The sequence below is a fragment of the Pygocentrus nattereri genome, chromosome 27 (genome assembly GCF_015220715.1).
Source record: "Pygocentrus nattereri isolate fPygNat1 chromosome 27, fPygNat1.pri, whole genome shotgun sequence".
Taxonomy (NCBI): domain Eukaryota; kingdom Metazoa; phylum Chordata; class Actinopteri; order Characiformes; family Serrasalmidae; genus Pygocentrus; species Pygocentrus nattereri.
The window spans coordinates 1,861,809-1,933,897 of NC_051237.1; the positions used below are offsets into that span (position 1 = coordinate 1,861,809).

At 38.0% G+C, this 72,089-nt stretch overlaps 2 protein-coding genes across 3 annotated transcripts in view; one reads left to right on the forward strand and one right to left on the reverse strand.

The window, feature by feature from the left end:
* The first annotated feature begins 868 nt into the window (after positions 1 to 868).
* Positions 869 to 50,855, forward strand: necab1 (N-terminal EF-hand calcium binding protein 1). The gene is made up of 13 exons (XM_017708642.2): positions 869 to 1,099; positions 4,010 to 4,034; positions 7,789 to 7,897; positions 15,156 to 15,181; positions 15,464 to 15,561; positions 24,090 to 24,226; positions 36,245 to 36,366; positions 38,324 to 38,400; positions 39,926 to 39,979; positions 45,290 to 45,402; positions 48,086 to 48,163; positions 50,040 to 50,131; positions 50,313 to 50,855. Exons 1-13 carry the CDS (start codon positions 1,007 to 1,009, stop codon positions 50,339 to 50,341), a joined length of 1,053 nt encoding a protein of 350 aa, XP_017564131.2. The 5' UTR covers positions 869 to 1,006; the 3' UTR covers positions 50,342 to 50,855.
* A 3,962-nt stretch (positions 50,856 to 54,817) lies between these two features.
* Positions 54,818 to 72,089, reverse strand: part of pip4p2 (phosphatidylinositol-4,5-bisphosphate 4-phosphatase 2) — an 18,769-nt gene continuing 1,497 nt past the window's right edge. Inside the window, exons 2-8 of one of the 2 annotated variants that reach the window (XM_017708640.2) lie at positions 65,494 to 65,642; positions 61,811 to 61,917; positions 61,377 to 61,500; positions 60,860 to 60,925; positions 60,153 to 60,205; positions 57,051 to 57,141; positions 54,818 to 56,103 (exon numbers count right to left, since the gene is read on the reverse strand). In XM_017708640.2, the coding sequence (XP_017564129.1) occupies positions 55,960 to 56,103; positions 57,051 to 57,141; positions 60,153 to 60,205; positions 60,860 to 60,925; positions 61,377 to 61,500; positions 61,811 to 61,917; positions 65,494 to 65,642 (734 nt within the window). In that variant the 3' untranslated portion in view covers positions 54,818 to 55,959. The remainder of the gene's footprint in view (positions 56,104 to 57,050; positions 57,142 to 60,152; positions 60,206 to 60,859; positions 60,926 to 61,376; positions 61,501 to 61,810; positions 61,918 to 65,493; positions 65,643 to 72,089) is intronic. The other variant, XM_017708641.2, reaches the window with a different exon arrangement.

Genomic DNA, 72,089 nt, shown 5'->3' on the forward strand with positions numbered 1-72,089 from the left:
AGTGAGTGAGTAAGCGAATGAGTTAGTGGGTGAGTGAGTGAGCGAGCGAGTTAGTGAGTGAGCGAGTGATTGAGTGAGCGAGCGAGTGAATGAGTGAATAAGTGAGTAAGTGAATGAGTGAGTGAGCGAATGAGTGAATAAGTGAGTGAGTGAGTGACTAAGTGAGTAAGTGAATAAGTGAGTGAGCGAGCGAGTGAATAAGTGAGTAAGTGAATAAGTGAGTGAGCGAGCGAGTGAATAAGTGAGTAAGTGAATAAGTGAGTGAGTGAGTGAGTGAGTGATTAAGTGAGTAAGTGAATAAGTGAGTGAGCGAGCGAGTGAATAAGTGAGTAAGTGAATAAGTGAGTGAGTGAGTGAGTGACTAAGTGAGTAAGTGAATAAGTGAGTGAGTGAGCGAATAAGTGAATAAGTGAGTGAGTGAGTGAGTGAGCGAGTGAATAAGTGAGTAAGTGAATAAGTGAGTGAGTGAGCGAATGAGTGAGTGAATAAGTGAGTAAGTGAATAAGTGAGTGAGTGAGCGAATGAGTGAATAAGTGAGTGAGTGAGTGAGTGAGCGAGTGAATAAGTGAGTAAGTGAATAAGTGAGTGAGTGAGCGAATAAGTGAATAAGTGAGTGAGTGAGTGAGTGAGCGAGTGAATAAGTGAGTAAGTGAATAAGTGAGTGAGTGAGCGAATAAGTGAGTAAGTGAATAAGTGAGTGAGTGAGCGAATGAGTGAGTGAATAAGTGAGTAAGTGAATAAGTGAGTGAGTGAGCGAATGAGTGAGTGAATAAGTGAGTAAGTGAATAAGTGAGTGAGTGAGCGAATGAGTGAGTGAATGAGTGTGGCGTTCATTTGTGCGTTTTGAGGCGGGAGCGCGCACAGTACGGTGGAACCTGTGGATTGTGTCGCGCGCACAGGGGCGGGGACGCGCGTGAGTTCTGCCTCCCACAGCTGTGGGTGAACCGGGGTTTTTCACCGAGGACACCGGGACCGCTAGCCTGCGCTGCTCTCCTCCTCGCAGTGAATGAGAATGGATTGCTCTGAAGAGGCGCAGTCCCTGTCCGACGAAGCCAGCACTCCAGTGGAGTTAAAGAAGGGAATGTCAATCTTTCTGGACGTGAGTAGAACCGCTAAACGCGGGGCAGCGCGCACTGAACGGCTGGCTGTGGAAGCAGCGCTGAGCTGTGCTGATGAACACTGTCAGTTCTGAGCTGATGATAAATATGATGGTGGAGTTAGAGATCGTGTTGCTGTTCCAGACTGTTCATTTTTAACGTTGTGTTAAAGAGTTACATTAATTCTCTTTAGGCTACACGATGGCATATTTATTGTAAGGGTAATACGGTTATTATTATTATTATTATTATTATTGTTATTGTTGTTGTTATTATCATCATTAATATTTAATGGCAAAAGAAGGTGTAGTTTGACAGCCAGTGCTTAAACAACAGGAAAAAAACTCATCCAGATGTTTTCATCCTCTGTGTAAGACTTAAAGAGGATTCATACTGATTTTTAAAAATCCTGTATGACTCAGTGGTTGAGATATAAACAGTCATTCAGAGCAGTTTGATGTGAAATGGTTTATTTATAGAGAAACTTACCAACTCTGATTTATAGTGGAGCTGATAGGAACCAGGAGTCACATTGTCTCCAATAGCCAGTTTATTCACTATCCAACATATATATGTATGTATGTGTACACACACACACACACACACACACACACATATACATATATATATATATATATATATATATATAGCCACACAAAGCCCTCCATGTGCCATTACTGGGTTTCCAAAAATGTGTTAAAATCATCTCAATACTGTAAAGCAGTGTCTCAGGCATCACCCAACATTTTACAATTTAATGTAATGACTCTCTTTGATGTAGTTTTTAGATACATTTATTGCTTCAGACGTCTGGTTGCTATCACCACCACTGTAAAGAGTATGTCCACAATGGAGCACTTCACAACAACATGCTCTGAATGACATTGTACACACTCTAATGGTTGAATTATGCTGAATTTTTTAAGAATAAATGGAATTTACACTTTGATCAGAGGTTTCTAGAACCCTCTGGAGGACCGGAGGAAGGTGTGCCTCAGGCTTAAGTTTCCTATTCTTTTGGCTTCTCTTTGTCTTGCTCATAGAAGTGCATGTCTCCAATTCTGTAAAGTAAAAATGTGATTTAATTTCTAAAGTTGGTTTGTTCAGCATGATTTTGGTGAGCAGGTAGAATGTACCCGTGCTTTTTGCGTGGTGTACAGAAGTCGTTCCACTGGGCTTTATATGCGCTTGGTGATAAGCCAAAGAATGATTAATGTCACTTAATGAAACCTTGTTTTTTACTATGGCTCTCATATTTTGTGTCACCGTGAATGTGGTGAGTGTGTCGCCGCCATAATCCTGACACTGATGGCTAAGATGACACACATCTCCACGATGCTAAAAAAAGAATGATCTTAGTGCTGAGCCTGTTTATGAGATGAATCACTGTTTTGATTAATTGGACTGCATTTAAGAAAAGAATTAAGGCTATAGCTTTTAAGCCTGATATGCTTCCAGTGGCAAATGTTGATCTTCAGGGGGAAAAACCACAAACATTAAGGCATTTTGGTTAAAATAAAAGGGTTGGGTTAATAAAAGCATTGGTCTCTAAAAGAGTGGTGGCATAGATTTGCAGTATTTCCTCTCTCTGGAGGAAGCTAAATGCAGCATGCTCTTGGCATGCACACCACGGTATAATTTTTAGAGTGTGAATATTCTTGCTGTGAAATAACATCCTACTTAATAGAGTGTTACTGAGCTCGGGGTCTGTAGTTTCTCTTAAATCCTGACTGTTCTTAGAAGCTCTCTTTCACTGTTTTACCATAAGCTTAGACCACTGTTTCTTAGGGGTCTATAAAATTTAGTATCACAGTATTTTCCAATTATATCAGAGTATCATGGTATTAGACGATAATTGAGTTCGCATTACTAAAGTCAATGAACGCTTGGCAAAAGAATGTCGCACAAACCTGACCCATAGTACTGTACAAAAGTCAGAGACCACCATTCCTTTCATATCCACTCAAAATTACATTCATTTTCGGCATCAAAGGATCAGCAAACAAATATTTAACAGAAAATGACATAAAAATCTCCAACAACTAACTATAATATCAAAATTTTCAGTGTTTATTTGTCCAGCCTTTGACTTTCTTGATCCAAGTATCCAAGGGTCTGGTCTGGGCTCTGTGGTGGATGCCCATTGTTCAGTCTCTTTCCTTCTCTCACTAATGGCTTCTTAACAGCTACACATCAGACTTTCAGACTCATAGTATTGAGTATCTTCTCACAGTTGAAGGATGGACAGAAACACCTGTGGACTTTTTCAAATCTGAATCAAGAGTGGAGCCTAATTTTCTTCTCTCTCTCTCGCAAAGATGAACGCTTTAAGTTCTGCTTATTTGGGGATAGTTTTGAGTTTTGGTGCTCTACCATGTCTTACGCGGTAGCTAGTGAGTCCCATTTTCTCTATAGTTTTAATCATTTTTTCAACTTCCGTTTTGGAAGCTTCCGTTTTTTTCTCTTATTTTCCTTTGACTTTCCTCTTCGTTATGCAAGGGGATTTATTATATCTAATCTCAGAACTATCTCCTGAAAATGTGTAACTTGTATTTGCCGTCTGTTTTGAGTGGAAATTAAATAAATGAAGGGTGGTCTTCTGATATGTTCTCTTTTCTTGTCTTAAAATTACACCAAAAGCAACCTTATAATGTACTGTAATTGTTTACCAGACAGAAAGTGGTAAACTGTTCTTTCAAAACAATCTGGAGCTCCCACATTTACTGCAGTTAAGCTTTTGTTATCAATATACCTGTATAGATGATGGAACACCCAGCACTAAATACCACTTTAAGAGCTCTCTCCAATGATGATCATCTGAACCCTATGGTACAGAAGTATCTCCTCATGATTAACTGAACGGAGAACTGCTACGTCCAGTTATATTATCACAATGTTCTCTTCTTTTTCAGATATTGAGAAGAGCTGATAAAAATGGTAAGATGTTTTGTTTTCAGTCCTTATTGAGTCCATGCTTGCATAATATATATGTTGCAGGCAATAAGCCCATGCCAAGGCAGACTTAGTTTCTCTGTGTGCCTGTCCCTCTCACGCCAGTGCTGTTGCTCTGTTGTCATGGAAACACTGGACTGTCCATACCTCTATTAATGGCAGTCAATATTTTAGTGCTTTTACACAAGAAACTGTCATTGTGAGCTCATGTTTGGGCCGCCTTTGACTGTCATCATTCTCACAGAAGAGTAGAGAAATTTAGATTTTGTCTTGTTGATCAAGTTGTAGAATTATATTCAAGGCACATACTACAGCTGATAGTTTTGTCGAGCATGTAAGCACTGATAATTGTATTTGTGAGGCAGTTCAGAGACCAGATCTAAGATAAGTAATTAGATTGTAATATTGTTAGACAATCCCAAATTCCCAGAAAATCACATTTACCTAGGTTGGTGTAACACTCCATGCAGGCTAGTGGAGTTTGGTTCACACCACCCTACACAAAGTCCTTGGACAAGACTCCTCACACTACATATAGCCACATCTCTATCATGAATAAATTGTAAGTCACTTTGGATAAGACTAGAACATCTTTTATATGCATGAATGTAAATAAAATAGAATGTAATATGAACTTCATGCAAATCTTGTGCACATCTTTGACTTATGAGGCACTTAGAATTCATAACATTTATAGTGTTTTGTGAGAGATATTCACTATTGAACCTTTCTAACAGTAACCTGGCTATTCATTTGGTGTTCATCCCAGTACAGAACTTTGTTAATCCTTGTTTGTTAATCTGTGTAATCTATATTTCTCAAATATATGTTATTGTACATATTTGGTCCACTTAAATGTACACTATGTAAGATTTGGGAATTTGGCGACCTCTCTGGTTGAAATGTGTAATTGCAGCAAAGCTAAGATACTTTGTCATTGCAATGAACAATGAAATGTACAACATACAATGAAATAGAGCAGCAAACCTAATGGTACATTAACAACGAAAAAAACAACAATGAAGTAGGAATAATAGAAGAATATAAGCTAATATGGAATGTAACATATTAAAGAGAAAAGACAAAATAATTTAAACCTATTATTTAAAATTATAAAAAGAATAAAAATGATACAAATTAAAATAATAGAAAGTAAAATAAAAAAGTATAAAGAATGTAGCAGGTGTGATATTTCTCATGAGAATATTGAACATTTATGGATGATAGTGACTCTATTTACAAACAGTGTAATTTAATAAATACATGTAAAAATGCCAATGAATGTAGACATCTCTTACGATTTAAAACCAGTTTGAAATGTCAGTTGTGCTTTAGATCCCTTGTCCAAGCAAATGATTGTGTGTGTTGAAAGAGAATTCAAAAAGAAAGTTCTACTGCTGTTATTATATCTTCAGCTGTATAAATGTTGATTTTGCATTTGAGACCTAAACATCAACTCCAGACCTTCTTTTTGATAAATACATAAAGGCATATAGCCGACCTGACACCTCCTGACTTTTAAATGATTATTTCAGGCTTTACAGGGCAACTCGCAGCAGTGCATGCTCACCATATTTAGCAAGTTTTTGATGCAGTGATGGTACACCTTTCAATTTTAACAAAATATCTTACGTAGTGCAGCTTTAAATGATAGACTTCACAATGACTTGCCATAACATAGTCATTTACATTTGGCAGACTCTCTTATCCAGAGCGACTTACAATTTGATCATTTTTACACCAGTAGGCAAAGGTGGTGTTAGGAATCTTGCCCAAGGACTCTTATTGGTATAGTGTAGGGTGCTTATCCAGGTGGGGGATTGAAACCTAGTCTACAGCGTAGAAGGCAGAGGTGCTAACCACTACACTATACCAACCACAGGCCTTTGTAAGAGAACTAAATTTCACAGTGGTCTGTCCTCCTCCCCATCACTCCCCTTTCCATTCTTTCTCTTTCCCCCAGTGCTCCTCCTATGTGTCTCATTTTTTGAAATTCAGAATAAGTGGCTGTGTTGCGTGTAGCCTGTGCCGTCATGCTTATGTTCATGCTATTTTGAGTGCATGCCAGTATGACTCACCTCAGGACTTGTGTATGTCACCATTTGCAGACCAACCTGAGGGCACAGGCACACAAGCTCACTGCCCCCTCACATACATTATGGTGGGGCATGTCTGTTTCTACACCTACACAGTGCTCACTCCCAACGGCTCAGAACTTATTATATGAAATACAAATCAGTATTTTCTACACTTCACCCTGTGCCAGGCTATTCACATCCTAGAGAGCTGAAGTTTAGCGTAATTTGATTTGACTCATCAGTTAATTAGCAGGTTTAGTTGGTGTGTTGGAGCAAATCACAAAGCTGGACTCCAGCCTCCCAGAATTGGAACTGAAAACACTGCTCTGTGCCATGTATATGACTGCCTAACAGTGCTGGGGGTAACACGGTACAAAGTAACGTATTGCAGTATTGTAAATACTTCTCCCTGTAACAGTGTTGTAACACATTAACATGATAGCATTACAGTTACTGACTTAAGAATTTCCTTACTCATAATAATCATACCTCTTTAGCAGAGAAATATTATTGATATGTGGTGCATTTAAAATCGCATGCAAAAGTTTGGGCACCCCTGGCCGAATGATGGTATTTATGGAGCCCTGCTGGTGAGATCCCACATAAATAAAAATAATGCCATAATGGCCATGACTTAGTAAGGAGTGGCAATGAGATAATTAAGTCGTGGCCATGACTTGGTAAGATGTAGGAATGAGATAATTAAGCCTTGACCCAGCTTAATAAGGCATTATCTTGTTCCCACGCCTTACTAAGTCGTGTCCACGCATTAGGATCTCGTTCCCAGTGGCTTGGCCACGCATTATTTTTATTTATCTGGGATGTCACCAGCAAGGCTCTGTAGGTTTTGATTTTCAAGGTGGAAATATTTTAGCACTTCCTCTACACGGAACACACTTCTGCACATTTTAATATATAATTGCTGGTTCTTTACTGAATTGACCATATTGGAAAAAATAATTAAACATAAAATGTAGCCTGTGCAATAGTTATGGCACATTTTATATTTTGTGTCTTATTTTTTTCCACTATATTAAACTCAGCGAAGAAACAGAAATTGTGCATGGAAATTTGCAGTAAATACCATATTTGAGTGTAGAGGACAAAACATTTTCACCAACAATTTGACCAGGGGTGTGCAAACCTTTGTGCACGACTGCAGTTTGTCCTATGAGCAGAAACTGATGGAGAGAACAAACAGATCAAATTTCCACAGTAACTCTGCAAGCTTTACAAGATTTAATTTCAAGTGTTTCTGTTTCTGGACTGTTTCTACTGACCACTTTCTAGGTTTTTGAACAACAACAGCTGTTAATAATTTTAATCAAGCACTACCATCTGACTTGGTAAAGGTCAGGTATAGTGAGAGGCCGTTCCAATGAAGTTTACTGTGATTAGCTAATTGTTTCCAAATAAACTACTGAAAAGTTCTAGTTTGTTTCTCTTGTACTTTCTAATTAGTACGGATGTGTTTGGGTTTTAGTGAGCAACATGAGTAATTTAATGGGTATGTAAACTAATGATTAATGAGATTAATTCCAGGAAGTAATGAGTAAAGTAATCCCATTACTTTTTTAAATAAGTAAGTACTGTTTTATGGATGCATTCTTTTGAGTAATTACTCAATGCTGATGCTTTAACACTTTGTTTTACTTTAACAGATGATGGGAAGTTGTCCTTTGAGGAGTTTAAGGCTTATTTCTCAGATGGAGTTCTGTCAGGAGATGAACTTAAAGAGCTCTTCCACACGATTGATACTCATAATACAGAGTAAGTAATAAAGTAATGTATTCCCTGTTTACACGTACTGTATCTATGTAATTTCAACACCAAAGCAATTATTTATAATAATAAATAGTCTTGTGGGGGTAAAAGGAGGCAAAGTATGCTGAGAAACAGATGTCTGTAATTGTAGAACTACAAAGTTCACCTGTATAAAAAGTGGAGCTGATAAAATGGACAATGAGTGTAGATTAGGCCTGTGTTGTAGTGCTTGAGTTCAGCCTCAAAAGCATGAACTAGTGTTCTGGTCTTGGACTGGTCTGAACATCATTTGGACTTGGTCTAATCTCAGCATTGGGAAAAGGTGAATTCTTGTCGAGACCAGTCAAGAGCTGGGCCTCCATCTGGAAACTGGACCTTTTTTCCATCATGATTAAATATCAACAAAACCTTCAAATAGAATAAAACAGTCCTTTCTCTACATGTTTAAATCAAATCTGTTCTGCTGGTTGAGAATCTAATTAAGCTTTCCATGGTGGCTTAATTGGGTGCTGTTTTTCTAGATGTTCATTGGTTCTAAAATTCGAACAATCCCCTGAGAGCAGATCAGAATGTTACCAATTACTAAGTTTTCATTTAATAGGTAAAATAGATGAATGTTGTTTGGTTTATGTTTACTTTGACTTATGCAATGATTCTGGTTTTATAGAAGATTTTATAGAAGAAACTGAGAATAATCACCATCATTTACTTCCAAAAGTTACAATGCTTAATAATAAATGCTTGATATGTTAGTAACTTAGACCATAATATAGTAATAATAATAATAATAATACATTTTAGGCTATGTTTTATTTGATGTTATGTTTTACTAAATATATTATAAAATACATTGTTATTTCTTATAGGATGTATTATAATGAATGTACAATGTACTTTAAATTATATTTATTTTCCCCCCTTTCTTCTTTTTATTTTTTTATATTTAAAAAAAATCTTAATCTGGTCTTTGTCTTGTTTCGGTCTCAGCTACTCCTGGTCTCGGACTTGACTCGGACTCACCACTGGTGGTCTTGATTACCGCGGTAGATTAAGGTCGCACAATGAATTTGGAATCATATTGTTATCAGCAGAAATTTGCTTTTAAAAATAACATCTCAGATAGATGTTTAGATTTGGCCAATGTTTTAAACCAATATTTAATGATGTATTTACCGAGCTCCAGAAGAGCAGAACGTTTAGGTGAACCTAAGCCCCGGGACTACTGAGCCCTGTCACTCAGAACGATAAGCGGCTTAGAATATATATATATTTTAAATGTTTATGTATCAGCATCTACAGATATGTATGTAAAAAATACTTGATATCACCCACAAGGTAGGTGTTAGTGTATGTTGATGCCCTGCCATCTATTTTGACTACAGAGACTTTTTTCTTATCACAGATTTCAATACCAGCACAATATAGATTGAGCAGGGATTCCTCTCTTAGCCCTGGTGCTTTGATGTTTGTTGACAGAGCACTAGGTGCCAAATGAATCTCTCTCTAGCATGGCCACTGTTTGTGTTGGCTGATGGAAGTTACTGAAGCTTACTTGTTTTTAGCTCTTGCCCCCTCAACAGTCCTGTGCCTGATAGCAAAAGTCATAAACACAGGCTTTGTTGTGTGGAACATCTAAGAACTGTGAGGAGGCTTTTACACTGCAGGCCCAGCCTGGAACCTCTTAGCCATGGTTGGCATAGCCTTATCTTTATTCAGCATTAATGTCGGCTATATTCCCTTTCTTAATAACATTTGTTAACCCCTTAAACTTTGATTAGACACTTCTCTAGCTTAAGATCACTTAAGATAAGGGCCTTTTTTGTAGCAGCGTTCGGTGGCAGCGAGTCTTCTGTTTACTTCTGTAATGATAATAAGCACAGTTTAATGGATTTGATTGCTCTGTCATAGATTCACTTAAAGTAAAAACTAGTGCTGTCTGCTAAATTGTTTTTTATTGTCGTAGCTATCTGTGTTTCTGAGAGAAACACGTCATTAAGAGCTTCATTGACAGATTGTATTACTTCATACTCCTCAGTTAGATTATTGGAATAAAGTGGATGAAGAGTTTGAACCTTGCTATCACGTCCTATCATCTGGCTTCTTATGCTGAGTGGTACTTTTGTAATTTTGGCACACTATTGTAATAATTTATCACCTCTCAAATTGTGATATTCAGCAGCTTTATTGAGCATCACATTTTATGTTCATATCATGCAGCCTCATGTGAAGCACATGTCAGCCTAAGAAAGAGAAGTAATGATGTACAAAATATTTGTAATGGTGGGCAAAAAAATATATAATGCATAAATGATCAGAAACAACAGTAATAATAATACAATAACACAATATTGATTTCATACAATAACAATACACAACCAAACAAACAAACAAACAAACACAAACAAACAAAGAACGATTTACATTAACATTTAAAACACCGTTTGCATGTTCTCCCCGTGTCTGCGTGGGTTTCCTCCGTGTTCTCCGGTTTCCTCCCACAGTCCAAAGACATGCAGTCAGGCCAATTGGACGTGCTAAATTGCCCCTAGGTGTGAGTGTGTGAGTGTCTGTCTGTGTCTGTGTGTCTGCCCTGCGATGGACTGGCGACCCGTCCAGGGTGTATCCTGCCTTCCGCCCGAAGACTGCTGGGATAGGCTCCAGCACCCCCCGCGACCCTGACGGAGAAGCGGCTTAGAAAATGGATGGATGGATGGATGGATTTAAAACACCAAAATACTTTTAACTCTGACAAGAAGATTTTTTTTTTTCTGCAGAAAATGTGAGGCTGTTCCGTTACATTCCTGGATATTAACTGTCAAAGATGTCAGTGTGCTTGGAGGAAAATGTTATAACCCCATATCTGCCATGTCACACCTGGCAGGTATATTGCTCAAAAGGAGGGACCCTGCTACTTTCCCTTCCTAACAAGAGCGACGCCTATTACACTCTGTCAGTTTTGGCGCTCGGAAAAGCTGTTAATTCAACATCAATCACGCTGAAACAGCTTATTTGAACTGGACTTTTAAATATGCCAAAGTGTAGTATTGTGCAAAAGCCACAGACCCCTGTATTTATTTAATTTACCTTCAAAATGGACATAAAGTACAAGTTATTCATTTTTCATGGGATTTCTGAGTAGATTAGATATAAAATAATCCAAGGAAAATAAGTGAATAAACACCTTAAACGATTAAAAGACTCACAATTGTGCAAGACCTGGTAGACCACCAAAACTGTCCCCTTTAGATAAACAGCATACACTTAAAGGGTCAAGGGTTCAAGGGTTCTTTAGTAAAGAAAATGGTTCTATATAGAACCATGGGCGCGCAAAGAACCTGATTGCATGATTAAATTGATGGAGAAGTGGAACCCATTTTTGAAATGGGTTGTGAATAGCTCCAAAAAGTGTTCTTCTATTGTTACGTCAGACATTTTACAATAGAAGAACCCTTTCTGATGCTCTATAGAACCCTTTTCAAAAAGCTTCTATATAGAACGATTTACAGCACATTCTCCATCAATCTGAAAAAACCTTTCACAGTGAACCCTTTAATCATGCAAAGGGTGTTTTGAGTGCTCATTTTCTCTACTAAAGAACCCTTGAAGAACCATAGTTTTAAGCGTGCGCTTAAACTCTCATCTTTGAGAGAGACGATTAAATCAAGCTGCTTCAGATCCCAAAACATCCACAGGTGTTTCTGTCCATCCTTCCACTGTGAGAAGAAGACTCAGCGCTATGAGTCTGAAAGGATGTGCAGCTGTCTGAGAAAAGAGACCAAGAAGAGCATTTGCAAATCAAAGAAGCTGATTGTGTTCTCAGAACAATGGACTGACCACCCCAGAGTCCAGACCTCAACATCATTGAATGTGTTTGACATTATTTAGATAAAAAAAGCATAACATGCAAAAACAGCTGAAGTTTGGAGGTGTGGAATATTATTCCTGCAGATTTATTTGAAAAAGTGAAAGCGAGTCTCCAGAAAAGGATGAAAGCGTTAATAAAGGTAAAGGGTGGACACACTAAACATTTTAGTATTATGTTTAGTTGTCAAGGCTTCTGTGCAATTGTCTACATACCTATACAGTGTAAAGGTCGTAGGTACATTATTGAAAACCATTTATGTTGGCAGTAAGTGTTTGTGTTTGTAAAAACACCACAAATAAACAAAAGTACATTAAAAAGCAAGAAGATTTTCTTTGCTTGAAGATCAAAGTTTGGCTACAGATTTCTCCTGGATTTAATTTAATGAAAGATTGACTAGCCAAACCAGGTTTTAGGTATTAGTTGCAAAACACTGGGCTTCCTCGAGGATAGATTTTGACTGGATATTTAATAAAGGAGAGGTGGTTTCTGACTTTTGCACAGTATTGTATGTAATCCAAATCCAACTTTCTGCATGAACTCTAGGACCTTATGAGACAACAGAGCAGTAAATTGGAGGGTGGATGTTTCATGCATTTAAATGACCTCTAACACTTAGACGTTGTGTTTGTTTTTATGTGGTCCGATAACATTCAGCCCCATTAATAATGTTAAAGGAAGTCTCTGTAAATGAGCCCTTGCTGCATGTTCTCCTATCAAATTGCAGATTCTTTCTGATCGTAGATCATCATGACTTAAGCATCATGTTTGGTTCTGAACAGCAAGTGCTTAGAGTTCTCTTATATAAGTATTTTAGTGTATCAAATGGGAACTGAAGTAATTTAGTTGCAAGTCTCCAGGTCTGAAGAGATGCGTGTTCTGTGTATGTCTATGGGGAGTCAGTGTGTTGCGTAAGAAAAAGTCGTGCTCCCTCCAGAGTCTATTCCACGCTCAGCGTGACAGTGGCACCGACTTAATAATGATGTTATGCTTGACTTGTTTTAAATTGTTTAAAACCATTGCTTTTATACCCTACAACCTTTCAATTCTGTTACAAGATATCCTGCTGTTATTTTTTTTAGTGCTTCATGACAGAATCGTGTTGTTTGCTGTCTGTGTTGCGGGGAGACTTTTTTCCTTTGATTTAACAGACAAATTGAGTGATATTAGGCTTATTGGCGATTTACCCCAGGTGGCTTCTGTGGTTTTGTGGTTCTATCAATGTGTTAATTGAAGACTGTGCCTCCTGCTAACAGGTCTAGCCAGACGATCAGCTAGCCGTCTGGCCCATCAGATCACTGGGTTTGCCTGACCGCAGAGCTTGTGCTGCCTCTAGGATGGCAGCAAACACAGACAGTGATCACTACTAGATCACTGTCACACATCACAAATCTGACAGTCCGCAATTCTGAAAGCAGAATTATGGTGGCTCTGCCCATCCATATCTAGCACAAAACAACAGATGACCGCACACATGCAGTGATTGAACACTGTCTGGACAGTAGACAGGTTAAGTGTACTCATTTACAGCATTTGGCAGACGCTCTTATCCAGAGCGACTTACAGTTTGATCATTTTACACAGGTAGGTGAAGATGGTGTTAGGAGTCTTGCCCAAGGACTCTTATTGGTATAGTGTAGGGTGCTTACCCAGGTGGGGATTGAACCCCAGTCTACAGCGTAGAAGGCAGAGGTGTTAACCACTACACTACACTAACCAACCACACATGTACTCATGACTAGGTTTAATTAAAGATGCTGTTCTGAAATCACAATTAAACTTGCTAATACAAGAAGTACTTAGAATCTTTATAAGTACATAAAAAAGCATATTAAAAGCGATTATAAGTAATCAGACCTTAGATATTTACAAGGATTATGTTATGATCTAGGGCGGCACGGTGGCGTGGTGGGTAGCGCTGTCGCCTCACAGCAAGGAGGGCCTGGGTTCGATTCCCCGGCTGGGTGACCGGGGTCCTCTCTGTGTGGAGTTTGCATGTTGTCTGTGTGGGTTTCCTCCGGGTTCTCCGGTTTCCTCCCACAGTCCAAAGACATGCAGTCAGGTCGATTGGACATGCTAAATTGCCCCTAGGTGTGAGTGTCTGTCTCTGTCTGCCCTGCGATGGACTGGCGGCCCATCCAGGGTGTATCCTGCCTTCCGCCCGAAGACTGCTGGGATAGGCTCCAGCACCCCCCGCGACCCTGACGGAGAAGCGGCTTAGAAAATGGATGGATGGATGGATGGATGTTATGATCTATTTAAATCCAGTGCATTGACTAAGATAGTAATAAGTTAAATGTCCTCAAAAGCAAAATTTAATAGGGCCCTTTTTTTTTGGAAGCTGGCTGTCCCAAACCCTGATCCCTAAATAGACACTTGTGAAAATAATGCTTACATTTCTTTTGTATTTATTTATTTTTTTGAAGATGCTTTGATTTAGATGAAACTGAAAGATTTAGATTCATCATGAGTTTAAATAAAAAAAAATCCAAAAACCTGCTGTTTCGTGTTTTTATGTCACCACTGAGTTGTAGTCCATCACTGCATCCCTGTCCCTTGTGGCCACATGGTGAGCAATTAGATTGTTTTGAAATAAACCTGTCCCAAAGTCTGAAAATCAATGTGTAACATTTAGAACTGTCAGTGCAGAAACACATATTTTCTGCAATTCCGTAAACTTTTTGTGTTTTAATAAAATATTATGATTTTATGTGTGCACAACTGTGCAACGCTGTGCTTGTTATTCATGTAATGGCCAGTGTTTTTGAGTAAGGTTGGTAAGGTTTCAGAGGCATTATAATTTTGTGTGTGTAATGGGGGTGGCACAGGAGGCAGCGCTATTGCCTCACAGCAAAAAGGTCCTGGATTCCGTTTCCCATTCAGATGACCAGGATCTCTTCTGTATGGAGTTTGCATATTCTCCCTGTATCTGTGTGGGTTTCCTCCAGGCCCAAAGACATGCAGTAAGGCTGACTGGACAGACAAAAGTCCCCCTAGGTGTGAATACATATGTCTGAGTGTCTGCCCTGCGAGGGACTGGCGAGCTGTCCAGTCCAGGGGGCATCATGCCTTCCACCCAATGACTGCTGGTTTTCTACATGATTTTGAAAATGAATGTGTGACAAAATGGACTGTTCACGCATTTATTTTAATTAAATAAACATAATTAAAACATTGGGTCATTCAAAGTGAAAGGATTTTAGTCTAACCTCTGACTGCGAACCAGTTCTATAAATGATTCATATACACATCGGTGCTGGGCCTTTGAACTGTATCCAACATAAAAGTACAGTTCTTTGAATTACCTATTGAGCTTATTAATTATTGAAACTCATTTGTTGACTCTTTGGGGTTTATGAATCTATGGACAGCAGAAATAACTGTATGATCTCTTTCTTCCAGCAATGTGGACACAGATGAGCTGTGTGGTAAGAAGAGATTTTTTTTAAATTTATGATTGAGACAGTGATAAGACATTGTGTCCTTCTTTGTATGGGCAGTGTGCGTCTGTGGTGACTATCAGTCTAGTGAAACGTCCTTACTGTGCTTTAGCTTGGCTTGTCACACCTGCTCTCAATGGGATACAGCTTTAAAACAGCCTTGTATAAATAATTAATCTAATTCAGAAGTTTAAAATATTAAGTCAAGGGATTTTGTAAAAGAGTGAGATGGCTATCTTGTTTATTATGACTGTTATGTGTCATTCTCAGAATACTTCTCTCAACATCTTGGGGAATATGAAAATGTTCTTGCCGCTTTAGAAGACCTGAACGTCTCTATATTAAAAGCTATGGACAAAACCAAAAAGGTGAGTGATTTTCATGATTGTTTTGCATTGTAGTGCACCTACTGTACAACTTCATGTAGCCACATACATTGATTTCCAGTAAGTTGTGCAGGCAAGTAGTTCTTTGATTGTTCATGCATCTGTATAGAGCCATCGTCTTTACAAAAGAACCCTTGAAGAACCATCTTTTGTAAGAGTATAGATGCAGCGTATGTTCACATAGAGGCCCCTTCTGAAAATAGTGCTTATATTTGCTTTGGACGGATGTTAAGACCCATATTTCTCAAACACGTCAGTGTGTGTCATGGATTGTGTGAAGTTTGTTTTGTTTCTCCACACATTAATGTTCCCTTCACGCTGATGGAGGCGTGTCTTCATCATGCCTGTCTATAAAACTTGTCTACAAAAAAAGTCTATTAAAAAATGCTTTGTTCTGTGTTCATGTTTGTGCTTTTTTGGCGTTTGATGTTGATGCGAGGTTTGTGTTTCGTGACAGAGCCTTTATAATTTTACTGTCACAGTCTCTTGTGAACCGATTGTTCCTGTGCTCTAGAACGTGTCTGTGGTTTCATAACCGTGGAGGTTGTTTGCGAGTTGCTCAGGGTTTTTTTGAACCCCTTTTTTAAAAAGCGCAACAAATTCTTGGTTTTTCTATGCTCAGCTTCTTGAACTCTTGAATGACTTTTGTCTGATAGTTAGTTCTCAGGTTGAAACCTGTAAAGGAGAACACCAAAGCAGACAATGGGGCTGTTCAACACCAACAGTTTGGATGGAGTAATGGGAATCATTGGAGTTGATTTTCACATAATAATCTTTCCAGAAAATTCCAGTATCCGACACCGGAAGAAATAAAGGTCCTGTGCAGGTACATTTTTTGTCCATCGGGGTACAAACAATATAAATGTTCCCTCAAAGATACAACAGTGGTTTTAAGGTCCAGTTGTCTACCTCAAGTACGTTTTTCCCCAGGAAAAAAAGAACATATTGGTTGTGTGGAGTCAATACAACTTCTTTTTATTTCAGCAGATTTTGGTACAATTATGTTCCTTGACTAAAGCTACTGAGATGTACCCTAGAGGATACCACCCCAGTGACAAGAGGGGCACTGCCCCAGTGACAGTTTCATACTTTTATTTCTGAGAGTGAAGAATTGGGCAAATATAAATAATATTTTACATTAGCAAGGCCATTTGAAGGAGTAAAACTAGACAAATTGATTAACTAACAGGGCTGGCCACACTCTCAGAATAAGAGTCAGGGAACATAATTGCATCATAATCTGTTGATTGTATTGTGTATTGGTTGATGTTGTACTGACTCCACACACCCTGTCTCGTCTCCAGGCTTTTTATTTTATTGTTCTGTTTTAAACATTAGGTTATGAATAGGTATTACTCGTTTAAGGTACACAAGCGGATATGTTGTAACTAGCAATTTTGTTTTTTTGTAAGCCAATGATTGAATTTTACTGTGTTTTCTGCTTGGCTAAAGTAAATACAGTGTTTGGAAGGATGTATTTTTTTCATACAGGCTGGCTAGACAGTGACAGCATATTTGTGTGCGTACAGTTGCGGGCAAACTTCAGTGTCACCATGTGGAATTGATTCCAAAGCTTAGAAGAGGAGACATTTATTTTCATTGCGAACAATTCTGAGGCTTAGCAGATACCAAGGTCTGAGGCTTGGTGATGTTTCACTCTTGTAGTTGTCATGGCCAGTGATAACCTCTGACATATGACTATTTATTATCTGGTTCATTTGCCTCAGCACTTCTGTAAAATGGGTGGCTGAACAGTGATGTCTTGTTATTCCAAAATGATGAACAATGCCAGTAACGTTAACTGGGTTATGTTCTATACCCTCATATTGAGTTAAACACTACTGTCTCAGTATGAACTGGACTGTAAAAGATGAAGTGAGCATAAGGTGTGATGTACATAGATGTTTATTTGCTAGTCTTTTTTCACCTTGTTGCATCTTCCACAAAATAGAACCATCAGTGACAGCTATAAGCAGTAATTGGTATTGGATGCCTATTTTGTGTTGCGATCAGCAGCAGTTTTTCATATTCTGTCACTATGTCCTCTGACTCTTTTACCTAGCATATTACAGCCGTTCTCCCAGAATTGCTCCAGCTCCAGTCTATAAAAACCTCACACCTGCTTTTTTTTTTTTACTTCTACACACAGCCATGCTTCATTCATACTGACACTCTGTTAGTGTAAAAGGCCAATATCACATTTTTCTTAAATTCCATGTATGGCATCAGTGTGTTTATGTATCAAAATAGCTGTAATTCATGTTTACATGACCCTTTTCCTTTCTCCCTTCATCTGAAAGAGGTTGTTTTTGTGACTGTGCATTTAAGACTATATACACAGTGCTATGCAAAAGTCTTAGACACTCAAGACACATTTTCAAAATCTATTTATTGTGTAGTATGTGTTGATTTGCTGAGAAAAGTGTTAATATTTAATAAACAACATTAATAGAATATTAATTCATAATGTATTTATATTCATAATTATTATTATCATTATATACATAATAAATAGTGATGTTCTGGATGTTAGTGTGTTTGTTTAACCATTTTCAAGCCGCTCCTCGAGGAAGCCCAGTATTATATGTAGTTATAAAGCAGCTCCTGGTTTGACCAATCAGTGCTTCAGTAAATTGAGCTCATGATGTAATTGATGATATTAACGAGTCTCTGTGGCGGCTGTGAAAGTGTCAAGAAAAAATATGGACCCAAGAAATTCTTGTTACTTTTTATTGTTTTTATGTTTATTTGAATTATGAATAAGACTTTATTCTGATGTATATTGTGATAAACTCACTGCTGAGGTCAATTTTCTTAGATGCCTAAAACTTTCGCACAGTACTGTATGTATATATATATTGGCTGCTCTGTACCGTACCTCTTTTGAAAAGCAGTCTGGACTGAAACTCTCCTTATAACTTCAGTGTGAATGGGTGGAGCTAAACTGCTGTAGGCTAATTTGATGTAAATATGCTGGGTTTTTGTGACATCACAAGAACAAAGGAACTGAAAACAGGCTGTTTTCGCAGTCCAGTGTCCATATGGACTGGGCAGTAAATGGTTTTGATATTTTAACGGTGTTGAAAAATAGAAAATGCATGGCTTTTCATGATGTGAGTCCTGTAAGTATGTATGCATTTATACAAGTATTTTGATTATAATTAATAAGCAGGTAATGTTGGAAATGTGGCTGCAGTTTTCTCAATACTTACTGATACAGAATTAATTAGTCTGTGAACCAATTTTGATAAGGGCCTATAGTACTGTTATTATACAGTGCAGACTACCTGGGAAGTATGCCTGTAATTGGGCATAGTCTGGAATGTAGTAAAAATCCATTCAAAATCTGCTAAATATAGATCTGTGATAGTTTGAAGTAGTTCAGTGTTGTGAATGTTAACCATAATGCATTTTATTGCAACTTCAAAGACAGTATAGACATAATAGACATAATAGCATGTCTGGGAGACCAGTTTAGTGCCAACAGTCCTGCTAAAAATACAATCTGTAAAGTGATCTTTTGGCTTTGATCTAGCCTTGCTGTTATGTTTATTATTCTCAGTAATGCTGATATATGCATGCTCATTACTCAGATCTGAGAAATAGCTCTTATCTTCCAGAGCTGAGACTGCATGTCCTTGTTATCATGAAAGGCCAGCCTGAGCATCATAGAAGAACACAACTACCAAATGTATTCTTCAGACGTTGCAGAGACACTTAACCGAGGCCAGTTACTGCTTTGCTCAGATAACAAATTGCTGAGACCCTGTGTCCAGACCCTGCAGAGACACCACAATGCATGGCAGAGGGTTAGTTTCAGGCGTTAAAGGGCAATAGTGTTTGTGATTTGGCTCTGAAGAAAACACAATGATGTCTCACCCATATAAATCAGCATATGGTAGAGAAATTCTTTATATATGGATTAAAACAGAAATATCTTTTTTTAAAATACAATTCACTTTCCATCAGAACATTCTCCATAAAATAAATAATAATAAAAAAAAATATTCAAGAGATGACAGAAATAACATTCTGAACACAGACATATGTCAGGGATTCTGACAGCCAGGACGCAATGTGAGTTCATATCTTAAAGGCTCCATATCCTGCAATTTTCTTGTATTTTATTTTTCCCTGAGGTCCACTTATGACATTAATGTGTTTTTATGTACCAAACATTATCATAAAAATGTAATTTGACATACTCAACCAAGATCCCTTTAAATTAAACAGGCTATTTTAGTTAAGACTAAAATATGTTCATAAGCTATGTTATACATTGCACCTAATTGGCTGTCCTGTATTGCACTGTACTAGCACACCTAGCATTAGCATAAAGACATGGGGCCAAACTGTCATATCCTGAGTTTTTTTGTGACATCATAAAAACAGTGAACTTTAAACGAGTACTGGGTAACTGTGTTAACATACTGCATTAAGGCTGCACTGTGTATGTTATGGGGATTTGGAGTCCTCACTGGCACGCAATGTGTGGTGGAACATTTTGCAACCAAAGCATTTTGCGCCTTGGAGCCCTTCGTCAAGTGGATGAATCTGGATTGTGAGTGTGTTGAATCAGAATTCAACGAGAACTCAAGTTAATTCAAAACTTGGTAAAGGACTAGTTTTCCAAGAATGTAAGTGAATAATCTACTGTTCCTCATCAGTATAATGTTCGTTATACATTTGAGAACTAAACAGCAAGGAGTATATAACCTGACATGGGAAATATAGCCTGACTTTGACTTTTGACTTATTATTTAAGGCTTGGGGGTCTCACATTAGCACATAGACAGAGCATTTTACGTGGGCTTTTTTCCTGCTGGTCAAGTAGCAAAACTTAAATTTTAAAAAGACAAAAGTCCTACATAGTCCAGCTTTAATCTCCTTTATTTTGAAAACAGTGAGGTTTGGTTTTCCATGATATGAGCCTTTTAGCCCTATCTTACTTAATGTGCAGGCTGCGATGCACTCAGAATGTTTGTCTCCTTTAACTCATTAAGATCTGACCACAGAGTAGTTGGTGAGTGTCCATGTCCACACTGGTGATAGAAAAACAGATCAGCATGTGGAATTGCAGGTTTTATGTGCTACCATGTTGTTGATCACTGTATAAAAGAAGCTCTGTGCTATTTTTATTGTTGGTTGCACTGTGTGTGCACACCTTCAGAATGCAGTTCAGATTGCCATTGAAAAATACCTATTATTGATTTGTTGTTGTTATTGATTAGACCATTTTAATCAACAATAAAAGAAGACTGAAGTATGAAGTATGTGCATATTTATATACTGTATGACTGCATGCTCAAAATGGCAGTTTCTGGTACAAGCAGTATAAACATCCATACATTTTCAGCTTTGTTAGTTCACATTCTTTTCATATCAAAATAAATGCGACAACAGCATTGATAAATCACATTATTAAAGGAGAAGAGTAGATTACAAGTCATAAACTGCTGCTTTGGCCTGGTATTAAAGGGTTAAATGTTGGAAACGGGAGATTAGCATAGATGCTGGCTGTTTTAATACTGCATTCACACTTTGTCGTACATATTTTAAGCTGAAGTGTGACATTTTTGGGGCATGTTGTGAAAATCCAGTTCAGATGCTGAAGCGGAGAAACAGTTGCTGCACACTAAAAGGGCAGTGAGGAGAGTGACAACAGACGATTGCAATATCTACAATTCAATTACAGGTGAGATGTGGAGATTACAAACTGGCGAGGATGCTTGGGGACCAGCAGAATTGACCATCATTTCTTCAAAGATAAACCTCTAAGCAGCAAAGCCAATTTTCTCCTGTCATATGGGGTTTATGATGAGTGATTACATCTTTAGCAACCAACAGATTTATCATAGCTAACCTTAGAGACGACTGTGAAAAATAAAGGGGTTTGACAGAAATAGTGTGTGGTATTGATTTTCCTCTGTCTCGTACGCCAGATTGGGATATATTTTCCTGCCAATCATATGTTACACTGGAAACATTACAATGTGGTGCTGATTGAACTGTGGCTGCGTAGGAGAGCCAGCTGCTGTTGCATGTGCATGCTGCCCCTGTAGACAAACAACACCAGCAATATACCAGCAGATGTTTCAGCCTTTTATATTATTATTAAGAAAATGTCACCTATGAGAGCTGGGTGAGAAGGCAAAACACTTTGGGGGTATCTAAAGGCATTTTAGCATAAAATCTCTCCAAAGTTTAGTTTAAGAAAGGTGGGAAACAGACTCTTTCATCAGTTAACCATTCAATCATGTGTTAAAGCCTGTGTTCATTACCTTGAGGCAGCTGATGGATCTAAACAGTCAATACTGTGTTTGTGATGTCTTACCTGGCAAACTACTCAGGCAATGAAATGGTAGTGACAGTTTACATTCCTTGAATGCAGTAAGGATGTACAGATATGGCATTTCTGGGCTGATAACAATAACCTGTAATTACCACCACCTTGTTGTGGCTGATGCTTATAACAAATTGCATTTTAAAAGAAAATCACATTATAAGGTTTATATGAAGTGTAAGAAAGTTTAAAACTTGAAAGATGGATCAATAATTTTGATTAGACTAGTCTATTGGGCTTGTGAGTGGCACTGCGGACTAATCGTCGGCCCTATTATTGAGTTCAATCCCCAACAATGCATCGGCCATATGGCTGAGACTCCAACGTAACTGGGTGGGTAGAAAAGTCCTCTATTTTTAATTATTGGTTGTAATTATGGTTGAATGCAAAAGATTGAACACCCCTGGTTACATTACATTTTGTTGTTTTTCTAAGTGAAAATAAGTTTAAACATTATCTACAGGGAACTGTTTTACTGCACAATTTCTATGTATTTGCTGAGCTTAACATATTGGAATAAAATTAATTTAAAAAATAAAATATGGTTTAAATTTTGCACAGGCCACATTTTACGTTTTAATTCTTTTCACCAATATGTAAAATTCTGCAAACAGTAATTGTGTAATAAAATGGTGGATGTGTTCAATTATTTTCACTAAGAAAATAAAACATTTAATGCAGCTGTAATTTCAATAATGAAGAGATACATCAGCATCATGCATTCACCTGCTTTGACTTTTCTGTGGAGCTGCTTTGTTAAAAATGCTGGCCTTACACAGGACCATGGGAGAGATGTGATGTTTTGTGTTGGTTAAAATGGCTGCAGGTGATGGAGGTCTGTGCTACTGTGACTCATGGCTGGGCTCTTAAAGGTCATCTCTCTGTCTCTGTCTGCCCACCCTACTCAATCTGCTTTGATAACAGCTCTGTGAGAGAAAGTGTGAGAGAGCCATAGTGCTAGATACAGAAATGTGAGAGTGGAGATTCCAGTTGTTGTCCCTGGGTCCCTGGTTTCAGCACCTTCTGGGTCTTGAGACCTTTGAAAAGTCTAATTTACCTGATTGCCCCCATAACCCAAATTTGGTCCAGTAGCTGAAACATGTTTGGTGTCTCAGGTTTGCTTCTTTTTGTGCTAGATCTATGAGACTAAAGTAGCTGACAGTTAATGGCAGAGTACTATACTGTACCAATCAGCCTGGTTCAAACTACATACCTAGCACTTGCCTTAAACTGTTGAGAAACAAGTCTCAAACAGACTTGCTTATGTGGTTTCTGGCACTGTATGATATACTGTATAAAGTACAGACCAAATCCAGGCTTTAGTATATCTGCTGTTACTGTTTTTAGCTGTGCAGGTTGCTTTTGTTTGTAGCTCTTGTCTGTGGCCTGTCTGGTTTGTTGAGCTGCCATTTAAACACAGTTAAGAGGCAGCTCACCATTGTTCAAGTGCTCACTTTCAATTTACATGATCTTGATCCGGCGCATCCATTTATTTGAAAGACCTGTAGCATGACCTCCTTCAGCATGCACCATCCTCCTCCACAATGGCACACCTGATTGAAAAATATCCACAAGGGGCTTGGGTACTTGGCACCAGGTGTTTTTGCTAATTTCAGTCTAATGCATTCTGGTTGACTTTATTCCTCTGTTTTATTTAGCAGGATGGTGGCACTTTAGTCTGGAATCTCTTAAAACATGATGAAAACATTTTTCCTGGTCAGACCTTCACCAGAAATGAAAAAAATGACATGTAATTGTAGAATTGTAAAAGTTATTGAAGCACATTCTCCTCAGTGAGATATGAATTGTGCCATAGGTTTTTAATTAGTGCTTTAATTACAGAAAGTGGTTCTGTGAGTATTAAACATTCTACAACTTTATTTTATTTTATTTGAAAAAAATTGTGGTTTGTGCAATGGATAAGGTTTTCTTTGAATGTCATCCAGTGCATAACTTTTTTCTTTTCATCATCACCTGGTTCACAGGGAATAATGATAAACCCCTGGCCTGCTGAAATGATTCTGACATGAGCCATAACTGGTCTAATAAGATTTGTGATCAAAGCCATTCTCAAGCCACTTGGGGCTTGTTATCCACAGTAACTGAAAGAGAGTCTGCAGAGAGCGAGGACTCGATGCTCTATAAACTCTCTTTCTCTGATGCGCAGGAGTACCAGGAGGCCACGCACCTGGAGCAGTTCGTGACTCGTTTTCTGCTGAAGGAGACGACCAGCCAGCTGCAGTCCCTCCAGAGCTCGCTGGAATGTGCCATGGAGACCACGGCCGAGCAAACCCGCCAGGAGAGGCAAGACGCTGCGTCTGTACACACACAGCAGTCTAGGGTTACAAACACCACTTATGGCAAACATGACAGCACATACAGAGTAGCTTCAGGAAGAATTCATTTTTTATACAGTACTGTGGGGGACCACCCTTCACTAGTCAAACCAGCCATGAAGTACAAGCTGTTATTAGTCTTCAGTGTCAGGAAAACAAAGCAGAAAGTTACACAGACAATTAATATAATTTCATGTTTTATAGTGTGTACACCCTTTGCCTTTGTTACAGCTTCCGTTTCCAGTTTTCAGCTTTAGCTTTTCCAAAGAAATCTGCAGGGATATTTTTCCACAACTTGAAATTTGGTCATATTTTCTGCTTCTTTTAAAGTGGAAATATGACACACAAAAGTAAAAAAAGAATTTTGAGTTAAACACAGCACCTCCACACTTTTACTCCCCACGGTTTCAGCCCAACACCACATGTGTAATATAAATGTGTGAGGGGTGAACAGTGTGGAGTCACTGAAAATGTGTTATTTTATATGCTCTTTACAGGGCAAGGAATCTGGGGTTGAAATAATAATAAATTGCAGTTTTTCTTATGGTAAACATTGAAAATAGGTCCACAGACACCAACTCCACACAAGGGTTAATGGGTATTTTGGAAATTAAGCAGATGAAATGGGTGGTCTCTGACTTTAGCACAGTACTGTATATAGACAGCAGGTGTAATTTATATTTATGTTTACTTCTGTTTACTTTCTGCTGCAGTCTGCTCATTAATCCCCATAATATCAAGGCAGAAGCACAATTTTGGGAATCTTTGGAAATGTCTTTAAAATAAAACACTGAAATATCTATTTCAGTCCTTTTGATTTGATCCCTTAAATTGAGCTCATTTACATACTTTTGACTTTAATTATCCTAGAGATGTTTCTAGAGCTTGATTAGTCCACCTGTGGCAGATCCGACTAACTGAATTTCAGGATTGGCCCCTCCCAGTCCTCCATGTGCTTTTGTTTTCATTGATTTCTTCCCGGTCCTGCCCCCTTGTTCTCAAACTCTGCCCTTGATTATTTTCACCTGTGTCTTGTTAACCTGTATTTAAGCCCTGTGTTTTCCCCTGTGATTTTGCTGATCTTTGTATTCTCTTGTAGTGCATTTTCGTGTGGTGTATCTTTCCTGTGGTGTTTTGCTTGTTCCGGCCTCCGTGCTGTTTCCAGTCTGTGTTTAGTTATGTTCTGTCCGTGTTGGCTCGTTGACCCTGGACTGTCTTGACCCTGAGTGGGGATTTGCCCGTAATAAATCTCGCTTCTCTCAGCATATGCGTCCGCCTCATCGACGCTCGCACACGTTACACTAAAAACTGAGAAAGGTGAATATACACGAAAAAAGGAAATAAAATAACCACCGAAAAAAGACGGCTGCATGCAGATCACGAAAGGAAAAATTGGACAAATTGAAATCTAAATGTATTAGTAATAAAAAGGTTTCCAAGCCATGGAACTCTCTATAGACCTCAGTGACAAAATTCATGTGAACAGTCCAGCATTCAACTGCTAAAGCATTTGACGTTCCCAGTTCATTATTATGAAATAGGAGAAGTTTTGAACGAACAGGAATGTTTGTAGAGACTGTTCAGCCAAGCTCTCGGCCAACCAAAAACTCAATAGACACTAATAGAGTTTCAAAGATCGGAGACCTTGCCAGAAGGACAGGCATCTCTGTAGCGCTCCATCAGTCATATCTGTAAGGTAGAGTGTGCAGACAGAAGTCACTTCAGAGTAAAAGACATATGACAGCCCACCTGGGGTTTGTCAAACTGCACTTAAAGCAGTTTGAAAGCAAGAGGAAAAACATTCTCTGGTCTGATGTGATAAAACAGCTCTTTGGGCTGGATGCTAATTCCTAGGATGTGCACACTTCTCACTGGCAAGGACAAACACTTCATAATATGTCTTAATGAATTAGTGAATGTCTTTGAATCCCCCAGAAAGCCCAGACTTTTACCCCATTGGAAACCCACTGAAGAGATGTGTAGAGAAAACTGTGATTATACAGTAATACACAGATTGCATCCAATCAATTTGACAGAGTTGGGAAGAACCTGCAGGAATAATGGGAAAACTAACCTAAATGTTATGTTATCCAGATGTGCAAAGCTGGTAAATGCTTACCTAAAAGACTCTCTAGTAGATGCTCTAGTGGGGCAGGACCATAAATGGTATTCAAATCAGGGACTTGATTTGTTACTCAATGCGATTCTATTCAAGACAAGCATTGATTGAAGATGTAGTGGCGCTGAAACGCTCAATGCAGCACTGACCACTGGCCACTTCCAACCATTATGCAGCATTTTTGTTCTGTGAGGGTTTGCTGTCCCTCCTGTTCCATTTTGCTGCTCTGCCACGTTTTTTTCTTTTGTTGTTTTGTTTTTGTTGTTACTTGTGCTATTTAACTGTATGCAACAATCCTTTTGAGTACTTTAACACACACAGTCAATATTTACTTGACTATGTAAGACACTCTGTAGGATAGTTTATTTGGAGGAGAAGCAGATGGTTTCTATGTGTAAGAGGATTTTTGCTTTGATTGAGTTCTCAATATTGAAAGTACAACTGATACAGTCATATGCAATAGTTTGGGTGTATGAATACATGTTTTGTTGAGTTTTTTCAAAGTAAAAATAAGTTAGCATGTCCACAGAGAGCACAATTACAGTTTATTTGCTGAATGTAAAATATTTGGAAAAAAAATCTAAAATGTATCCTGTGCAAAAGTTAGGGCACATTTTTTATTTTCTATTTTAATTTTTGAATATTTGAAACCCAAATTAAGCAAATAAATTAGAGTTGTGCACTAAAATTATCAGAAAAATCTATTTAAGTTTGTTTATTGTATAGGATGTGTTAGGATGTCTTATTTTTTACTTAAAAAAAATTATTTATATATGTACATACATATACACACACACACACACACACATTTATATATATATATATATAGTTCACTTATATATTAAGTTCACCTTCTTGTATCTCTTTGTCCATTTTGTCTGGTTTACATTTGTAGTTCTACAATTATCCAGCTATTTTTTTTCATACTTTGTTTGCCTCCTTTTACCGTGTTCTTCAGTGGTCAAGACCCCCACAGGACCACCACAGAGCAGGTGTTATATGGATAGTGAATCATCCTCAGCACTGCAGTGACTTTAACGTGATGGTGCAGTGTGAATGAACCTCCAACAGTGCAGCTAGAGGTTCATTCACACTGCATATTTATTGTAATAATACGGGAAGTTGTATATTTTTAGACGTGCCCGTAAGAACTGTGGCCTCCACTGATATCACCTGTATGAGTGTTGGCTGATTAGGGGTTTATGATCTTCCTCCAGAGCTCAGGTAGTGCTCATGTCTCTGACTCAATGCCGTGTGGAGAGGGAGGGCTGCAGGCTCTGTGGGGAACTGCTGCTTTTAGAGAGCAGTTTAGAATGCAAAATGAACTGTTTCATTCCAGCACCTGGGTGATTGCGTGGCTCAGAATGATGTGTTTGTGTGTGCATGTGTAAGAAAGGCTGCTCCTACTTCCTTTTTTACCCTCCCACCTGCACCAGCTGTGGTGCTTTGGTCTACCTAAGCTCCAGTGCGAAGCAGCTGGCCTGCAGAAGTGATGAATGTTGCTGATGAAAGATGCTGATTGATTGCGAGAATGCATCCCTTTCAGTTCCTCAAAGGGGAATGTTTAGGTTTCATAGCGTGTGGCGTTTAATAGTAATTACTAAATTCACCTCTTGTTAGATTTGATGCAATGTTTTTCCTCGTATCCATTCACATACGTTTAACCAAACTCCCTCCAGGCGTTGTCCCAAGCCGTCTGCATGCCAAATATCCTCTGCACTTTTCGTTTCCATCTGCAGTGCATGGGGAAATAAGTGTAGCTGCAGATTGAGACTGAATGTCCTTTTCATATGCAGCCGTGCCTCTCATGTTAACAGCCATTTAGAGCATGTAGAGGGCAATGACAGGGTTGAGCTGCTGTGGAGCTGCTCTCATCTATTCCTGGGGCTGAGAGAGAAAGAGAGAAAGAGAGCAATTGCCACACAGCTTCACAAAAGCCACTGCAAGAAGCTGCTCTCCTGTGGGTGCATTCAGATACTCTTAAATCCACTCTACTCCTGTCTGCCGTCCAGCTTTGTGGGTTTTTTCAGTGCATGAACCCGGACAGTTAATGGTTATTTTCTGTAGAACCAAGAAGGCAACTTTGAACCTTGATTGTAAACTGTATACCCTCTTCTTTAGCTTATTAAGTCCATGACACATAAAATGTTTGCTTTTAGTTTTTTACAGCTGTAATAACAAAATGTTGCAATGCTGTAACCATTGAAAAATGAACAAATGCTTTTAATGAATGAATGAAAGTAATTTTGGACTAAGAGTGTGAACCTTTGAGTTGATACCAAATCAATTCAATACATCATTCATTAGTTGTTCATTTATCCAAAAAGCAATTGTAAATAAGGACATTTCGATTCAGTTCGATTCGATTCAAGAAGGGGTAGATCATGGCCTTGTGAGAACCCTTGGCACAAGAGTCTTTGACCCTTTTTACACCTGGTTACTTTATGCCTCTTGACTATCAGGATTATATCTGTAAAGGTCAAGACACAGAAAATGTCCCACATGTTCTAGCAGTGCAAACACATCCATCTCTCCGAGACGCACTCAATAACCAAAACTCCTCCTCATGCAGTACATCACTGGGCATGTGATCCATGTCTGTGAGGAAGATAATAGATGATGCACATGGTTGGACATAATGAAATACTTAATAGCAGTGTTGGACAGTAACTAAGTAAATGTAATTAGTTACTATACTTAAGTATTTTTTTCGTGTATCTGTACTGAAGTATTTCCATTTTGGGCGACTTTTTACTTTCACTCCAAAAAAAGTCAAATATCTCACTTTTTACTCCACTACATTTAGCAAAATCCATCATTCCTCTTGGTTTATGTGTGCATAAAAATGTAATGTCAAAACGAAAGAAACACAAAGCAAGAACACCAATTAGGGCACAGCGGTCACTTTGTTTTGAGCTTGTTTTGACCTGCTGGACACACTGACCCAGTGGGACTCTAACCTATCTTTGTGTAAGTAGACCACAATATAGAAATATGTACACGTATGCAGTTGTGACTGGTGCATTTTCTGAATTTATATGAACACTTTCATTTTATAGTAAATGCATTTTTGCTAGTTTTGTTTATGAACAGAGACAATACACATCAGCGTCAGACTAATTAATGACATTCTATTAATCGATTGGTTTACCAAGAGTGACACGATAGTATTTTCTCCTAAAATGAGTTAATGAAGCAAGAGTCTTCTTACAAAAATGGTAATAGGGCATTAGTGATCTTTTAGTACTTTTACTTTCGATACTTAAGTTCATTTGAAGGCAAATACTTTTGTACTTTTACACAAATGGAGGTCTAAAGGGAGGAACTTCTACTTTTACTGGAGTAATATTTTATTTCACTTTAACTCAAGTGCATGATTTGTGTACTTTGTCCACCACCGCTTAATAGCAACATGGACAGATGCTTCTGTGCAAAACAAACTGCAGATGAGAAGGCTAAACATATCAATAATTGGTACTTAGTTGCCGCATAATACATTTATATATATATTTATTTATATATATATATATATATATATATATATATATATATTATATATATTTATTTATATTTTATATATTTATTTATTTATATATTTATTTATATGTTTATTTATTTATAGCAACAACAATCCATAACAAATGGATTTGCATATTCCGTCCCACACAGAGATCAGATTTCAGTCCGACTAACCAGAGACGTATTTGACCATCAAGAATAAATGCATGTGGCTAAAATTTTATCAGGATACAATCCAAATACTAGTCACATGAAGTGACCAGGTGTAAACTGGGTCTTGGACGACCAACATCCAACCCCCCCCCCCCACCCCCCTGCACTAAGGTACTAAAATGAGATCAGACATTAATTCAAATTTATGTTTATGTGCACTTTCAGCAACAATGAAAACAATATTTTTGTTATGCAAATACAATGAGCCTCATTAATGTGCAAAATCCTACTGTGTCCACCTTGCTACAGGTTTTGTAGTTCTAGTTTTGTAGGTTTGGAGATCTTTATGTAATTTCTGAAGGTCTTTTATGAGTTTTGAAGATTTTTATACAAGAGTTGATTTTTTTCTTCTCTTGTTCTTTCAAACCAAATTGAGTCATAATGCAAAAACAGGACTCATACAATTTCCATATATACAGTATATGGAAATGCTAATATCTCATATGAATGACAACAGCAAAATCCCATGAGTTAGTAATAACTGAAAACAGAAAACAGACTAGAAATTATATGTATTTCTTTTAATCAATTTAATTTATTTTGCCATTTGTACATATTAAAGGGCTATTTATTAATCTAATATCTATATCTACAGTGGATTATATTTGAGCTACCTCTGGCCTTGGTCTGGTTTTGGTCTGAGGCCCCCCACAGCCCCTGGCAGTTAGCCCCTGGGCACTGGCCCCAGTCCTCTGGTCAGAAATCCATCCTTGGATTCAATACACTCAATAGTAATTATAATGCAGGTTTTTAAAGAAATATTATAATGCATTAAACGTATTAAAACATTCCCATTCTATAAAATGAATTCAATCAATTTACTTCAGTAATATTTGGTACATCGAAGGTCATTTTAAGAATATGTGCTCTAAACAGGTTAAATGTGTGTGCACCTGAGAAATCAGAAAGATGACTAATGATGATACATGTCAGAGGTGGCATGAAAAAAAGGAAGGCCAATGGTTGTTTAAAGATTTTTTGTTAATACATTGCAGCTAGTTTGTACATCAGATTAATGCAGTTGCCTTGGATTGAATTCTATTCAATGCATCGAGAAAACCTGATTCAGTGCACCTCTTTTTCGGACCATTTCTACTAGTTCATTCACAATGAAATATTCACATAATTACGAACTGACAATTGATAATTGCTATCAAGTCAATATTAGACACTATTGTATACACATATAGTATCTTATATGTATTCGTATTGTAAGCATAAATGAAACAAACATCAAAAACCAAATGGACATATTTGGACATATTTGTTGTGTCCTGGACATTGGCAGTCGGGTTTTGATTCCTCTTGTCTGTGTGCTGTGTATAAAGTGGCCGGTGGCCAGAGCAAACTGAAATGGTGCAGCCACTTCTCTATTCTGTCTGAAGTGTTTAGGCAGGCTCTCTGAGGAGAGGCCTGGCACAGCAGGATGAAACGCAGGAGGTGAGCAGCAGCCAGAGGCCTGGCTTTACTGGAGCACCTCTTCTGAGCCCATTCACTCCATAGCTTTCATCTGAGCCACACACAGGCTCTATTAGGGGTCATAAGGAATCAGCAGAGCTGTTGATAGTGTGCTACTGTCAATGGGCAGAAGAGGAAAGGCTGTTGGGCCTGTTGGGCTAGCATACTGAAAATGTTTGGCTGCACATTGCATTGTTACAAAATTGACTAGTATATATTGCAGTTTGGTGACATAGACATATTAAGATGTACTTTTCTTTATATGGGGGTCATGAGATGATCTGCACTGTGGATCAAATATAGTTAGATTTTATGCTATTAAAAAAAATTGTGATAGGACTTCAAAATAGTGCCGTCATCCAAGCGGTGTCACTGTCATTGGGAGATTTAATCTGTTTAATCTGTGGCTGTGAATCCAAGAGAGCGTAAAATCCTAGCCCCACCAGTCTGTGTTGTTTAGAGCAAAAATCAGTCAAGTATGTTTGGTCCTCTCTTGTGAAAATGTATCATTGCAATGTGTGGGAGAACATTTTGTAAAATGAGTTGTGTTTCAGACCCTTCACTAAGTAAATAAATCTGATGATTGTGAGTGTGTTAAAAGAGAATACAAAGGCAATTCAGTCAAAACTGGTTGGTTAGTGTAGTGGTTAACACCTTTGCCTTCTATGCTATAGACTGGGGTTCAATCCCCCACCAGGGCAAGCACCCTACACTATACCAATAAGGGTCCTTGGGCAAGACTCCTAACACCACCTTGGCCTGCCTGTGTAAAATGATCAAATTGTAAGTTGCTCTGGATAAGAGCGTCAGCCAAATGCCGTAAATGTATAACCTGGTGAAGGGTGTGTCTTCCAGGGATGTGAGTGAATGATCTACCATTGTCATCATACACATATCAGTATAATGTTGATTTTGCATTGGAAACCTAAACATTGAGCCAGGACTTCTTTTTGAGCCTGTGTGTGTGATAGTAATGTGTAAAGCCAGATGATGTGATCATAAAAACTCCCACAAAGTCTGACTTGATGCATCTGACTTCTATATTAAGACTCATAGCAGTACACAAACACCATATTCTTTTTTTTTTAACTGGGTACTGCTAACAATAAAAATGATTTGTGGTATCAAACTTAGTGATTTATATTTTCCCATAATACAGAAAAACCCCTGTGCTCTGAAACCATTTGTATTTTGTGTATATTTCCATTTTCAGTCTAAAGAAAATGGTCTGTAAATCTTATGGGCCTGTTTGGACCTCCCTCTACATAACGTGCATATTGTCTGATTAACAAGTCTTAATCCTCTGAAATCCACCATGTCACCATGATATGTAAAATCATGTCTCACATATTTTACTAACTCTGAAACAATTTACATTGCATTTTGCTGAGGAGATCTGCAAATTGAAAGTCACATTTTGAAATCTACTCATAGCTTTTGCAGTGTAGGGATGAAATACCGTAATAATAAAAAGCACTTTATGTATGTTTTGCCCTGGTTCAGTTTTCATGACAGTCATGGTTCAGTTTTCATGACAGTGGCAACTGTGAACAGCAGCTAGAAAACTAGCCCTAGAGGCCCATTAGAAGGCTTGCTATTCGCTCCCTACACCCATCAGCAGTTTAGTTATTCACAGTGCAGCTTCACATCACCAATGATTGAAAAACATGGTTGGATCGAGTAAAACATGCTATCAGGGAGGGTCTCTGAGCTAGGTGATTATTTTTATTTGATGATAGATTGGCTGGTGGGAGGGGGACACAGTCAATACTATTTGAATTGTGATTAATGGAAACAGGCACCTGAACATGGTAAAGAATTGATTTCAGGTTGACTTTAAGATTAGTAACTGAATAAAAATGCAGTTTAAGGGATTAATTATGCTTTCACCAGATCAGAAAGGCCTTGTTAAGCCATTAGACTTAGCATATGTTGTAGTGCAAGAACCACAATCCATATCATATTGAGAAATTTGCGTTTCACTGTGCCTGTAATGTTATGTAATGTAAGCACAATGTCAAACAGGAGTTTTCTTGCCTGTATGAGCTGTGAACTCATGTTACCCTTCATGCGGTAGTCCCTCATAGCTTTGTGTGTGTAGCATTGCTTGTGTCAGTGTGCCATTTGTCAGAGGTGCCTGTTTCCATAGCGAGCACATTAAAAACACCATAGCATTTACCGTCACAGTAATGCCTGATATTACATGCTGCTGTGATGTTTGAATGATAACATCTCAGGGAGCGGAGCCAGAACAAAATCTAAATGCGGCTCAGCTCTCCGCAGGTTCTTGGGTTTGTGCAGGTGCATATATCTGGGTCTCATTGAGTCTTAATCACCTGTGTAGACCAGCATGAGGGCTGACTCATCTGCTGCTGATTATGCTGTTGCTGCTGCGGAACTCAGGCGTTCTTAACGGTGTAGGAGCGGCTCCTCTCAGGACCAGCATTGTGTAACAGTGTCTTAGAGGATAATGAGGACCCAGCTGAGCCGTAATCCTGACACCTGCGCTTCTCCAATTGGTTCAGTAAAGCAGCGTGGGCCAAAATAGACCCTGCATTCTGATGCTTCACACTAATGTGAAAACCCAAAATAGACCATAGTTAGCACTGTGGAATCACTTTTATTTAAACCAATGCCTAAAATTGCCATTGTGGTGGTTTCTTGAAAGGAATAAAATCACTTTAATACACTATATGTCAAAAAAAGTATCCTAATAGCTAAAAAGGGCCCTTTATATCTGAATAGATTAAGTATAGGATTATCCACCTGCATAAGGACGGAGAAAGTTAAAGGAAAATAAGCCAAAAACAGAACTTCCCAAAACTAGAGATAAAATGACTAAAAGATACAGAGAAAATGAGACTCCTAATAACCACATAAGACCTGGTAGACCAACAAGACTGTACCTATCAGATGACCAGTACTTAAAGCTTTCATTTTTGAGAGAGAGGAGAAAATAAAGCTGCTTCAGATCTGAAAAGATCCACAGAGGTTTCTTTCCGTCCTTCCACTGTGAGGAGACAACTCAACGCTATGGGTCTGAAGGGATGTGTAACTGTCAAGAGGCCTTATTGAGAAAAGAAACAGACAAAAAAAAGACAATTTGTGAATTTTCTAAACTGCTTATCCTCTGGGTCACAGGGGAAGCTGGAGCCTATCCCAGTGTTCACTGGGCGGAAGGCAGGATACACCCTGGACGAGTCGCCAGACCATTGCAGGGCAGACAGACATATGCATCATAGCGCCATGTAGTGCACATGAAATTAAATTTTTAACTAATTTGATTTGACTATTTCAATATTTACTCCACTATTTATAAGTGGAATTTTTGTTCTATTGTCAGTGGACTGACCTTCCTCAGTATCATGACCAAAGAGATTTCATTTAAAACACTCTTATTGCTCCTTTCATATTTAATAGCAAGCTCTTTCTCAGTATAAGTACTTTTATGAAAACTACTCCATCCCCCAACTCTGCTATCATGTCATTTCAGTTTAACAGAGCCATTAGGAGTCAGTGGTGCTGATGGTAATCTTCTACTGTGAGTGGACTGTGTTCCGTAAAAGGGAAGCCTGTCAGGCTGTTGTTTTACGCTAAGACTGGCCACATTATAGTGACATTTTAAGGTTAAACAAAGCATGTATACTGAAATTACTTTAGCTTCTAACTGTCTTATAACAGAAAAGGCTATTTTGAAGTTTATGACAGTAATTAGATGCATGTGGGTTATGTGTTAGCACCACCTTCAGCTGTAAGTTGTCAAATATGATCTTAGGCAAGTGTTTCATGTCAGTTTGATCTATGTATCATTTGGAATCTCTCCCCTTCATGTGTGTTTCTCTTGGCTGTGTTGTGCTGCTCACAATGATGTGTCATTCCTCGTAACGAGAGCAATAAAATAGCACATCCAATTTGTGCTCTTTCAGTATGAGTACTTTTGTGAGAAAGACTCTGACCACCAACTCTGATATCATGCCGTTTCAGTCATGTAGTGGCTGCAAGTTCTTTAATCAAATAGGCAGAAGAACAATTTGGCTCTTTGATGAAATGTGAAGATGATGTAACATTTCTCCATGGCCTAAAGATCTGAGTTCATGATTCCATCAGACTCACTGACACCACTGTAAAAAAGCAGCCTGCACTCTTAAAAATATGGTGCTTCAAGAGTTCTTTAGTAAAGAAAATGATTCTATATAAATTGGGAAGCACCATATTTTTTTGATGTGCAGACTTTGATGGTTCCACCTTGTGCTTTGCAATGCTTTTAGTGCAGTCTGTTTTTTCTCAGTGTTTTTCTTTGAAACAAATTTTATTTTGCTAAATTTTATGAAGGAACTTAAATAACTTTACTGTAGTTTACCAATAGTTAAAGTGTCCAGATACTTTTTTGCGTAAACGTACAATCAATTGTTGCATAAACATCTTCACGTCAGTCTGTAATATTTATCTTCAGCCAGTCATGTCTGATAAATGATGCTAGTCCATTTAAAAGCTGTATTATTAGATACAGGAAGGGTGTAATGGTTTATTGATTTGCAGCTATTATCCTGAGGAAAACGGTCCAGAACAGGCTGTATCTCAAATAGCTGGTTGTTGATGGTTATGCTCCTTCTGCTTAAAGCAGTGCACCACCTGAGCTGTCTTTGTGTGTTGATGTCTTTGTGGTCTCTTTCACAGGCAGGGTCCCGTGAAGCCCGAGGTGCTGTCGATTCAGTGGTCAGGAAGGCGATCCAATCGAAGACCTCAAAGGAATAACAGCTTGTCTCCAAACAACCCACTTCTCAGCCTTGTCAATTCAGGTGTTTATTCTTAGCTCGGGAGCTCCAGAGGAAATGGTGCTCGCCTACGCTGCTTTGGCCCATGCATGGGGAGGGAGAGTGGGTGGGTGGGGGTTGTAAGGAGACAGGGGTCATTTGTCTCTGTCACCTTGTAATTATGGAGTTTCGAAGTTGTAGCATTTCTCTGCAACATTTCAATAGTTCACTTAAAGGGGAATTCCACAGATTAAAAAATGCATGATTGAATGGTGTAAACAGAATCATTCAGAGTGGTTTGATGTAAAAGACTTAATTCTCTTAATTAAGAATAAGACCTTTTCACAGTGGTGGTATTAGGAGCCAGACGTCTGGTGTGTTTAATGCCTCTAATAGCTACAGCACAGAAAGCTATTAAAACCCTGAAATGATTATAACCCTCTGCCTGATGCCTGGGACATTGTTTTATAATAGTTTTGAGTAGGCTTTGTTTTAAAACATATTTTTATAGTCCATTCATGATGGAGAGGTACATGCAAGGCATTTTTATTTGTTTAGAATGTTTTCTATTTATATATATTTATATATATAAATATATATAAATATATATATATATATATATATATATATATATATATATATATATATATATATATATATATATACCCCCATATATATATATTTTTTTATTTTTTATTTTTTATTTTTTTATTTTAACTAAAGATTTTACCACTATTTTTTACCGTCATCAACATTACATATAATTACTAGAAAGGCACTTGTAAAGTCACAGGCCTGGTTCCTATCACCACAACTGTAAAGAGATCTGAGTAGGTAAGTTTCTCTACAACAAACCATTTCACAAAAAACACTCTGAATGACTTTGTTTACATTTCAGTTATTGACTTACGAAAAGAATCAGTGGAATTTTCCTTTAATATTACATATCACTCCTTTACATATTAATGGATAAAGGTGCCAATCTCACATGATCTTAGATCTGCAGATACTGACCTTCTGCAAATACCTTCCATAAAATACAGAAAACATTGAGATGCTTTTAAACTGTGAATCGCCAAGCTTAGTGCACGCTTCTTAGAAACCTTTTCAACTTAGTATTTATTCAAAACTCTACATTTCTTAACACTCTACATTTGTCTCTTTAATTTTATTTGATATAATTCTGATTATATCAGAAATCCTCTGATATAATGTTTGAACAAATAGCAATGATTTTTTCTATTACTGTTAAGCTTTAGCACCAGTCTGTAAAGCACTTTGAGCTGCCACTGGCAAGAAAAGTGCTATATACTACTTCTACCACTACAACTACTATTACTACTACTACTACTGATAATAATAATAATAATAATCTTTATTTTCATGCCAGTTTATTAATAAAGATAATTATTATTATTTTCTCTGAACTCAGCATCATCAAATCTCACATTACACTAGAATTGATTTAGATTATTTTGGTATGTATAATTTATTCCAATCTGTTCTAACATTTCAAAATCAATGCAGTTTAATGGCCACGATCAGGTCAATACGTTACACCAGCAATAACAGACGTTATTTAGCAAGAGACTACGTGTTATCTCAGTACAGTAGCCCGAGGTACAGCATGAGTCAGTACTTCACAAGCACTCAGTAGAGCATGCGTTGTGATTCATGTCTTTGATTCTGTTCAGCGAGTCATTTTTCTTTTCTTTAATGCACTGTTGTGATTTGCTATTCGCTAGAGTTTCCATCAAGGGCTGTGCTTTGCCTCGAGCTACCGCTTAGTCGTCCTAAGAGAGAAAGGAAAGCTTTAGATGGCTCTGAATTCTACTCACTTTGTGCCGTGACCCTGAAAATCTGTTTTGCACTAGCAGACCCCAACACCATTCCGTTTCATTTAAGCTCATTCATTTACGCTGGAGCAGTGTGCAAGAATTCTGTACAGAACCAAGGTCAGGCTCTGTGTGCCGAAAACGTCTGAAAACATCTGCTTCTGTAGGTTTGTATGAGGAGGACAACCAGTGGATGACCCAGATCAACAGACTGCAGAAGCTGATCGACCGCCTTGAAAAGAAGGTAACGGCTCACACAGAAACTGGTTTGGCCATATTTAGCAGAAGTACTTGAGTAGCCCATGTCCATACTCAAGCTCTGATACTTTGGCTCCCGAGTAGGGATGTGCATACAGACTTTGATTAGATGTTCAGATCTCTGTAAGAGGTAATGAAACGATATCCGGTTAACTACAAGGAAGTTAAAACCAACAAAAGGGGAAAAGGGGATTTAGCGTAAAGCTGTAGGCTTATGTTTCAGGTGAAAGCACAGGAGGGTAACATTTCACATGTTACACCATTCAAGAACAGCCATGGGTAACTGGTAGGTTTTGATGTTAGAAGAGGATCTAAGCACTGGTTTGATCTCCGGTGATATCACAGCCGTCCGTGGCTGGAGAGCAGGATTGGCTTTCCTTTCCTTGGGCATGCAGGAGGGTCTTCCCTCTCCCCCATAATTCAGGTCAGTGGTAGCTGCTTCATGTGTCTCAGAAGAGGTGCAAAGCAGTACAGATGAAATTAATTAAATTAATCTACTGAAATGAATAAAATTCATGACTGAAATGTAATTGAATAAAATGTACACTGATTTTCTCACTTAAGAAAGGATTATCATTTGGGAATACTCAGGGAAGTACAATCAATATTAATATTAATATCCATCAATATTATATTTGTATATACATAGTTCTTCACTGGGGTATTTTGGGATGTTCTATTTCACTCATTTGAATATATATATATTCAAGCATCTGTTAACAATCTAATTAACAAATGGATATTCAGTTATCCCTGGGTAAGGCAAGTTCTGCTACAGGGCTCCTTTTTTAATCCAGTTGGTGGTGCAAATATTAGTCACAAATAATATAGAATGTATGAATGTACATAAGAATCTACAGCCAAAGTTAAATGAAATCAACCCTTACAGTTGTATGTAAAAGTTAGAGCGCCCGAAGGCAAACGTTGATTAAGTGAAAATAAGTTAACATGATGGTATGAGATTTACCTGATAATTTTAGTGCACAATTGATGTTTATTTGCTGAATTTAGCATATTGGCATAAATAAAACATAAAATAGTGCATGTTAAATTCAGCATATTAGAAAATCGACAAAGCGTGTAATTTGTCCCAGGTTACCAGTTTTTTTGCAGTGACTGTAGCCATATAACACAAGATATAACATTGTTTTCTAAGCTGTACTTTTGTAATGCAACACAACAAACACCCAGATAGTGATTTTTATCTTCAAATTCTGGCACCTGGAACAGTTACTGAGTGTTTGTTATGGAATATTAGCTGACTCGTATTGCCATCTGCATAATTATGAAATGGCTTATGATTCATGCTGGCAGTGTCATGTTATTTCTCTCTTAGTCTCTCTCTCTCTCTCTCTCTCTCTCTCTCTCTCTCTCTCTCCATCCTTCCTCACACACCCTTTTTCACTTTACATTTACTCTGTGCTTTCGTGTCTTTGAGTCATGGTGCAGGGTTAATTATAACAGAGGCATTTGGCTTGTTGTGACTGTGCTGTTTATTTTCTTTTCGTTAGGAGCTGCGTCTGGAGCCAGTAGAAGAGGAGGTCTCGGAAGGCACCACCAAATCAGTAACTCATTTACGGCTCCCTCTCTCCATCTCTCTGTGTGCTCCCTCAGTGTTCCGACTCATTACTACTCACTCTAGATGCTGTTGTCTAGGAAACAGTGTGGCTCTCGAGTTGTTCTTTTTTTCATCGATGTCTGTTCCTCTTCCTCTCTTATTTGGCTGTTCTGTCTTGTCGCAAAGCACTTTTTTTGATTCTTGCTGGGCTCATATGGTGAAACTGAGAGACTGAACACAGTGTGTTGTCTCTGTACGAGATGGAGGGAATAATAAATAGCCGTGAGCAGTTCCGTGGCACCCTGTGGTGAGTGGCAGTGAGCTCAGGAATGCATGAGAAACAGCAGGAGATCTTGTTGTTCGCCTAAAAACATGGAATGTATGAACATGCCCACATACACGCAACCATCCAGACACCAACAATTGGAGTAAACCTCAGACGCCGTTCTTCAGGCACTAAAGGTCAGCTTTCCAGACACGATCATTAAGCCTGGAAAAACACTTTTTTAGTGTAGGATCCTGCTGTCGGCGAGCTGTAAGGGGAATTCTATCGGTTTGTCAATATTTCTGTTCAGTTAAATAGGCAAGATGTAAAAGTCATTCAGAGTGGTTTGATGTGAAAAGATATGTTCTAGAGAAAATTACTGAGCCATAATTGCTCATAACAGCAGTGATAGAAACCTGATGTCAGAGGTGTTTTATGCTTCCACCCAAATTTGTAACTTTTTAAGAGAAAGGAAAAACAATGTAAACTTTCAATGAAAGATAATGTAGAAATATTTATTTCAAGCAATATTGGTTCATTTCTGTTGATCTGTATAGATAGATAGATAGATAGATAGATAGATAGATAGATAGATAATCACTTTATTAATCCCAGAGGGAAAACCATCTATTACAGCAGCACAAAGTACATTAAAGAGCAGAACAAGAGCAAAAAATATTGACATACGTTATTATACAGGTGCATAAATGCGAGAAGTAGTAAAGATCCATCCATCCATCCATCCATCCATTTTCTAAGCCGCTTCTCCGTCAGGGTCGCGGGGAAGTAGTAAAGATATATAATAAAATATACTAAAAAAAACATAAAATATAATGTGCAGTATGAAAATAAGTAAATAAAATTGCATTAATTATGCAGATCACAATGCAGTGGTGCATGTCACATCCAGAGAATGAACTATGTGACTGTACTCTGAAAATGATACAATATGTTAATAGTTGTATATGTATGGGTGCATGCAAAGATAAAAGGTAGATTATGTCAAAAAACTAAAACAACAACAAAATGTTATGAATATGCTACATGGTGCCTGAGACATTGTTTTATAATAAGTTTGGATGGGGTTTTGTCTTAAAAGGCACACAGAGGGTGTTGTGAGGCAAAATAGATTTACCTTTACGTTCACCATTATTAGCATTACATATAAAACATACACAGATTTGGAAAGTAAATAAAGTGGCTTTATTTAAATAAAGAGACGCCTAGTTCAGAGGTAAGTTTGTACAATGCACCATTTCACATTAAACCAATCTGAACTACTTTTTTTGCATGGTGGACTTTCCCTTTAATATATGAACAGATAACAAATATTGCAGAAATGACTGAGCTGAAATAGCAGTGCAATGGATAGAGCCGGTGGAAATAGCGTCCTGGCATGACCTGCGTTTCATTTTCTTATTTTCCATTCTGAACTGATATTGCATTTCAAAACTTGCTCAAATCACTTTTTGCGAACCACTTGACTAAGTGTGTGTATGATTGAATGTGTGCACATGGCTGAGGAGCACAAAAAGGTTAATCATTTATGCTTCATGAAGTAATTTTCTCTGGATGAGGCTTAATTGCACGTTTTGTAATGAATGTGCGTGAAATTCTCTTCTCCAGATGAGGCTTAATTTCTTATTGTCATAAATTAGTGTTTGTGAGGCCATGACGCAGCCTGTAGAGCAGACACTGTGTGCAGTGGATAGGTGGTGCAGAAAGTGTCTTACTGTTTATGCATCAGCAGTGTCAAGATTCTTCTGTTACAGATCGACCTCTTCTACAAATAATACATATGTATTAATGCATTTTATGTGTATTTGTCAACCACTAGTTCCACTAGTGAGCTCTGATTTCCTTGATTTCCTTGTCAGTAATGAGCTTGAGGGCAAATAAAATTTTATATGTCACAAAATATAATTTTATATATATATATATATATATATATATATATATATATATATATATATATATATATATATATATATATATATATAATGAATGACTGGGATGTAAAGAAACACCAATTTTGAGAATATAAATTCACAACACAGAAACATATACAGTCTGCACTAAATCCACATTTTGAAAAGACAATATTCAGAATAAATCTACTTTTTTTACACTTTTAAGAGAGTAATTTTAGTAAGGTAAGTCGTACCTGGTAAATAAAAAACAGTCTTTAAATATGACACCATCAAAACTTGATCATTACCTACTCTAAATTCAGAGCATGGCATGTAGTAAACACACTCATTAGACAGTCTCTAAAGGAGAAGAACATACCAAACAGCTTCTTTACAAACACTGCAGTTCCTGCTAAAGCCTGAGTAGACTGATAAACCTTGGTGATGAGTCAGTGTTACTGAGCTCTTTTGAGGGATGATTCAACGTCCTCAGTAGTGGACATGTTCACCATTGATAAGCACAGCATCAGTGCTATACTGTACTGGTGCATAGTTACCCACTTTACAGTAAAATTTACTAGATTTAGTAATTGGGATATGGCAAATGTTTTAACTTAATGTTAGGGTGAGCATGGTTGAGCAAATGTGTGACAAATTACATCAAACGAGGGAGTCAAATTATGTTTTGTTCATTTTCACACTTAAAACACTTAAATATGACAGTTTTCTGCAAACTTTAGTGCACAAATTCTATTTTTTGCTAAAATATTAGAATTAAAAAAATATTGGAACATAAATTTTACATGCACAACGCAGATCATGACCTCCCTGGAGCCCTTAGCCCAATTCTGCAAAGGACCCCTCCTACCTGACCAATGAATCATGTAAAACATTTTGCAACTGCCACATAGTCACACATGACACCCCAGTGCTGCTGCTACATTCCCTCCTTTAAAATAGTTTGCTCCATCTGTCGGTTTAAGAATAAGTGGATCTGTACAGAACAAAATGAGGTATAAACAAACAATATTTATCAGTCAATGTTTACTTCTCTACTTATAAACCTATGCATAGCACCTGAAAAATGATAAATAATAATATTATTAATGTTATCAACTGCATCAGGCCCATTCAAATGGATTCCACATTTCTTTTATACATTTTCAAATATAAATATATAAATATACTGTTTATACTGTTGCTTGGCTGAATACTTATTATATATATATTGTGTACTGCAAGATGTGCACCAATATTGCACAGTATGCCCAGCTAATCAACATTCATTCAATATTTCTTTAATAGTTAATGTCAATCCACTGCTTTCCATGTTCCATCAGTATAGAGTTGTAACTAAACCTTGACTGAGAGACTAGATAATCACTATTTGCAAAGCACAAGTTTTATTTTGTGCACGAAATCAAAATACAGAGGAAAGAAAAAAAAACTATTGCAAAAAATGAAAAAATGACAGTATTTAACTGAAAAATTTGTTAACTTAATTTAAACTTTTTTTTATTTAAATGAAAAACTAAAGACAATAAAATATAACTCCAAGAATATTTCAACCTGTGGGATGTGGTACATGCATCCGTATCATATATGTGTGAGGCTTATACGAAAGGATTCTCTATATGAGAGTGTGTGAGTGTGTATATGTGCATGAGCATGTGCGCATGAGCATTAGGAGATGCACAAAGTGAGAGTTTATGGGAGGTGGCACCAGTGCGGTGCCTATGGAGAGGTCAGCTTTGACCCCAGGGAGAAAACTCTCACTTTCTGTTACCTTCAGTTGAGCCCCTATCTGGCCGTCAGCTGGCCTCCAACAGCACTGCCTGTCAAAGACCAGCCATTATTCCACTGTTATTTATGGCGTTACCTGCTACCGCAGCCTCAGGGCCTTCCTCCGCAGGTTGCTTCTGCACTAGTTGTTCTGAGTCTATGTGACATGACCAGTGGCTGCAGTAATGAGTGAATGACAGAGCGCTTTGGACACATTAGCCACATTTCGCCCCTTGTAATTGTGCCAGACTGGTTTAGCACTATTCCCGCTTCTGGGTCTTTTTCTCTGTTACCATTTCATTCCTAAACCTCCTCCAGTCAGCCGTATTTGCCCGAGCTTCATTCCTCGTGTTCCTGTCTCCAATCTAGTCTGAGTCATTTTGTCACATTCCCCCAACCTTGTTCTTGGCCCATACCCCAGTCTCTGTCCCTAGACCTTGTTCTCTGTTCTCCTCTCACAGCTACTGTCACTGCACTGCATGTCTGCATCCTCCCTGTAGGTGCACTAACCCCAGTCTTCATCATGATCTGGGCCTGTGTTCGCAAAGCATCTCGGTACAAGGTTGCTCTGCAGTGTCAGTTGTTCCATGTGTCTCATAAACATTTTTTATTTAAATGTTAAAGAGACCACATCATGGAAATCAACATTTTCCTTACTTTATGAAAATAAAAGTTGAATTGTTAGAATGAACCAGCAAAAGTAGCTTGTTTGTGATGTCAAAACCATAAAAATATACAAATGAATGTCTATTCAGTCTACAGAAATTTTGCCATCACTTTAATGTAAAGAAGTAAGCAGTGTTGCTATTGTGTTCAGCTTATAGCAATGTTATTGGAGCAGAAGATGTGGGAAAAATGATAAAACATTGTACTGTTCAATGCTGTCAGGAGGGAAACATGTCATTACAGGCTTCTGGAGGACCATGATATCCGAGCGAAGTTGTTTTTTGTTTCCGACATCCCTGAAGATTTAAGCCCAAAATCAATAGTTTGCTCTGTACATTTAAGCCCTGACTGTTTTTAAAAGATGCACAACACAAGTCAACCAATAACAACAGAGAACATTTACGTATAGCAGTCGTATAAGGCAATAACAAACAAACAAAAAATTCTTTTTAATTCTAGTTGATAAACAGAGGTTTATAAATGAAAAAAATAGCTATTTTGGATGCATTAAAAATCACACAAATGCTATCTATGGGCTTCAGGGACAAAAGTAAAATGTAAAACATAGGCCCTTTAAAGTGTCCTGCAGAGCATTTCTGGCCTGGCATCAGTTCTCCTGTGCTCATGTGCTTTGAGGTGCTTGTGTAGCATGTGAGGCTCCTTTGTGACTCATGCGTTCTCTCTCTTTTTTTAGCACATTCTGATTGTCCAGCGGCAGCTGCCGGTGCTGGAGGACGAGCTGGAGGAGTTCCGCCTGGCTCTTCGGCAGTACATCGACTGTGCCAGTGCTCAGACTGGCTGTCTGCAGTGAGTCCACACACCTCCAGCTCTGCCACCATGCCGCCCCTATGCTGTACATCCTGCATCTACAAAAATATCACACAAGTGTCAAAAAGTGACAGGAAAGAAAAATATTCAGAAGAAGAATATTCTAGGCTTGGCATTTGCTGGGTAGCAATAAAAAATGTATGGGACGCCTTGAGTAGCTTCAAAGAGGTTATGCTGGTTCATGTCTCAGTCACAGTGCGCAATGATGGCGTATGTTTACAAGCCCTGGAAACAGGTTTGACTTTTAAAACTGGGGTGTGACGAAAGTGACAGACAGCATGTTAAGACTCATTATTATATTTCCCCAGTGACCCAGGGGCACTGGAGGCGTACTCATCCACATGCCAAAAGCTTCTCCAAGTTTGACATTAATTGGCCTCTTCCTATTAGCAGAAGGAGCTGGTGCAAGAAAGCACAAAGATGAGGAAAAACAGAATGATGTGTGACTACTAGATTTGGCCTGTACTGATGCTCACATAGAAATGGTCCTAAAGGATTCAGTGACAGAATCTTTTATTCTTGCTTTTTTTATAATAATAATAATAATAATAATAATAATGTCTTCACTTAATTTTGCTTTTGGGTATATAAGAATGAAGCTAAGGTTCTCCTCAGATGTGAGTACAGCATAAATCCATCATCAAGTAAAAGTATCTCTGCTTCAATTAAATAATGACTCCAATAGAAGTAAATGTCGCTTAGCGAAACACCACATCAGTAAAAAAGTATCAGTACTAAAGCTACTTAAGTACTGAGGTGCTTATAGAATTGCAGCAGTACATCTAACACCTATCAGCATAGAAACTGAACTTTGCAAGGTGATATTCTTCTGTTTTAGGGCTGCTTTTGGTCTAAAATAAAATGTTAAAGCTCTCATAAAAACTCAAATTTAAGGGGAATTCCAGTGATTTTTCTAAATTTCTAAATTTCTACGTAGTTCAATCACTGAAATGTAAACATCTTTATGTCATAAAGAGTGGTTTGACATGAAATGGTGAACTGCAGAAAAATTTACAGAAATAGATTTCTTTACAGTAGTGGTGATAAGAACCCAGGGGTTGCGATGTTTAAGTGTAGCCTTTGTATTTAGTATCCAACATGATGGGTCAGCATATATATGTCTTCTGAAGTAATGTTGATTATGGTAAAATAGTGGTAAATCTAAAAATTGAAATGGACTCAGAATGTTTCTCTAGAATGGTGTATTTCCCATCAATCCCCTCTGAATGACTTTGCTTACATAGTACTGACTTATTTATGCACATTTTTAATGGTGGCATTTCCCTTTAACACAAAGTGAATAGCTAAAGTAGAACCGAGGAGAAAGTTTTCTGTATTTTCCATACAAATATCCTTCAGTAGAACTAATATTAATAAGTATTACGATCAAAAAATATTCAGAAAAGAACCTTTTTATTCAGCTCATGTAAATGAGTAAAAGTAAGTGGTTAAAGCTCATGTCTGGCTCTCCTACAATGCAGAGTTGAGCTCTTTAGAGAAAAGTAGGGCTGCACAATATATCGTCCCTTAATCCCTAATCGTTACCGCAACACCAGACTTCGCAGTACTGATACAGAAGTGTGCTGAGCAATCCAAACCCCTTCAGAAACCAGGGATCAGCTGTATGTCTGGAGAATTAAAATTTTTTTCTTGCTCAAAGTCACCAGACATTTAGGCTGCCTGTAATACAATGGACTGACATAGTTTTATAGGCTGGAGTGATGACTAGATTAGGCCCAGCCTGTACATGACGAGTTTCCACGTAGGAAAAAAAAACAAAAATAGGCAGAACAGAGTGTTCTACATACAATCTCAGCACATGGAGGCTGTATATAATAACATATAATACAGCACTAAACACATTACACAGCAATGCATTCCTTCGGTGCAATATACAAACCAGCCTCTGAACAATCACTGGATGTATGTGTGAGCATCCTGACCAATCAGAGATGCTCTTTAGATGTTGGGCTGAATCAAAGCGTTCACATGAGCTGACAAACAAATCATTTTGCTTACAAGACATTTAAGCCAGGCGCGACAAGCATTCACTGATGTGTGTTTAATACATTAGAAAGTATACTGCTATTGCAATATGTAGCAATATATTTTTTTCAAGTTTCATTTGATGTGAAGTGGTGCATTGTTTACAAATGTATTGACTCTAAAATTGTCTTTATAATTTCTTTACATTAGTGGTGATGAGAACCAGGGGTTGCAATTATAGCCATTTTATTCACAATCCAAAACAAACAGCGAAGCTACACGTGTCTTCAGAGTTTTGATATGTAATGTTGATGATGGTAACATAGTAGTGAATCCGAAATAAGACATTTTATTTGGGAACTGTTTTGCCTTACAATGCCCTACATGTACTTCTTCACCATACATGAATATAGAAAACATTAATTTTAGGCCACACTTTTATCTTAAAACTATCATAAAACAATGTCTCGTTACTGCATTGGGGCAGGAAAACATTCAACTCTGCAGTGTTGTTGTTTTTCTGGGTGCATGAGTCAGTTTCACTGTTGTAGGTGTTTGTTCGTTTGTTTGTGATGATTCCATAATTGCAGCATTAAGTCCTCCAGAGGGAAACTGAAAGAAACAATTTAATGGATTGTTGTGCAAAGTTAATAATACTACTGTGCTCTGTTGGCAGCGTTGCAGTTCAGAGGATTGCTAATGAATCTCGCTTCATACTGTACGAGTTCTGGGAACACAGCAGTGTGTGGAAGAAGTAAGGCATATTTTCATTCTAGTCAGTTCCTAATGTGCAACCATGATCTTTATTCTTTCTCCAGAATCTCCTGTATTAAAATTAGTTTGAAGCTAGACTCAGAATGTAGGCTATGTAGCCAAAAATATCACCATGTATGTAGTTTTTAATTCTTGAAAGGGCTCTCTGGCCAGACTAGGAAAACACCCTTTTTTGGTGTGTTTTAAATGTGTGAGGACCTACTATTGGTTTGGGGTGGCTTTTGGGGGGCAGGCTGTTTGACATGTATTCTAGTTTTCTTGCGGTTATCTGGTACTCACTTGCATTCAGCAGCTAGCTAAAAAAAACATTTGCATACATGGCCCTTTAGCACTCCCTGCAGGCCTCCCAAAAATCCTCCCACTATTAGAAGGGCTTTTTTTTAGTGGCTCTTACAATGAATGTGTGCTTTGAACAGTTTATACAAACCTTAATTCCAAAAACATTATACGTCAAATTTCCACCCATGTGGAAAAAAAATATATGAACATATATTTTTATATATTTGAAATACATTTTATATACATTGCAGTCCATGCTAAAACACATTCCACACATTATAATGTATTTCAGAATATATTGCCATATTAAAATACATTTATATTAAAATGTATGGGGAAATACTACACATAGAGATGTACCAGACAAAACGTATGTATGTAAATGTATTTATCAAATACATGTGAAAATGTATGAAATGGCCAAAATAAAGTCAATATTATTCATTCAGCTCATGTATGTTTAATTAATATCTGTAACTTTTGTTAAAACTACACAATTTAATACAAAATACATAATAACAAGTACAAATAAATGCATTTTTAAACATATGTAATTTGCCTTTTTCATACATTGCAAAACATATTTGATAAATACATTTGGAATCTATTTTTTCCATATGGGCAGGTATTTCTAATTGCATGGGTAACTTGCACTTCTATGAAAGATATATGCACATTTTGGGGCAACATGTACTGCCTACACCACCTTTTCAGGGATGTCCATGCTTATTTCACCGTGACAAAGCATGCGGGTGCTAGATTGGCCTAGAAACCTTTGGAAACTTGTCTCCCATTGAAAACGTGTGTCACATTATAAAGCACAAAATACTACAAGGAAGGCCTAAAACAGTTGCACAGCTGAAAACTTATGAGAATAAATGAAAGAATGGCAAAAGAAAATCTGCAACACTGGAGCAACTGGACCCTTCAGTCTTCCAACGATTATTAACCCCTTACCAAGCCATAGGCCAGCCAGTGGTCTTAAAATTTTATTGCACACTTCTATAACCTAAGAAAAGCTCAGTTCGTTTGCATTGAGGTCCCTGTAGTTAATGAATAATGGGCCATAGTGTGTAAGAAGCCTGAAATGTTAAGGGGTTAAGGGTTGTTAAAAGGAAAGGTGCTGTGGTACGTGTTGAGCACGCTTCTGCAATTTTTTTTTCGATCATGTTGGAATGTTCTTACAAAAATGCCAATTCAGTTCATCCAGTACAACATCAAATATTGGCTTTTTGTACTGCTTTCAGTTTAATACAGGCCAAACTGAATCACTAATCACTGTTTTTATTAGTATTTCCCATTGTCCAGGTGTTTTGGAATTGAAATTTGTATGTCACAGCACTTATATCTAACAGAAACTTATCTACAAACTGCCATGAGTGTAAAACATTTTACTGCCCATATATTTTATTACATTTTGATATGTTGTCTCTTATCTGAAAGAATGCATGAGGAAGAGGACCTGAACTTAGATTTCAGGTCTTTAGCATTGTAAGGTTTCCATTTAAGGGTTAAATAATACTGATATTGTAGTAAGGCTCTAGTATATGTCCTAACTAGGCCTTTTCTGTGTGCAGCCATCTGCAGACAAACTACAGCAAAACCTTCCAGAGGGGCAACGTGGACTTCTTAGAGACACCAGAGATCACAACAACTATGCTGGTACCAGGTGTGGTGCATATTCTCTTTATTGGCCTTTGCATTAGACTGACTCACTGTGCTATCCAAGAACCATCTGATTAAAAGAGCATTTATCACAAGCCTGAGTATCATAACTAGTGATATCACTTGCAATGACTGATGAGTCTTACATACTTTGTGAGTCTAATCAGTTGCGTTTCTACCCGTAGCATCGTGGTGGGTCCTGAACAACAATTAGAGCTGTTTGACTCCAGATATCCGGACACGAGAACTTACGAGGACCAAAAGGGAAGCTAGTTCGACATCGCTATTTCTTAATCATCTGGAAGTGCACCCTTGTGTTAACGCTTGCTGTGAAGTCATGGTGAATACCATCAGACATCTTTGTTCCCTCATCTTTAGATCTTTAAACTGAGTACACTCCTAGATGTAACCTCCTAAAGCAATGACTTCATTGTTCTGATGATGTTGCTCAGTGACACCATCACTGTGTTGATGTTTCTTCCAGATTAGCACTTTTGTTAATCTGTGACTCAGCAGTACAGCGAGTGTGAGCTGCAGTGTCCTGTACCGTCTTAGCTAGTCTGTGTAAGTGTCAGGACTCAAGGCCTCATGCCTTATGTAGCAGTACTTGTACTACCCTGATAAACCACAAGGTTTTGACTCTACTGTTTCTGTATAAAGGTACACCTCTGTCACTGTATTTTATGTAGTTTGTCAGCTCTGAATAAATAATAAAAAGGCTGTCGTCATCCTGTTTGTTGTTTCATGTGTTTGGGGTGTAGTTGTTTTTGTAAGCTGTCTCTGTTATAAGGTCCGTCTCTTTCATCATCTCTTGGAATAGAAGAGTTCCCTTTACTTTTATGCCCACTATTTTCCCTGTTTAAAAATAATAGACAAAGCATCAAAACTTTGGATACACATATGGAATTATGCAGTGAACTAAAAAGTGTTAGATCTTCTAATTCAGACTCTTCAAAACAGCCACCCTTTAACCAGATGCAGCTCTCTCAAGCAGCTTCATGAGGAGTGTATATGTAAATAAACTCATACATAAGTTTATAATGTATATCTTGGCTATTAATAGTGCTCAAAAGTTAGTCTTAGAACACCTCTTGCTTTATTAATAATGTTTGATCACATTTTACTTAGATGGTCCCCCATACATGGTCTGTTTATATTAAATCATTAACAAACTTTCTGCTGATCCTCAGTTGATTATCAACACCATTATGGTTTGAGGTTAGGGTTAGGGTTAGATTTTGGGTTAGGAATAGATTTAATTTAACTCTGTCACACTCAACTTCAAGTTCAGTTGCATTGAATAAATATTTAACTGTGTTACTTACAGATTGAGAATCCAAAAACCATCTACAGTGGACCATCTAAATAAAGTGTTACAGAAGTTTCACATTTCTTATTGTATTATGGGAATTGTGCTTGACCATACTCAAAAGTACATTTCAGGTGTACTGTGACATAACAGTCAGTTCTATTGAGACTAGACCGTACTCTGAATTCAACTCTGAATTCTAATAGCTGATGAGTAAATGTGAGACATTTACATATATGCTTTATAGCACAATGTCTTTATGATTACACTAAAAAGACATCCAGTCTGCTGGGTCCAAGCTTTTCACTCCTACTGCTACCCAGAGTCTACATATGTTTTACACTGCAGAGGAGGAGGTTACTCATCAGTGAAGGTGCCTGGCGTTTAGTGAGGAAACACTGCCTCCCTGTGGATGCCCAGAGCACTCAGAGCCTTGTCGGCCACAGCGGGAAAACAGCTGAGACAGGTGGGGCTGTGTAAATAAAGCACTTCAGAGAACTACATTCCCACTTTTTTGCTCTTTGTCTCTTTCATCTCATTTGTGAGTGACCCCTCCTGAAGAAGTCATTGTGCTGGCGCAGCAGTGACACCTGACCTTTATTCCAGCTCTGTATGTCAGTGTTATGCAATCATGCCGCCTTAACAATGTGACTTCACAGAATCGACTTATTCAGAATGTATAAGAAAGAAAAGGAGACTGGAGAAGCTGTGTAGCTGTTGTCCTTAAGCTTTGTGAAGTAGTTTGCACTGTGCTAGCTGCCAAACTGGCTATAAATAATCATGAAGAAATTAAGAAATAATAAGAAAAAAAAAGTGAAAGCATTATTGCACATATTAAAACAACAAATCATGACAAAAAGCTTTAGACATTACTGTATAGCTTGTAATAATTAATATATAGATGATTAACTCTAAAAGGGAAATTTCACTGATTTTTAGAAATTGTATTTTTAATTATCTAAGATGTGAGCAAAAGCCATTCAGAGAGTTTTCATGTGAAATTCTCCATTCTAGATAAATGTACAGTCAGAATAGTTCACGGTGGGGTGATAGGAACCAGACGTCTGAAGAGTTGAATGCCTCTAAAGGTTCCATCACAGAATATTACTACAATAAATACTTTACCACTTCTGGTACATATAAAATCTCAGAAAAGGCTCATTGGTGTTTTTGGATAGTACATAAAATTGCTAGATTTGCATTTGTGTTACAGTCACCACAAACCACCACTGATATATATGTAATGAACTTCTGGAATATATATATATATTCCAGAAGCACATTTGTGAGGTCAGACACTGATGTTGGACGAGAAGGCCTGTCTCACAGTGTCTGCTCTAATTCATCCCAAAGGTGTTCTATCAGGTTGAGGTCAGGACTCTGTGCAGGCCAGTCAAGTTCTTCCTCACCAAACTCACTCATCCATATCTTTATGGACCTGCTTTGTGCATGGTGTGCAGTCATGTTCCCACAAAGTTGAGAGTATGAAATTGTCCAAAATCTCTTGGTGCTGAAGCATTAAGAGTTCCTTTCACTGGAACTAAGGGGCTGAGCCCAACTCCTGAAAAATGACCCCACACCATGATCGCCCCTCCACCAAACTTTACACTTGGCACAATCCAGTCAAACAAGTACCGTCCTCCTGGCAACTGCCAAACTCAAACTCCATCGGATTGCCAGACGGAGAAATGTGATTCGTCACTCCAGAGAACACGTCTCCACTCCACTGGCGGCACTTTACACCACTGCATTCGATGCTTTGGATTGCGCTTGGTGATGTAAGGCTTGGATGCAGCTGCTCGGCCATGTAAACCCATTCCTTGAAGCTCTCTACGCTGTTCTTGAGCTGATCTGAAGGCCACATAATGTTGGAGGTCTGTAGTGATTAATTTGGCGTCCTCTGTGCACTATGCGCTTCGGCAATCGCTGACCTGCTGTATTTAAATGTCCTACCACTTCGTGACTGAGCTGCTGTCGTTCCCAATCGCTTCCACTTTGTTATAATCCCACTGACAGTGGACTGTGGAATATTTAGTAGTGAGGAAATTTCACGACTGCACTTGTTGCACAGGTGGCGTCCGATCACGGTACCACGCTGGAATTCACTGAGAGCGACCCATTCATTCACTAATGTCTGTAGAAGCAGTCTGCAGGCCTAGGGGCTCGGCTTTATACACCTGTGGTCATCTTCGTGACTGAAACACCAGAATTAAAAGATTTGGATGGGCGAGTGAATACTTTTGTCAATATAGTGTATATACTTCCTATGTATTTTATCTCTTTTAATCAAGGAGAAAAAGCAGTGGTGGACAGTAACTAAGTAAATGTAATTGGTTACTGTACTTAAGTAGTTTATTTGTGTATCTGTACTTAAGTATTTCCATTTTGGGTGATTTTTACTTTCACTCCACTACATTTCATGGTCAAATATCTTACTTTCACTCCACTACATTTTGAGAAATCTGTCGTTCCTTTTGGTTTTTGTGTGTATAAAAACGTAACATGTCAAAACAACAGAAGCACAAAGCAAGAGCACCAATCAGGGCCCAGCGGTCACTTTGTTCTGAGCTTGTTTTGACCTGTTGGTCATATCAACCCAGTGCAAGCACACAGTTCAACGTCAGCGCAGCAGCGTAAAAATTTGGGAGCACATATGTCTACCTGAACTATGAACTAACCTAACTTTGTGTAAATAGAGCACAATATAGAAATATGTCCACATATGCAGTCGAGACTGGCTTGTTTCTTTTTTTCTGAATTCATACAAACACTTTCATTTTATAGTAAATCAGTTTCAGTTAGTTTATGTTTATGAACAGAGGCCTACAGATCAACACAGTAAAGGAAAACTTATTTGTGATCCTGAGTTTAAAGCCAGTTTTTATTCAACTTAAACTTGGAACTAAGTTGTAAATAAATCTGAAACTGAAACGTTGCTTGTGTGTAAAAAGTGATTTCAGAGCCACTCGGTTCTCCCTGATGGAAACTGTTTACCTTCAGTGTTTTGTGCTTCTGATCATTTTAATAGACGTCAGCGTCACTGATTAATGACGTTCTATTAAAAGACTGGTTTACCAAGAGAGACGCTGGAGGACTTTCACCTGAAATGAGTTCATGAAGCCAGTCTGGTTATAAAAATGATAACAGGACATCAGAGCCAGAATTACTCTTTTAGTACTTTTACTTTATACTTAAGTACATTTGAAGGGAAATACTTTAGTACTTTTACTCCAGTGGAGGTCTAAAGGGAGGAACTTCTACTTTTACTAGAGTAATATTTTACCTTGGGTATCTCTACTTTAACTCAAGTACATGATTTGTGTACTTCGTCCACCTCTGACAAAAGTAATGCACTGAGACACAAACCAAGCACTCCAGACAGGGATTTTTCTCTCCATTTTATTGATAAATTATCCGTTTTAAAAAGACCCAGGCCATATTCCAACTCAAGCTACAGTCTCGGTGTACTGAACAAACTATGTACAAAGAATTTTCTTGTTTGTCACATTCAGAACAAGATTAGTAACTACAGTTGTGCCCATTTGTCCTGATGAAGTTAGGGAACTACTGCGAGGCTAGCAAGGACTGACCAAGTTGTCGGAATCAGGCAGGTAGCAGAGGCATGTCCATTCTACTTATAGGTAACAGCACTAGATTCAGGGCCTAACACTTCAACACAGCCCTGTCATAGAAAACTGCTTTGTGGAACAAAATAATCAAATGAAAATCATGCGTGTGCGATTTTCCCCATTCAGTACATGTACATCTCGCTGCTGACTGATGAGTCAAATGAACAGGTGCAGTTTATGTGTGAGCATGCTGTTTTTCATCCTCTGAAAGCCACAAAACTAAAGATCATTGCTCACAGTGAGTTACAGCGGCTTAATCGATATGGATTTGAGAATACTGATATATTTCCTTGGAGGGATCTCCCCTAAGAGACACAAAAACAGGAACATTGGCACAGGACTATAAAGAATATCTGATTATTTAGATGCAACACAGTACCTTGTTGAGTGTGGGCAGGTTTTCTTAATACACATTAACTTTCAGCTTTTTACAGCTGTGACAGCTAGCAGCAACAGAACAGAATAATTGCATAAAGGTGTAGTGCAATGGGCAAATTGTTCATAAAAGATCATCTCTTTTGGTCAAGTCAGTAACAAAATGCAGTAACATGTATACACTGTCCATCCAGTAGGGGTCATAGTTACTCAAAGCCGGCCAAAATCCATGAGGCGTACCAAGCGGACTTCAATGATTCCGTCTCATCAGCACTTTAATTGCCAGCAATACTGATTTCAGTCTATTCAGAACTCTACTTCATCATAACCATTTATGAGCTTAATTCAGCAAAGAATAAATATCACAGCCAATCAAGTTTAAAGTTCAACATTCTTAGTCACCTCAAACCCCCAGACTGGATTTTAGTTCTCCTACACAGAACAACCATTCAAATGTACACCTGTTAAAATCAGGATAAAATGAAATACTAAAAGGACTCATTGAATGACGGATACTGTCTATGCGAAGGTGTTTTCTGGATAGCTGACTTTAATCGCTCCCCAGTAGCAGGCCCGTACCAGACAGATGAGACCCAGCAGATATGCGAAGGCCCAGGAAACGTAGGTAGCATGGTAACGGCTCGCAAAGTCTTGAGTACCCACCTAGCAGGAAACACAAAACCACAAAATGGGACAAACAGATAATGACAATGTTTGAAAACAGTTGTTATACTAATAAATTGTGCTATTTTATATAGAATAACACATTATATTTGAAATAATTGAAACTATCATTCAAAATTTCAAGGATTCCACAGCTTTCTCACTTACTGTAGAGTCATCTACAGCTCTGTTCTTCATTCTGGGCATACTGAACTTTTCTTCATGTTTATTTACAGCTTCCTACTAATAATGATTTGAATCCTATGAAGTTATGCAGGACCAGCATACTAAAATCATTTACCTATTTATCTTTAACCAAATTGGTTTTATGTTGTTAAAAATGTTGATTCCAAACTTTTGAGCAGTCGTAAACTTTTTCAGCGTTTGCAGGGACCCACTCTTAAATGGGTCAAGGCAAAGTGGCTTATTTTGAACTGGGTGCAAAATATGCTGAGATTATGATTAGTTCTCACTGTTAATCTAAAGTCACTGAAAGAAAGCTCATTCATTTGAAAGTCCCTTTATTTGAGCTCTCTTTCGTGGAGCATTTTAATCTTGCCTTGTCCTGGCAGTAGCAAATTCTTAGAAGCCCTAAACAAGTCTTTGTACAATAACTTCAACCATTAAAGATGAATAGTCAACACAAATCTGCCACTACATTTGTTGTTTCCATAAACCTTGTTTTAAAAGTCCATCTCATTAAAACATCATTTCTACAATAATGTAGATGAAGTAAAAAAGGTCACTGAAGCTCATTCACTCTCTTGAGCATAATTTAACTTAACCAACGAAGCTGCTTGCTTAAATATTCTTATTTGTAGAACTTTTAATGCAAATTCCTATTGTAACACAATGCAACAGAGTGAACAGTGTGCGCGTGGGTGGGTGGGTGTGTTGTGGGGACAAAACAAAACAAAGACTTTGTTGTGGTTGGGATCAGTACTCACTGTTAATCCAATTCCAATGAAAATGCAGATCATTCCTACTGTGATGTAGGCACAACAGCGCCTCCTAGGCAGGGCACTACCAACAGAAGAGCTGAGGACAAGGAGGGCATAGAGGGTTAGACTGAGGGCAAAGACCAGAGCCCCAAGAGCCGCACAAATAAACCTTTAGATGCATCTCTATCAACTTGCCATGGTCACGCTATCCTTGAGTACTGGCCGACACTGATCTGATATCTCTTCTTTAAAAGCTAATGTGTAAAATTAGCTGTTTTTAATTGAAGCATTTCACTTAAGAGCATCTAAATTAGGCTACCAGTTGGCTAATTGATTGATCGAATAGGACATATTACAGTTTCATTTCAGTGCACTAAAATGTAATATTTAAATTCCCTTTAAAGTTTAAAAGTACATCCTCATAGAAAGCTTTTCCTTATTTATACTCAAGTTATAAATCAAACTAGTAAAGAGCACAGATGGAATAATATAGTGAAATATACATTAAGAAAATCACAAACATCACTTGTGTCAACTTTATGCACTCCCTCAAGCAGATTTATCATGATTTAAATTTGAAATAAAAACCTTAGAAAATGCTGACATTCTGATTCTGAGCTTGCGCTTAATTTTGCCTTAAGAAATATAAAGTGCACAAGTCATACCTATATGCATAAACCGATTTCCAAAATAAAACTATTACAATAATTTCTTTTTAGAACTGCCTGCAAAAAGTAGTTCTGAGCAGCAAATGGCTTTCTTGGAATATCTTCGGGTCAGCTGACATCAAGAGCAAAAATGGGTCATTTTGGTCACTGCATGATTCCGTGGGGCAGATTTACTACGTAAAAATGTTGAGAAAATTATTATTATTTCAACATCATTTCAACTCACAGTTTGAATCTGAAACAGGAGGATAAAAAAAAAAACTGGCTTTTGTTCGGGATTCCATACAAAAAGCATGCGCGTCAAACACGTGGTTATATTGCTCTGGGCAAATGTTAATTACAAAGTCGTGTCTCAATAAAGTGGCCATTTCCAACTGGTGCACAGGTAGACTGTTGGAAATGAGCAACTCTTTAAGTATATCTGCCCCATATGTGTAATTTCATAGTCTGATGTCTTCACTTTTATTCTAAAATGAGTAAAATTTTTTCCTTATGCAAACTGTTTGTTAACCTCCCCCCACACGTCTATCTAACACCAGATAACACTATCTAATTGCCTACCGCAATTTATTTACTCAGCAAAGTAAACAATCAATGTGACATTTGATTTGGTGCACTTCATGAGGCATGACATACTTTATATATCTACTATATAAAGTACTCTCTGTGGGCCAGATCTGGTGAACTGGTGGGAAAGAGGGTGCCAATTGGCTGTTTTACAAACGTCTGTAATCAGCTGAGAATTTCGTCAGCAGTCACATGGCTCCCTCATGTCCCTGCTGGGTCCTGTTAAGACTCAGCAGGACCCTTCACATGCCTCTCATGTGACTGGGTTCTGAAACATTCTTTTGAAATCACAGAAAAAAAAAAAAAATCAGATGGCTTAGGGTGCTTAAGCCTCTTACATTTGTCCTCTCTCTATCTTCCCTATTTCCTTCCTCCCTTGTCCTCTCGGCACAAGCAGAACTTTACTATTAACTTCCCATTCGTGCAAGTCATAACATCTGGAGCCTCAGTGGTGTCTCTGTCTTGCAGCGTCATCAGTGTGCGCAATGTCAGGGTTACATTACGTCAGCATGAATGTGCTCTCACTCAACTCAAGAGACCCTGGCACTAGCTGGGCACCAGGTCCATAGCATCACATTACTGGCACCACAAACCCAGTAAATAAACCCTGAGTTTATTTATTCTCTCCCTCTCTCTGCCATGCCCTGAGGACCTAAAGGGCTGACCTCGTGCCAGTAATGCGCGTCACACATTTAGATTTATGAGCCATGTCCTGAGAATTGCAAATCAGATGCCGGTATGAACGCAGTGGAATACAGACACAGCAACTCCACTCATGAGAGATTCAATGCATATTATAGAAAGTAACAGACTGAATTTACTTGATTCAAATGTGTACATTATTTCCACACATGTAAGATACATCGATGTTGTCTTTCTATCTACTTATGACATTGATAATCATGCCCAACATATTATATTCATGTGACAATGATGTAAACATTTGAGTAAAGTCAAATCAATCGGTCACTTTTCAGTGCATAGCACAGTTAACATCATCAACCACTGCCAGCGATCTGACTTAAACATGACAATAGGGGTGGGCAACATGACACAAATATATCACAATAAAACATTTTCACGATACATAATATTCCCACACAGACACAATGCACCAGCAGCTTTAACCTCTTATTCTCCAGGGTATATTTTGGTTTGTCCATCCCATCTGAATTAACATGACCAAATCGTAAGGCACATTATTCAGTAACTGCATGAAATAAATGCAAATCAAATGCACATCAAATTAACAGAACATGTGTTTCATGATCTACACATATTGCTATATGCGTATGATTTACTGCTGAAAGCCAAAAATCTTAGACGCTCTTTGTATTATTTTATGGAAATAATTTTTCAGTGCAGATCACTGAAGAGACGCCATCTGTTTATAGTTTATAGCCCAGATTTGTGGAAAAATGGGTCGACTTTCAATAGAAAAAAAAAAAGATAAGTTCAGCTTCTTTTATTATAAGGGTATAAAATTACATCACCATCTATTTGACAGGAAAGAAGACAGTTGCAGCTCTCATGTGACACCCACCTTCTGAATGTAGCTTATAAAACATGAAAGTTATGAAGAATATGGCGAAGTGCGTTTTGGAACCACCGGTGGTCTCAAAGAGTTGAAGAGGTTACAAACTGTGAGCACAATGATTTGTAATTTTACGTTTCATACACTGCTGCACTAAATCGAATGAAACAGGACTAATCATGCTCTCTTTCTAATAAAACCTATAGTGGGTCAGTGATCTTTAAGCATGACGTCTGAGATAAGACAAAAAAACATATTATGGTGTAACTTATCACGAAGCCAATAAAACACCCCTCCTGTTGCCCCTCCTTACATGACCACATGACAAACGTAACTCACATTTTTTTGCAGTGTGGGCACTTGGCCAGTGTATTAAATCGGAGCTCCATCCACTGTGGGCAGAACACAGAAACAGGGTTTTTAAAGAGTACATGGACAGCAAATATGAACATAAAAAAGAAAAAAAAGCCCACTCACTCTACTAATTTAGTCTTGGGTTAGTTGGACCTCTAATCTGGCATCAGTCAAGAGTGCTACAGTGAGTTAAAAAGTCTACCAGTGATTCATTAAAATCAGTTTCTAGGATGGCAGCCTCTATGGGTCATTCGATGTGTAATTTATGTAGGGGGAGATAAACTGATGTGAGGTATTTCAAAGGCAAAATGCAGTAATAGCATGTACATGGGTAATGCTTGATTTGAACCCTGCTACATAACAATGACATAATGTTTAGTAATAAAACACAAGTGTTTTACCATTACTGTTTACTGTCATGACAGATACCGTAATGTTTGATGTCATGACAGCTGTTTATGATATGTTTATGTCAATGTTTTGTAGCAAGAAAGAAATGGTTTTACTGAAATCTACATGATAATAAATATAAAGGCACCCTTTCTAGCCATTTTTGCATCTTGCCTTTGTAGGGCAGATCAGTGGTGCTGATTTCAGTTATTGGCCATTTCATGTGATCACTAGCTGAGTAGCTGTTATTCAGTTGTTCCATAAGGAACTGATGGAGGACTGAGCATTCTGAGCATTAGGACCTTGAAGGGAGCAGAGGCACCATCAATAGGCAGGCCAGAGGAAGGCTGGGACACAGCATCACTGCCCTAGAGGCCACAGGCATAACAGGAGCATTGAAAACAATGTCTACTGCAAAGAGGGATTCTAGTCCTCTGCTACACATGGCAGCATTAAAAAGTGCATTCCATGCAAAATCCATAATTTCCTATGTGACTTCCAACATAGCAAACAAGTTGAAGGACAGTGTTACCCAGGAACGTTTACTGGTAGACAAGCTGGCAATAAATTAGGCTACGTGACTTGACGCTACAGTATTTAAGTCAATGTTATACTTTGTTAAATCCTTAAAATCTGCAAAATTACAGTAACACTTGAGATGCACTTAAGAAACGTCAACCGCCACTGCAAATTCATGAGACCATATAATAATATTGGCTAAATTCAAGGTGCGACATCATGTAATGTGTCAATTTTGCATGGAACACTTCTGTTGAACCATGAATGAGGATTAGAATAAATGAGGTCTTCTGTACATACGAGGAATGTGTTGCCGCAGTGGCCGCACACCACACGCATGCCTTCAGGCTGAACAGGAAGGGCCGGCTGAGCTGGCTGCTCCTCCGGGATCACCATCACCGGGCTCAGGTTGATGATGCGTCTGCTGGGGGTCAATAAAAACAATAAAGTCAAATTTAAAGGTCTTTTCCCTCACTATGGTCTCTGCTCCATACCTTACTTTGACGTTAAAGCATGCACTGAGCACTGTTCTCTTTTAGCTTTGTAAAAATATCTCAGCATCACCTTTTCTCATCCATTCAGCTGTGCTTCAAAGAGCTGAATGCCTGTGTTTCAAACGTCGGTACTCTGTGATCACTGACCAGTGGCCCCAAAGGCCTGCTTTTTAGTCTTTCTAGTGGAAATTCATGCTCATGTAGTTGTAATGCAGTCAGGATAGCCTTTCTTACACTTACCAGTTGGGACGAGGGCATCCTATCCTTCGAGATGTGTCTTTACAGATTAGCAGGCAGTTGCAGGGACATCTAACGTATTTCTTTCCTGTTGGTGGGTTCTTGATGGGCTATGGAGAAAAAAAAGGAAACTGGAGTAAATGACTAGCACAGCTGTACAGAATGAACAAAATGCCACTTATGCTGTTACATATCGCAAATGTGATATGCCTTGCAATAAAGGTGGGTGATGTTGCAAAAACATTGCATCAATATACTAAAAATAATTTCTCGAGACATGTTATGTTTGCTGGAACAGTTGAAACAGATAAAAAAAAGCCCCAGTAGTGCTTTTACTATTACTATGTGGCTATACTATCACTTACACAAATAATATTATTAAAAACAATGAACACACTGTTTCACCCTTTCACAGTGATCCCTTAAAGTGAAATGGTTAGACTGACCTGCACTATTCTGAGCAAAAATTATTCTCATTTGTCGGATCATGTATGTCTGGATTAATCCAGTCACCTGCAATAAAACTCGCCTGGAATGTCTGAGATCAGGATGTTCCCAGCACACGTCATTTGTTATACAGGCTCATTTCTATGATCAATGTCAGTATTGCAAAGGCCAACACTGCAATAACAATGAACAAACAATATATTGTGCAGCCCAACTGACTAGGTGCACTAAAAGCATGCATGCATTGCAAAATATAAGACTATTCTTCTCATCTTTTGGAATTTCATTTCGCAAAGTCTAAGCCTAAAATCTCATTAAGAACATTTGCCAAGATACTTTCAAAAACAAGTTTTCGATTGCAATCAGTTTACCTTATTTGGCAGCTCTACAAAAATATGATCTGTAAGCATGCTCCACCAGCTGCCCCATATCATAATTCCATCATTAAAGCATATATCCAGATGCTGTATTATGGCATCAGCAAGGCTAATCACTGGATATTGTGCTGAGTCATAGCTCAGGAGCTTTATCAAACAAAGAAAGCTCCCTCATTTGAGTCAGAACACCATGCTGTTCCAGTGACCCTTAATGAGCTCATTTCAGCACAGAACTGACTGAATATTTGACCTAGCTAAGCTGGGTAGCGGCAGATAAAGGCTAGGAAGGAACCTCTCAATTCCTCCTTTCAGGAAAGCATAGAAAAGCAGAAAAGAAAAATGCCTTCATATTACATATGTGAACATATACATTATATATATATATATATATACACATTACATTTCACAGTCATACAATGTCAATGACATTTTATTAAAACCACTGGGATTCAGGTTCATGCAACAATGTCTCCAAATAAACAAAATATTTTAAAACATGCTATCAAATATATTCTAAGACATATACAAGTGACTATCCCAACAAAGAGAGTTCAATTTCATTTACAATACATGATGCATAATTTCTTCTAAATCATACCCACAACAACTCAGAACATAAAGTGCTATGAAAAAGCATGTCCCCATTTCTGATTTTCGTGTATATGTCAAAGCGAATACTTTTAAAGGACTCATATATGGGCCCACAATTACATTTTTCAGCTACATAAATTACATGTTTTTTAATATGTTTTTATTCATGTATTTAATCTATTATTACCATGCCATAAAACCGGCAACAATAGTAAGTCTAGGGTTCAAAGGGTTAAACAAAATGTAATATAAGACAAAGCTCTATCAACCAAACCTACCAATATTTTTGAATTAAAGCACTTCTGCAAAGATGAGACGGCTTAAATTCTTCCACAATGTGAAAATTATTCAGTTATTCATTTTAAGAAGCAACTACTTTTTCTCATGGGCAATTCACCTACAGGATATATCTGCTTAAATAAATGAAATAATTTAAATATATGTTTTGTGCTTGAAAACATTTTCCTTGTCTAATTTTACATTATAAAAATCTAAAAGCATTCACTTGACAAATATGCAACAAAAGAGAAAAACAGTTTTTTAGGGCACTGTATTGTACGATGGAGCTGAACTTCACTGGTTTACCCCAAATTCACACTAATACATGCAGATATAATGTTGGAATGTGCTGTTCTTTTAATGTGTCAAGCATAATTAAATGTTTTTTTCTTAAAAGTGTTCACTTTTACAGTCTCATCCACAGCCAAACCTCACGCTTGTGGGACTCTTCATGTCACACAACAGAGACTCAAAGCTGGAAGGATGAAAGATTACATACACCTTCCTCCGGATCGTGTGAAACCTGCCACTGCAGCTTCCCGAACGCCCAGCCATGAAGCTCTGTTAAGCATCTCAGTGCACTTGGCTGCACTGCCAAGTCTACATGACTAAGCAGACAAGCCGATTGGCTGGTGCGTTGCTTAGTGACAAAGGAAAATGGCAGTTGTCCTGGGTGAGCTATTATTTGAGAGTCTGTGTATGAAACTAATACAGATACAGAATATTCTTCTGGTGAAACAAATCAAAGACTACATTTTCTAAATACATGCTGCATCAACAACAGCAATATGGATCAATACATGAGTATGTGTTGTTACATCCAGATTTAAAGTAGTAGCAAAGGGTTTATTTGGCATGTTAAAGGGGAATTCCACTGATGTTTTAAAATTCTGTGCAATTCAATCATAGAGATGTAAACAAAGTCATTTAGAGGGGTCTGATGTAAACGGTGCAATTTACAGACTCAGATTTCTTTACAGTGATGGTGACAGAAACCAGGGGAAATGATGTCTACAATGAAAACAGTGGTGTCTTATTAACTATCCAAAACAATTACTTGTGCCTTCTGAGTTTTCCTATATAATGTTGATAACAGTAAAATGGTTATAAATCTGAAAGAAATTAGTATTACTTTGCCTTACAGCGCCCTGCACGTACTAATATGCAGTGAATCGCAAAACTACTATGAAACAATGTCTCAGGCATCAGGCAGCATATTTGTAACTTTAAATTAAATTTAATGTGACAGTTTTCTGTTACGGAATTTTCAGAGTATTAAGCACATGGACATCCGGTTTCTACCACCACCACTAAGAACAATTCTGAGTCGCTAAGTTTCTCTAGAACGGAGCATTTCACATCAAACCACTCAGAATGGCTTTGTTTATTTCCTAATTTCCTTAATGATGCAGACATTCAGAAAGCGTAAGATCTGAGTAATTCTCATTTAAATATGGTAGTTGGGTGTTTCAAGTCCAGAGGTGACAGAGTGACTGATGTCTTCTGTTCTACGTCAGGCACACTGAGATCAGATCAGTTGTATATGGGAGCTCCAACTACCAACAGCTTTCAGATCTCAGCTTGTAATGTGATCTGTTCTGTCTTAGGCCTTCACTTCAAATACACTAATGCCGTTCATGACGTCCCAAGCAGAGAAGGAATAAAAACTACAATAAACATCGGTTTCAAAGAGGAAACACAACACACTAGGGTGGAGGGACTGTGTGTAGCTCAAAAAAGAAAGAGAGGAAAAGAGAGAGAGATAAAAAGATGCCAGAAGTGATTTTCTCTTTCTGTTTAAGATTGCCTTGTTTCAAGGCATCGTTCAGGACTGTATAGTGGCTAGAACCCATAGGGAGATCGATCCACAGAAAGCGAAGAAAGAGAGCAAGAAAAAGTGGTAGAGGTAGAGAGAGAGAGGGAGAGAGAGGATGTAGGACTGAAGTTGTGGATGACTAAGCATTAGCGGGAGATGATAAGAGGCTTTGTTACCGTGGCCTCATTGCAGACAGTGCACTTCACCACGTGCTGATGGAGCTTGCCATCCAGGTTTATAAGAGACTGGCACACTCGGCAGTTAATGACTGGCACCCCTCCGGCATCTGGACTGGCGATGGCTGTGTAGGGCGGAGGAAGCTCAGCTAAGGGGACAGAAACACACAAACAGAGGGTGGTCATTTTACAGCAGTGTACAGCAGCTACATCAGCCTCCTCCATTCAAATAAGACCTGAGATAATGGGGAAGAATAAGCTAATGTTGGATAAAATGTTACATGGATATTTTACGTAGTCCAGCTTTTGGTTAGCTATTCATGTTCCCATAGCAAATGTCATGTGCAAATATTGACATGAACTGAACTGATATTTCTCACCTGTAAGACAAAAATAACTGACGATTGGCGAGTTGTGTGATATAGTCAGAGAATCTGCATCTATATTATTATTATTATTATTATTATTATTAATATTATGACCCTCTTGGTGACAGTAAAACATCATTTTAAAGCATGTACAACAACTCACAGTGAGAGGTAGCCAAGTACAGTAAGTACAGCCTTCCGAAGTAAACAATAAGAAAAGTCTATTTTCCCTCATATAAGTTCACACAAGTTTTTTTTAGTGCACAGATTCATCTGACATGTACTACAGATCATGTAAGTGTAAATATAATATATTTTAGTTTACGGTAATAATATTTGCGTTTATACTTTGTGGTCAAAAATAAACTTGCAGGTATTTGAGTCTCTTTTCCCCGATCAGATCATAATGCACAGATTTTTATGTATTAAGATTGGAAAGCTCATCTGGTTCAAACTGCTTAAGTGTATTGCATTCATTATATTTGCATCAATTTACCAGGCTTTTCTTTTTTTTTTTCTTTTTTCCACCAAAGGTTGCAACTAATTAATTACAATGAATCCCATCTCTGGTGTAAGCTGTAACATTTGCACTCACTCTACTTTTGAATGAACTGTCTACAAAAAGCAAGTGCTGGAAACAAGGTTTGTGTGTTGATAAGCCGAAAGGTGTGTATATATACGTATAAAAATATTAAAATTCTTTTTAAATGATTAAGTAAAGAGACTAAATGGGTTGTATCCCACTCTCCCCTCGCACATGAAGTAACGTTCAAATACTCTGAATCATTACTGAAGCTACACTTTAAACATACTCAGTGTGGTCCCTTCAAGTGCCAATGAGCAAATGTATGTTTTTGATTCTGTTGTTTGCAAAGAGTGATAACAACTTGTTTTGTCCCCTCTCTCAGATTACTGACTATTGGTTCCAGAGTTCTTTCAAAGAGATCCCTGACTTTGAAGGACCTCACTGAAAGAACTTTTTTCTCAAGTTTTATAGTACATCAACTAGCTGGGTCACTACATTGTTGTTTAAAATAATGGAGTGTATTGTGTGATGTATTATTGTAGTAAATAATGAAATGTTATATTATCAAAATCAACACCTAAATCCTGCATTACTGGCTTGGCTAAGGTAATAAGTGAATACTGTGCCAAGATGTGATGGGAGAAGTGTTTGGACCACAGAAATCTCTCTCACTGAAGTCTAGACATAGGATCATTATACCATTACTAATACCCCTATTGAGGTCAGCTCAGCATGTGAAAAACTCAATATTTAAACTTTAACAGAGATGCCAAATGAGTTTAGTGGGCACGTGCCGTGTGCTAAATATATGTATTAGAAAGTAACTGACTTATTTTCCCTGCTGAAATGAAACTCCACTGCATCTCAAAAAAGCTCGTTTTACAAGAGCAGGACATAACGATCTATTTAATGCTAAGCTAATGGAAAAACATCTTGACCATCATAGCCACTTTGTAATGAAATGCTGACACAATATAAATGGTGTTGGTGCTCTCAAATGATGTGGGGGAAATTTTTTGATGACAACAATATGTTAAAACATCTTACAATTTCAGGCCTATTACGCCCTTAGGATTAGTATGTAGTAATGGCATGGAATACAATTCAAACTAGCCAAGTTATTCTTAAGCTAAATAATTGTGTGATAAAAGCTCCTGGCCATTTAAAGGGCTAACAGTAAACAAAACAACAAAATAAACAAAAACAAACAAAATAAACAAAAAAATAAGCAAAGAATTTAGCCATTCAATAGTCTGTCCTCACCAAAACTAATGGATTATCTTGTATAAATATTAAAATTACAAATGTCTGATAACGTGCACGTCTCTATTGTAGAATGTAGACGTGTGTTCTCTCTAGAGATTGCGTTCATTGGCCAATACAACGATCATTTAATTGTATTGTGATACACTGCATAACAGTATTAACAGTATATATATACTGTGTGTGTATGTATATATACACATACATACACACACACACACACACACACACTGATGAACTGCATGTTTCATTAAAAGAGAACATAATTTATCCAGTTATCTGCATTTAGCACAGCATAGTATGTCAAACACTGAAGAAAATCGCTGCATTCAAAGCTTTGGATAGATCTTTTTAATGTGGCACTGCTGGTGCACCTGTTCCAACTTATCAAACCTTAAAAAATTAATAAATAAACAAAAAATGAAATACGGTGATGCATACCATGTAATGTGAAAATGTATCTTTTTAAAACCTAATGATACTGTGAGGAAGACCTCTGCTAAATGTTTTGCTTATGGACACTTTCAGTTCAAGAAAAGGACGACAGCATTCCGGCTATGTGAAGCAGCCGTGGTAATGAGGAAGGAAGTGGATCCTGCAGCTGAAATGTCCGATTCCCTGCTTCATGACCTCCTTCAGGCTCAGAGGCCTTTCTCTGGATGTAACTATCAGTCAGAAGGCATTTATCTCTTTATGGATTTCTAACCACTGGACAAACTTTGGGGAAAAACCTGTTTATATACCATTTCATTCATTACTGCACTGGTGGCCTCATGAAAAACTGAGATGAATTTATTCTCATCAACAGTCGCCTGCTGCATCAAAAGCATGCATAAAGGCTTTAGTGATTACTTTACAAAGCTTAGTACTGTACACTGTTAGCAAAGGGACCTACATAGCACCAAAAACAGTTCTCTTTTGACAATAATGGAACTCTTTTGGCGCTACTGAGAACACTTTTTCGGAAAAGTTCTATATAGAACCACCTACAGCACATTCTTCATCAAAAATGCAAAGGGGTCTTTGAGTGAAGAACCACGTCTAAAAGAGTTTATAATAGATTTCATAATGTAATATTGGATTGCTGGAGTGCTCTTTTAATGGCATCTCTGGCTACCTGCAGTTGAAAACAAGTCTCTTCATTCAAATTCACATTCATAAATGGCTCTTGGCTTGAAAGCATGGTCCTAGGAAATCTTTGATTGGTACAGAACCTTTACATTATGTGGGTTCTTTAAGCTTTGAAAGAATTCTTTGCTCCTGTACATCAGATTTAGAAAAAAATGGTTCAGAAACCATCCACTGAAAGGTTCTTTATGCAATGAAACAAATGGAAAATTCTGAAATCTTTAACAATGTTGTTAGAAATCCACTGCTGCGTTCCCTTCACTGGCTTCCTGTAGCAGCTCGCATCAGATATAAAACCCTGATGTTGGCCTACAAAGCCAAAAATGGTCCAGCTCCTTCCTACGTGAGATCAATGGTGAAAGCTAGATCCGTACCCAGAGACCTTCGTGCTTCAAGTACGGCTCGACTTGACCCACCATCTTGCAGGTCACAAGGAAAACATGCCTCCAGACTGTTCTCTGTCTTGGCACCAAGGTGGTGGAATGAACTTCCCCTAAGTGTCCGAACAGCAGAATCACTTGCTGTCTTTAAACGACGTCTGAAGACCCGTCTCTTTACACTACACTTATCTAATCACTAACACTGTCTATTAAAGATCTTCACCTCTTTTATTGTTCACTGTATTTTATTACAAACTTTTTTTCAGCAGGTTTAGTGTTGTGTAGACTTGAGTTGAGTTGTAGGTATTTTTCTACTTGTCGTATTTGTTTTAGGTCTCAATGCACAGATAACGTCAGGTAGCAATTTAGAGCAAAGCTCTTTAAAATTATGTCGACCTTTATTAACATGAGATATTCTGAAGTAATGACAAGCACTTTTGTAAGTCGCTCTGGATAAGAGCGTCTGCTAAATGCCATAAATGTAAATGTAAATGTAGAAATCCTGAAAACAATTATTTATTGGATGTGCACTATGAATCTCAAACATTACAATCATGCTTCCCTGTGAGTGACCATGTTAGTAATCACAATATGAGTCAAAAGAGCATCAGTTAGTATTTTTGACCTCATCATGCAGCTCTGTGCACAGGCCTGAAACATAAGAGACTTTATCAAAAATACATTTTGATCATTATGAACTTGCCTGATTTATCGTTGCTCAAATGCTCAAATATAAGCATTAAAACTCAAAAAGATACCAGATAAAGCAAGCGCACTGAGAGGAAAACAATCACCCAGTACAGCATCATGGTAATACTGTGGCATTTAGTTTTCATCCAATAATTTGTGACAAGGCATACATGTGAATGTCCCCTAATACTGGCTCAGTATAGTGTGAATGTCATTTGAATCCACAGACTTGGCAGCTTCTACAGCCATTAGTAGTTTAACAGTGCACCATAAGTAAGCTCAGCTGGCACACAGAAGAGAATTCTGAACTCCCTGCCTTTCTCTTCTTCTTTCCCTAAAAATCACTCATGATTATGCAAGTGCACTTGTTTCTTACAGACTGATTTATAGCCTTAAACATACCTCATGTTCAGCTTGGTGGTTTCCACATACTCTGAACAACATAGAGAAACAACCACTATGAATAAGTCAACGCCTAATAGGCAAACTAATCATGATTTAGCAGGATCTTTTAGTTCGACAAAGCACAGATAAATTGTTCAATACTATTTTAATCCTAACTGATTTTATTCTTCTACTCATTTCCACTAAGAAACTGGGAATTCCTCACTGACGTCTACGCAATAAAATTACAGCCTTGCATATCTTTTAGGTCTTACATACCAACATAGCATCTGCCTCTCCTGGCAAGTTGGGGTTTAGTTTCTCTGACACTTCACTGAATTGCATGTAAAATGAGAGGCCTATTCCCAACACAGCGCATTGAAGCCTGGAGCCAGCTGCTGCCCAGCCTCAAATCTGGCCGTGGCAGAACCAGTCATACAATAAACAGACTGGGAGATGTTGACTTGAACGTGTGTGAGAATTTAGCTGTAGGTCACCCAGTCACCCTAAAGTATGTAGGTGAGCACACTGCACACCCTACTCTGAATAGCAGCCTATCTACATACTACGCTTATGGGGATGCCCTAGCTTCTACTGCAATTCACAGTACATTTGTTGTTAATTGCTCATAGTAAAAAGTGTGTCCTTGGCATGTATATGTAAATGATAACTGATGCAGTTTATGTGAGGTTGCCGTTACATAGTACATGGCCTGTACTATAAATGAGAGAGCAGAGAGCAGCTTATCTACTAGGCCTCAGGGGACTCCTGAAAACTAATCCACAGCTTAATAACAGATACGGCAAACAACGCCAACATACATTGCCGTAGGAGGCAATAAGTGAATCTTGTAATATTCCTGTTTTTGAACGTTCAGGTCTCAAATGGTCCTGATTATTTCTGGTCCCTCTGCATATCATTTTGTGCCTGTTCTAGAAAGCTTTTGGAACTGGTGGCAGAATACCACCGTTGAATATGGATGCACTGTGATATCAGAACCACATCAACATCGGCAGATGGTGGCATCAGACAAATGGGATTTCTCAAAATTGAAGTCATTAAGATGTAAATAAAGTCATTTGGAATGGTCTGATGTAAATGGTGCACAGTAGAGAAACTTCGTTACATGATGACGTGATGTCTTATAATCAGAGAACCTACGTGTGACTTCTGAGATTTTATACGTCAAGATAATGATGAAATTCTTCAAAAAAGGGCAAATCTTTTTCTTTTTTTTATTTAATCAAGACCCCCCCCCCCCTCCTTTTGTGTTATTAGTATGCAGAGAATGTTGTCTGTGTGTTTACTATGGAAATGAATAAAAAGTTATTAACAAAAAAAAAGGGCAAATCTTATCCCAAAACTTTCGAAAAACATGTCAGGCGGCCTATTTCTAACTAACCACTTCATTTTTTCTCTTCTGGTTCCTATCACCACTGCTGTGAACAATTCTGACTCAGCTAGTTTTCACTTTTCACATTAAACAACTCTGATAAGAGAGGACATCTACACTGCATACTTAGCACTGCAGTATCATTTGAGTCTGCATCATGGTCTGGGCCCACAAATGTATATAACTGAGCTGATCTTGGATCAGCTGCCCTGTCCAGATATCCACATGCACTGGGAACACAACCGTCTCAACACAGTGGACTACACTGTTCAACACTGATCAGAATCCAACTCGGCAGATCTCTCCTCAGCAGCTAATCCCTTTACATACCCAATGAGAATGAAAGTTTGTGGTCAAAAAGAAACAGAATTAGCTCTAATCCTGGTGTTAGAAAATACCAGGGCAGGAGATAATGCTCCAGCATACTGTTCAAAGGTAATATTTCTCAACCTCCATTTCCTTCT

Excerpts from the sequence above, each read along its gene's own strand:
- necab1 (XM_017708642.2), top strand. The coding sequence starts at position 1,007 with ATGAGAATGGATTGCTCTGAAGAGGCGCAGTCCCTGTCCGACGAAGCC. Across the intron at positions 15,562-24,089 it reads CTATGGACAAAACCAAAAAG|GAGTACCAGGAGGCCACGCA; the intron begins GTGAGTGATTTT and ends TCTGATGCGCAG. Across the intron at positions 38,401-39,925 it reads TCGACCGCCTTGAAAAGAAG|GAGCTGCGTCTGGAGCCAGT; the intron begins GTAACGGCTCAC and ends TCTTTTCGTTAG.